Raw genomic sequence first — 72,089 nt, 5'->3', positions numbered from 1 at the left:
CTACACTGAATGCGAGGGGGTAGGAATATTCCATGGTAACAGGGCTATGAATTACTTGCATGAGGACAGAGAAGATGGGCCTTTTTGCTTGGTAACTGGAAGAATGTTTACTTAAACTACTAGGCAGGAATGCATCGGCTGAGGGGGAGGCAGATAATTCGAAGGTGAAATACAGTTCTTGGCAGAGAGTAAGCTGATGTCAGGCTTCGTGAGCCGCGCAGAGAATGAGACAAAGTTCATGGTCACAGATGCAGGCTCGGGCTGGAGCTTTCAGAGGCAGAAGGCAAGAGGAGTTTTGATGACAGAATCAGGGCCTACTTGCCTGGACTGAAAAGTGGCATAAGTGAACCATATAAAGCCGATGGCCTTTCATATTTAGGAATGGGATATCCGGCCTATACATGGCGGATCTGTCAAAGGACATGTTGACGGTGGACGCACATGTATTTGCGTCTTCATAACTGGAACTGGAGGGAACATACATGTACTTGTGACATGCACATGGAACCGTTGGGGTCCAAGATAGGGGACATAACTGACCAGAAAAATCCATATTTCCACATTCCCTCCTTGTCCCCTACTTGCCCTTCAAGAGATATCAATCTTCATCAATCCATTGATCTGTTCATATAGCATCATTTGTTCTTCTTTCTTCTTCCGGGATCTTGAATGAAAATCTTGATGTGGAATGCACGATGTGGCACACAGACCACAAATTGCTGGTCCACATTGTAGACATAGACAGCAACTGAATAGTATGAGAAGGCCAATACCTAGGAAGGATAAAACTCTCCATCTCCAGGCTGATACCGCATTCCAAAACCAACTGGACCAAGTCCAAGTGCCTGGGTTCTGGTGTATCTGGCTTACAATCTTATGAAGGCGAGTGATGGCTTTATATACAGATGGCGAATTTTCTGGTATGAATACGCAGCAGCTTGATCCGATGACCCTACAAGCTCCGCCCCTATCAGCCAGGATGACGTCAAGGACAAGACGATTTTGAAGCACAACAATCCGCATAGCAGACTGCTCTTCCGTTAAATTGCCTAAGGCGGAAATAGTCTCATTCACTACTGCTTCAAGGGTTCTAGTTAATCTACGTATCAGCTTACTATTAGTAACAGTACCTATATAGGGAAAGATGCCTTTATTAAAATCTACATACTTGTCCCATGCCGTCTCAGTGTAATCGACAATGGGGAGATCTCTCCGTTCTCTGTTGTGTACTAAATGAATATTTCTGTAATAATCAGGAGGAGCTAGGAAAACAGGTGGCAAAAGGAATGCAATGTAGCAGGTACCATCCCAATCTAGAGGTAGACGCATATATGCAGTCTGACCACATATAAAGTAGGAGTGGCGAGAAGCTCTAAATGAAGATTTTCCTTGATCACTGAATTCTACCATAGTAGTGCATTTACTATGGCCCATATGTATGGAACCAACCTTTCTTACACATAATTCACCCCTCGCTGGGAATACTGACATGGTGGGTAAGACTAGTTCAATTTCAGATACGACATTTAGAATCATGAGATTAGGTGTAAAATTACCTAATCCATATACTTCATTTTCTAGATCAGTTCCTGTTCTTTTGGGGCGACCCTCCTTGTCAGGGTAACAGACCTTGAGTAAAGCTAGGTTCAGATTTCCCCATACCCAATGATCTTGGTAAACTGCTGTGTCTGAGTCTATGGAATTAATTAAGCTAAACCATGCTCCACAGGAGCCATTATGTGTAAATGGATGTGGAAAGAAAGGCAGGACTCCTTCATAATTCTGATAGGGAGGGAGTCGGCCACACACCCAACAATTGGTGGCATTACTAGTCTGATGGGAATGATGTAACATACTAATGAAAGTGTTATTGCGCAGCGCAAGTCTATAAGACAATTCATGCGGAGGTAAGTCACTAAAAGAATGTTCAGCAGCAACATTATAAACATGTCTAGAAATAGGGTAATATATGTGCAACAACATACTTGTAATAATTATTAAAAGACTCAATAAAAACAAAATTAATAATGTCACTATGCAGTGGCTACGCAGTGATTTACAATACGCCTGTCGTTTCAACATTTTTCGGGTATTTTCTCTACTCAGGTCCAAGGGATACATGTCAGAGACAATTCAACCGCTTCACCTTGGAGAGGACTTAAACAATCAAATTGCTCGACTGGTTGGGCCTAAGCTTTAGTTTGTAATTTTCAGATTTGTTAGGTTCAACAAAAGGGAGTTTTGTATCAGTCTGTGAGGGAGTGCAGGGCACAATGTCTATATCCGAAGATAGTCCATGAAATTTCTTGATGTGGCTTGAATGAATCCAGCCCTTGCGGCCCTCGATCTTCACGGCTGTTCTTGTGGTCAACAGGACCAACTTGGGTGCTTTCCACCTGGGCTCCAGCTGAGTCTTTCGGTCGAAATTCCTCACAAAGACAAGATTACCCGGAACAACGTCATGGGGTTTCACCTCAGTGTTGTCGGGAAAGGCTGCAGCTACCTGTGAACGAGAAGATTGTAGTGCAGACATCAAGGAAGCCAAGTAATCTGTCAGCATATTACAGTCAATATCAGTTATTTTGCGTGGTATAGGCGTCCCCCACATATTCGGTGGTCTACCGAAGATCACCTCATACGGGGATAGCCCTGTTCGAGAGTGTGCTACCATTCTCATGTAAAAGAGTGCAACTGGTAACGCTACTACCCAGTCGACACCTTTCTCTCTGCATATTTTGGACATTCTAATTTTCAGTATCTGGTTATGTCTTTCTACGAGTCCTGCTGCCTCGGGATGTCGGACACAGTGGAATTTCCACTGATATCCTAACAGAAGTGAAACGTGTTTCATTAATTCGGATGAGAACGGCTGGCCGTTATCTGAGTAAACAGCACGTGGTAAACCGTATCGTGGGAAGAATTCTCGAACCAACTGTTTGGCAGTAGTCGGGGCAGTGTAATCTGAAACCGGGTATGCCTCCGTCCAACGGGACAGAGCGCAGACAACTACGAGAACATATTTGAATCCTCTGCATCGTTCCATCTGGATATAATCTATCTGGAGTACTTCAAAAGGATGATTAGGGGTATGAAATCCACCCTGTTCTACGGGAACGCTTTTTCCTGGGTTGAACTGACAACAGATCATACAGGTACGGACCTTTTGTTTTGCTGCTGCTCGTAAATGTTTATTGAACCAAAGGTGTTGAATGCTGTCTAGCATAGCTTTTTCTCCTAAATGTGCTGGACTATGTATAGTGTTAATTATGACTTGGACCATTGAATCAGGAAGGAACCATACAGACCTTTCCTTCATCATCCATCCTTGGTCCGTTTGGATCCCTCCTAATTCAGTCCATTTCTTTATTTCGTCTGGTGTAGCATGTGTCTGTATGTCAATTACGTCAAGAGTAGGATCTTTAACTGTCATACAATGTGTCGGTGTCGGGACTATTGTCTTTGTCATATCGGGGGTTTGAGTTTGAGCAATCAGTTTAGCTGTTCTGTCGGCTAGATCATTGCCTTGGGAAATGATATCAGTAACCTTCGTATGAGCCTTACATTTCATAATTGATATTTCAGTGGGTAGATGTATTGCATCTAATAATGCATGAATGAGGGGTCCGTGCTGAATGTGGGCACCGTGGGAAGTTAAATAACCTCTCTCTCGCCACAGCACGCCGAAGTCATGTACAACTCCGAATGCATAACGTGAGTCAGTGTATATGTTGACTTTTTTATTCATGGCTTGAATACAGGCTTGTGTCAGAGCGATAAGTTCTGCGGCTTGAGCTGACAAAGTAGTTATACGATTAGTTTCAATGACCTCAGTATCTGTTGTGACTGCGTAGGCGGCTACTAACTCTCCTGTACTTGTTCTCATGCATGAACCATCTACATACAAGGTCAGGTCTGGATCTGACAATGGGACATCGGTTAAGTCTTGTCTGGGTTTTGTTGTTATTGTAATAACTTCAATACAGTCATGGGCTAGTGGGTCTGTTCCGACTACTGGTAAAAGTGTGGCAGGATTCAATGTGTTACAGCGTCTGATTTCTATATGTGGCTGAAACAATGTAAGCTCGTATCCTGTAAGTCGCGCTACAGTCAAGTGTTGTGTTTGCGTTCTATTTACAAGAACCTCTACTGCATGTGGTACTTGAACTGTCAATGGATGTCCTAACACTATGGCATCGCTTTGTCTGATTGCTAAAGCTGTTGCTGCTACTGATTTTAGGCATGCAGGCAAAGCCTGAGCTACGGGATCTAATGTACTAGAAAAATAAGCACATGGTTTGTGTGCTCCTGCTTGTTCCTGTGTGAGTACTGACAAGGCCGTACCTTCGCGTTCTGTAACAAAGAGTGTAAACTGTTTTCTGTAACATGGCGTTGCTAAAACGGGTGCTTGACATAAAGCTTTCTTTAAGCTTTCAAAAGCTTGTGTGTGTTCCTGAGTCCAAGGGAGAACAGTCGGTGTGGCTGCCTCCTGTGTTGTCAACTGAATGAGTGGTTTTGCTAGAAATGCATACTGAGGGATCCACTGTCTACAATATGAAGTGAGGCCTATGAAAGCCCGCACCTCCTTCTGTGTCTTGGGTATTGACATGTTAGCAATTAACTGAATGCGGTCGGGTGTAAGCTGCCTTCCCTCCTTGGACAGCGAGTGACCAAGATAAATAACTCGCTGGACACAGAATTGCAGCTTAGAAGGGGACACCTTGTGCCCCTTTTCGGCTAGAAATTGTAAAACTGTCAGTGATGCTTTCTCACATTCGGGTTCGCTTCTAGCGGTAATCAGCAGATCATCGACATATTGAAGCAGGGCAGTGTTAACCGGCATGTGGATACTGTCAAGTTCTCGTTTCAGTGCTTGGCTATAGATGCTGGGGCTTTCTGTAAATCCTTGAGGTGCGCGGGTGAATTTAAAGCTACGCCCATTTAGACTAAATCCGAACAAATATTGGCTTTCCGGATCTATTGGGACGCTGAAAAAGGCATTTTTGAGATCAATTACAGTAAACAATGTTGCTTCGGAATCAATAGCTGTCAATAATGACGAGATATCTGGGACCACAGGAAATTGTGGCACAATACATTTGTTTAACTCGCGCAGATCAATAACCAATCGATATACTGGCGGAGCTGTAGGATCTGTTCGTTTAAGAATCGGAATTATCGGTGAATTACATACATTGGAGTCTGTTTCTACAACTACTCCTTGGGCAATAAGCTCGTCAATGATTTGTAGTAAAGCCGTTACAGCATCTGGTGGTAACTTGTATTGTCGCATTCGTGGTAGCACCACTCCTGCCTTTAGTGTGACTCGATATGGTGTAATATTCATGCAACCAACATCAGTAGGGCCTTGTGCCCATAGATGTGTAGGTAAAGTCTGCAGTCGGGGATCCATGTCTCTAGATACATAGTGACCTTTAAAATCACGTAAAAACAACCTTACTCCTTCCGGAGAACAACATATTATGGCTCCTAGGGCTTTCAACGTTTTTATTCCTAACAAGTTTTCTGGACATGATTTAGTAAGCAATAAATCTGTAGTTCGGGTCAGAGGTCCTATCGTAAGTGGAAGAGGCTGTGACACTTCATTAACAATAGGTTTTCCTGAAAAACCAAGGGAAATATTCTGTGAGCCTGAGAGGGGTGCCCCTGGGACTTCACTTCGTTTTATAGTTGTTCGACTTGCCCCTGTATCGAGTAAAAATTTTCTGTCTTGACCTAATAATTCACTATGTACATAAGGTCCTTCTTGATCTACAGGAATCTCGATAAGGGGTAAGTCAACTTCCCTCTCTAGGCTAGTTCATGCGTAACGTTGATACTCCGGATATTCATACTGTGCAGTCTGATACATTTGTCGTGTTGTTGTCTGTGTGGCAGCAACAGGCAACGGTGGTGCAGCTGGCACAAACTGTATTGGCTGTTGTGCGGCTGGCATGGCCTGGGCATGCTGCGTAGCTCCTTGTTCATTCTGATCTTGTCTTAGTGGCCGTGATCTTTCTTGTGTTTTACCTATGGCGATATTATGTTTTAGCACTGGACAATCGTGTACGTAATGACCTGGCTTTTTACAATAATTGCATGTCCCTTTTACAGGTCCTGCTGAATCGGAATGTGTCATACCCTTTTTATGTCCTTCAGCTGGAACTGTCTGGGAAACTAGCATTTTCATTTTCGTGTCTTTCATGCGTCTGTGTTCATGTTCTTGTTCCTCTTTAATTCTATTGTGGTGGTACTGTAACATTTGTAACATTTGTGTTGGAGTGTTACCTTGCCAGGTACTCTCGAATTTTAATACTCTATTCTTTACTGGGGGCAGGGCATTTTCCACTAATTTTGTTACAAACAGATGCGGGTATGATTCGCTACTTGCTTTTATGCCACTATTTATACCAAAACATTTCTCGAATCGGGCATAGTAATCGCTAGTGTCTTCATCTTGCTTCTGTTTACAGGCTGAAATTGTACCCCAATCTTCCTTTTTCGTAGTTAATAAACGTGGCAGTACCTGTACTAGTAGACCTGGTAGTGCTTTAGTTTTGTCCCCAAGCCCCGAACCTGGACCTCGGGCCCTTTCTTCTGCTTCTAATGCTGACCATTCTATCTTTTGATCACCTACCTCCCACTCTTTTTCCTTGAGTTTCTCATAAATGCCAGCAGGCATCAACACCTTTAATATTGTCATAATGTCGGGGTAGGTATACTCTCCCATGAGTAACATGTCTTTAATTTCTCGGTGAAAACCCGCTGGGTCCTTGTCATGACTGGGTACTACTTTCTTCATTTCTAACAATTCTATTTTCGATATAGGCGTATATACAAATACACGTTTAAACTGATTGTCCTCGCCTTTTATTGGGTGTACTTCTCGTAAGGGATTCTGTCTATCCAGGTGATACGTCGTTCTTTCCTTGACAGGCAATGAGACATGCTCTGAGCATACAAAAAGAATATACTGCTTTCTAGATACTAGAATTTCTTTAATTAATTTGGTACCTGGACCTCTCCATTTATTCATAAGCAATTCAGTCAATATGTCAGGTAAGGGACCAGGGTCCGAATGCTGACTCTGATATAGTATAATGAGTTGTTGAATCATATAAATCCCAGCTAACCTCTGCTCATCTGGGGTGAGATTCAAAAATGTGCGTACTACTGTCTCATCACTATATTTTCCGGGACTGTCCACCCAATGAACAGCTGCCCTCGCTAAATCTTGTTCATCCATAGAATCGAGAAAATGATAACCCCTTCGTTCTCGGAGTAGTTTGTCGGCGGTTTGGAACGAATGCTCGTTAGACCTTATGTTAATTATAGGTATTTGGAAATTCCTGTCATTATCTGGACATATTGGACGTATTGGGTCAGTATGACATCTAGTCTGATTCCTATTACAAGATCTTCCTCTACCTACATAGGCTATGGTGTCTGACTGTCCGGCGGGCAGTCCTGACCCTTCTTCCTCGCTTTGCTCGAACTCGTCTGTCTCTAATCTCTCTTCGTGTAGGCGTTCTATTTCTTTACGGATCTTTCGGCACATGGCTATTATACAATTTTGCTTATCGTGTCTCCCTTCTGATATATTCTGGCTCCATTTTGTAAGAATTTTCATTGCTTCCGGATCTACCCCCGGTCGGTCTTGATTTCTGATCACACAGTTTATGAGGAAACGCAACAGTTCCCCCTGTATCTCTACTTTCTGGTATTCCATAGCTCTGTTAATACATTCTGGATCTCGCCCTGTTTGAACAAAATGATATATTTTATCTAGATGCGCAGTCATTCCTGGTAGCTTCGCTAAATACCCTGCGGCTCGTCTGATACGTAATGATGCCAGGATCATTTCGTCCTCTTTACCGAGCACCGGGTCATATCTACAATCTATAAGAAGTTCCTTAAGCGTACGATCACTTACGAATTTGGGTGTACGTGAATGCGCTGACTCTTGGAAAATAAGTTTATTTATTCTAGGTGGCGTAGAAAAAATATTGGTAGCACCTCCCGTGGCCCCGTCTGGGGCGTCGGGTGTGAAAGGATTCGTCGAACGTGACACAGCAACTATAGGTGTGGACTCAGCTATAGAAGTACTTGTAGGAACAGATGTAGAAACAGATGTGCTTGCCGGAACTTGTGGCTCGATTTGTTGCTGCAGGGATACGGGTGCTGGATCTTGGCGTTGGACCTCCCTGGTATGCGGTCTACGTGGGGCGGAATTAGCATACTCGGGAGCTGCGTCATCTAAATATGAGGAAAGAAAAACATCTTCTGCGGTTCTAGGATGCCCCTTAGGATGTACCTTGATTGGGAATAATGGGGGTGGCAAGTCTTTCGGTATCTCTGGAGTAGCCTTAGGTAATCCTTCGGCCAGAAGGGGATACATACCATTCTTAAGGGCATTTCTTTGTCTGTCTACTTGTTCTGATTTCACTCGGATACCTTCCTCAATTAATAGATTCTCTCGAACTTTATTGGAATTCTCTTTACTCTTCTCTTCCTGTCTACGTGCTTTTTCTGTTCGTCTATGTGATTCTTTACGCCATAATTCAACGGCGTCTTTCTGTGACTGTCTGACTTTTCTTTTCCATAACTCTTCCTCGACTTTCATGATGCACTCTGCATCCCAGGTCCCCGCTGTGGGCCACCTCTGACTTTCTGGTAATCCCTTGGTATAGTCTACCCATAAATCAAGAAATAATATAACGTCTAAGCCATGTTTGTGATACATAAAGTGCCCTGGAGTGTCCCTAGGAGGAATAGGGACGGCTTCTTCGAGAACCCCTTTTCTGGTAGTGATCTGTCTTAATTTCGAAAAGAGCGGCATATTGAGAACTGACCTTATACTTGATTTTGACCCGATACTTGAATTTGAACAGACTTAATACAATAAACACGATAATGAACAGTCATTCATACCACGATATACAGAACATACTTAAACACTTTAAACATTTAACATTAAACCTTTAACTGAAACAACAATGATGATCGTCTGCATAACTAATCACCAAGCTTAATTCTCGACAATAACTAGACAATAACTAGATACTTCGGAATACTTCGGAATACTTGATATACTGCTAAACAGTACAGATACACTGCTAAAACAGTGCAGACCGGATTTGTGTACCCAAACCCGTCTTGACCGGCACAACCTATGTGCACGTCAGAAATGCCTCCCCAGCAATGGTACTCACCGGGTAGCTTCGGAAACGGAAGGCCTCAGTAACTTGAACTTGAACCGGACTGGACTCGACTCGACTCGACTCGTCGGACACTGGGCTTGACTTCGGACTGGTGGGTCTCTGTATACCTCGGATCTTGCTCTCTCAGCTAGGCTCTGGTCGGGATACTTCGCACTTCTCACCGCCTCGTCTGGGTGTTGATCACAGTCTCAGTCGCCCCCGCTTGACCGGAGGGAGATACAGGAAATCCTGCTGGTACGCGTTATTGTCCGTCCAGCTGTGGCAGGAGACCGGGCCTGCAACGCACCGCCGGCGCGTGAGATGAGAAAGTGTCCCTGTTCGGGCGCCATCATGTGGTAAATAAAAATTCCTTTACCGGGACTGAATTTGATACAGAAACATTATAAAATAGCTCAGTAAAATGAGAGGCAGAATCCGTGATATTAGAGTTTCGGAATGGGCTTTATTCCAATAATCGATTATAATCGGATGCTTCAAGTTCCATCACCACGGGGGTTCAGGAAGTGAAGTACATACTTTATTGACAAGAAGTAACTTTTATAGTACATACATTATAATGAAGTGAATACAGTAGGCGTAACAATTGATAAGGACATTGACGTTTGGTCTGCGTAACCGAAAATGGGTGTAATAATGAGTAAAAAGGAACATGATTGGTTATGATGTAATACAATGGTGGATCTATAAGATAATACTTGGCATTGATGCGCGCGCAGCAGTATGACGTGTAATTGACGTGTAACTAGGGGGTGACGGGGACTTGACATTTAGCTCTATATGTGGAGACGAGAAGTCTGGGGGGTCAAATCAACCTAATCCCAAATCATAGCTAACATCCTATGTTTAAAGAACTATGTTATCCATAAAAGAGGGACTCTCGGACAGAATCTATTCTATACTGACTGTGCGTGCGTGTACAAGCGTCTAAGTGTCTACACTGAATGCGAGGGGGTAGGAATATTCCATGGTAACAGGGCTATGAATTACTTGCATGAGGACAGAGAAGATGGGCCTTTTTGCTTGGTAACTGGAAGAATGTTTACTTAAACTACTAGGCAGGAATGCATCGGCTGAGGGGGAGGCAGATAATTCGAAGGTGAAATACAGTTCTTGGCAGAGAGTAAGCTGATGTCAGGCTTCGTGAGCCGCGCAGAGAATGAGACAAAGTTCATGGTCACAGATGCAGGCTCGGGCTGGAGCTTTCAGAGGCAGAAGGCAAGAGGAGTTTTGATGACAGAATCAGGGCCTACTTGCCTGGACTGAAAAGTGGCATAAGTGAACCATATAAAGCCGATGGCCTTTCATATTTAGGAATGGGATATCCGGCCTATACATGGCGGATCTGTCAAAGGACATGTTGACGGTGGACGCACATGTATTTGCGTCTTCATAACTGGAACTGGAGGGAACATACATGTACTTGTGACATGCACATGGAACCGTTGGGGTCCAAGATAGGGGACATAACTGACCAGAAAAATCCATATTTCCACAGCGTCCAACTTCTCAAAGGAATTCATTGTCCAAACAGACGCTTCAGAGCATGGTGTGGGGGCTGTTCTTTCACGGATTAATGAGGAGGGCCTAGACCAACCTGTAGCCCTCATCAGTAGGAGGTTGCTTCAACGGGAACAGAGGTGGAGTGCAATTGAGCGCGTGGCATTTGCTGTGGTCTGGGCACTGAAGAAGTTGAGACCCTACCTGTTTGGAACTAACTTCTGGTTTCAGACAGACCACAGGCCCCTCAGATGGTTGATGCAGATGAGGGGTGAGAACCCAAAGTTGTTGAGGTGGTCCATTTCCCTCCAGGGGATGGACTTTACAGTGGAACACCGCCCTGGTACAGAACACGCCAATGCTGATCGTCTGTCCAGATTTTCCGCCTTAATGAAGAGAACTCCCATGGGGAAGGGTAGTTCTCAAAAACCAAAGGAAATGATGGACGGAGTGTTGAACATTGCAAGCACTCACCCCCAGTCAACTGATCTGGGTTTAATCCATCACCGTTCTTTAGCCCACTCTGCCACCCCAGTTCAGACATGGCCATATGCAAATCAGTCTGACCCTGTGCCTCATGCGAACAGTCCAGCCCGAACTGCCAAGCCATGTCTTCCCTGGACCGGAAACAGCTTCCTAGGACCGGTTTCTGGCATTTCAGCCGTCTTCAGCCAGGCTTGCTTGAATCAAGTGGCAAAGTGAGCAAGGGACTCATGCCTGAGCATACCCTGCCAACATATGGCGAACAAAGCAAAAACCAAAGGAAATGATGGACGGAGTGTTGAACATTGCAAGCACTCACCCCCAGTAAACTGATCTGAGTTTAATCCATCACCGTTCTTTAGCCCACTCTGCCACCCCAGTTCAGACATGGCCATATGCAAATCAGTCTGACCCTGTGCCTCATGGGAACAGTCCAGCCCGAACTGCCAAGCCATGTCTTCCCTGGACCGGAAACAAGCTTCCTAGGACCGGTTTCTGGCATTTCAGCCGTCTTCAGGTATGCTCAGACGTGAGTCCCTTGCTCACTTTGCCACTGGATTCAAGCAAGCCTGGCTGAAGACGGCTGAAATGCCAGAAACCGGTCCTAGGAAGCTTGTTTCCGGTCCAGGGAAGACATGGCTTGGCAGTTCGGGCTGGACTGTTCCCATGAGGCACAGGGTCAGACTGATTTGAATATGGCCATGTCTGAACTGGGGTGGCAGAGTGGGCTAAAGAACGGTGATGGTTTAAACCCAGATCAGTTGACTGGGGGTGAGTGCTTGCAATGTTCAACACTCCGTCCATCATTTCCTTTGGTTTTTGCTTTGAAGGGTAGTTCTCCCCATATTTCAGCTGAAGGAGACACGTGTTAGACCTGGTACCATTGGTGTGAGTCTCCCATTTTTTTTTACTGATTGCCTCCTGTTTTTTAAATGTTTTGCTGGATTAGATGCTTTGGGCACTGTGCCACTGCTATTCAGTGCCACAGTGCAAGTGCTTCCTATGTTAAATTGATGTATTGATTAGTGACTCCATGATAGGCTTATTTGATTTACTTGTCAGACCTTAGTATAGTGCACCATGTGTGCCCAGGGCCTGTAAATCAAATGCAGCTGGTAGGCTTGCAGCACTAGTTGTGCCACCCACAGAAGCAGCCTGTAAAGTGTGTATCAGGCCTGCCATTGTAGAGCCTGTGTGCAGTCTAGTACTGCCATGTCGACTTGGTAAGTGCACCCACTTGCCAGTCCCTAAGCCTTCCCTTTTCTTCCCATCAGACAACCCTTAGGTAGGCCCAAGGGCAGGGTGCATTGTACGTATAAGGTAGGACATGCCATGGTGTGTGTGGCATGTCCTAACAGTGAATTACAGCCATTTTTGTTTTTCACTGTTGCAAGGCTACTTGTCCTCATAGGCCAGAATGGGCAGTTTGATTATAACACCTTATAATCCTAACTGACCCAGGGAACATGGTAGAAATTCGAGTTTAGTATGCCTGAACTCAGAATGATAAAATACATCTTTTAGTGAAGTTGGTTTTAACATTCTGTGTTTGAAAATAACACTTTTAGAAAGTAGGTATTTTCTTACCTTACCATCCAGCCTGCCTCTGCTAGCTTCTGTATTGTGTGTCTGGTTTTGTGAGTGATAGGGGCTGGGGGATTCCAGGAGACAGGGTGAGACAGCACAGGGCTGACTAGACCTATCTGCATGTAAAGTGGTGGAAGGGGTAGCACCTGAGTCTGAATAGGGCTGTGCCTGCCTTTCAGAATGCTGGCTCCACCCCCTGTGGTGTGTCTGAGGACCCTGGCCCACCCTGCCAAAGGAAAAAAGGAGTACTGTAAACAAAGTGCTCCAGGACTGAATAGAACTGGTTTGGATTAGGTGCAGGCACCTCTGCCTTCAGAGGACAAAGGATTTAGTACCATAAATATGGGGACCCAGACCCCAAGACTTTAGATCAATTTTGGAACAACAAAACGATCCTCTGCCAAGGAGAAGAACCAAGGAAGCTGTAGGAGCTGGACTGCCCCCCTGCCAGTGTGCTCTGTTGCTGGGTTGGCCTACAGTGGTGTCTACAGTGCCAAGGAGAGGAGAAGAATCTTTCAAAGAACTTTCATCATCTTGCAGAGAATTACGCCAAGGGCTTGAACTTGTGCTTGCCTCCTGCTGAAGTTTTAGGGAGAAAAGAGTTCACCACCAGCTCCCCTCTGAATTTACTTGCTGGGAATCCTGTCTGCAGAAGCCTGCGTGTCGCTGGGAGCTGGAAGCGCGACTCAACGAGATGAAGCTTGTCACAGTTGTTGCCGTCGCATCACAGGAGAAGCGTGTCGCTGCCGCAGAGGTTGCTGCCACATCACCAGAGAAGCGTGCCTTCGTCAAAGCTGTTACCTGACGCATCACCGGAGAAGCGTGTTGCAGGGCCATGTCGCGGCTCCAAAGTTACAGAGTTCATCGCTGGGCGTGCAAGCATCGTCTTCATGTCGTCGCATCAAGGGCGCCATCTTATCGCATCGCACTGGATTGTCGCATAGAGGCGCCATCTTGTGGCATCGTAACCTGAACTCAGTACAAGACTGAACGCATCACCTCCTCTTCGGTAAGGACCAAGACGCATCCCCTACTCTGCGCAAGAATTGAGGTGCGACACATCGTCTCCCCCAAAGCGAGGAACCGACGCAACTCCATCCCTGCGAACCTTTTGTTTGTTTTGCGTTACGCAACCAGGTACTTTTGTGAGAACTGTGTCGCATTTATCATCAACTTGAACTAAGTGACTTCTACCATCTTTAAGTCTATTTTGAGTTCAGTATTGTGAATTGTTGTCGTTTGTGGTCTTGTGTTAAGTCTATATAAAGAATACTCATTTTTTTAAAACCTGTGTGGTGTCCATCTGTAGTGTTTTCACTGTATTACTGTGTGTGTTCACAAATGCTTAACCCACTGCCTTTGAGATAAGCCTGTCCACTCGTGCCAAGCTACCAAGGGGGTGAGCAGGGGTTGTCCAGTAGTGTAATCCCCTTTCCCCGACTTAGAAGCAAGGGTCCCTATTTGGTTAAAAGTATCTACCTCTGCAAACTAGAGACCTCAGTTCTAACAAGAGCCCTGAAAGCAAACTAGAAATCCAAATAAGGACACAAACTAAATTGGTTTCAAGAATAACGGTACTCCTCAATGGAAATACGAGCCAGCAAGTCATACAGGAGTGCGGTTATAAATGCACTTCATAATGTACATTCTAAATAGAAGATCATTTTAATAAAGAAAGTGTCAAATGGACACAGTCTGGTATGCTGTGAAATAGCAACAATCACATAAACAAATGCAACCCCAAAAGGAATTTATAAGAGCAGTAGCAGGAGGCAGGAACTGATAAAGCTTCATTGTGCCCTGTGTTGGAATGGAATGGAAAGTACATTTATATAGCGCAGCTATCACTCCAGGGAGCATCTTGGCGCTAGATGTCAACATAGATGGAACATGTTGGCTACTGCTGTTGTTCGAGGGATCCTGTGCATATTATACACATCAAAATCAACATTAAGAGCTGGCAGAAAGCATCATGCTTTCACATCAGGCTCTAAATAAAAATGCAACACTAAAGTAATAATAATGTAACAACAAAAACACGTGTACTGAAATGCACAATTAATTGGTACTGAAGGGAACTATCTTGTGTATGGATGTGCTCCTTGTGAAACAGCAAAGGTTTGTCACTCAATGTGAATTTAGCCAGTGACTGAAGTAGGCTGACCCATTGCCCAATGCTGTAGTGTGTGGAGGCACAATATGAATAACACAACAACAGACCAATGGATGAAAAGATCTAGCTAACAGCCCTTTTAAGTATATCATATATATATACACACTTAGATAAAAAAACACAAATGGTCTTGGCTAACTCCAAACATAAAAATTATTATTTTACATAAACTCGTAAAACTTTTTATTACTATCCCCAACCTTTGTCCTTGGCCTTTTTTAGACATTTACGGTCACTTATGACTAGGTGGAACCGATCGGGTAGATTCTCTTATTACCTTCTCACATGGAGGGATTTTTGGTGCACCGTCTTCAGCTGTATTTCTATTCTGCACAAACACGCCTGACTCACTACTTGTATCATTCAACGCCCAAGCAATACTATGTAGAGGCTGAGAGAGAAGCTGTGTCCCGTATACATTTAATATAATCTTGCCCACTTCCAAAGGCCCCAGAAGTAGACAGATGTGATGGCTTGTATGCTGTAGGCATAGCACCTCCTTGCAGCGCAGAGTAATACTGAACGTTGTATGCATCTGAGCTGCTAGTGGACAACCTGCATATTCCGCTTACATCAGAGCCTGAGGTTCAGCTCCAGCTGGCTAGATTAGGGCCGACTCACAAGAAGGATACCCACTCGGGAAGCACCTTCCTGTTCACTAGTTGGAAAGCAGCGGGTCACACAAACCTCTTAACATCTTTGTATATTTTTGAATGTGAAGCACACTTCGGTGCTCCTTCACAACACACCCTGCAGAACCTCAGAGCTACACTGTTTTGCACAATTAATTGGTAATACTAGCCCACACCCCACACAAATTATACAAATGAGCTATATGTATTAGGCTTCTGAGAGTGCTTCCGGCTAGACAACCCTGGAACGCTGATCTGGTCTCCACTGAAAATGAGCAATGGCACTTCTGTTACACACAACCAAAGCTCTATCTTTAAATATCAGACATAAGATCTCCAGTATAAATTTCTACACAGACTTTAATATGGAGCAGTGGAGCTTGAATCATTTGGTTTTGAAATAACTAGATGTTAGCACTGTAATTACCCAGATGCAGACTTCCTACACCCAGCATGGTTGTACACTTGAATCGCGACATTCTAGTGCGATATCTTTGCTACACTCGCGGACAAGATTGAGGAAGCCTGAGAAGTTTCTCTGCTAAGGCATTCCTTGGACTGTGTCAAAGACCTATCAGCTTCATCATGCAGAATGTGGCAATGGGGTTATGGGGTTATTGCTGGTGAAACGCAAGGCGGTGATATGCTGCCGTCATTGTCAACGGCTTCACATTGCAGTGATGGTGCCGACACGTATGCACTGTTTCTTCTTCAGAATTCCCTAACTAAAGATATTTGAAATCCTCTATGCAACTATTTGTAAAAATGGGAAAGAGAACGCAGTGTATGAGTGAGTGAAGGCCTGAAAAGTATCTGTCACTAAAAGTTTGCATGAGCCTGAAATCTTGATTGAACTGACACTGTGAATACTTGCAATCGTAAAGAAATTGCCTATACACAATTCACAGTTTAATAAGAGTTAACCTAGGAGACCTAGTTACCACATGCCAATTGTAATGTGAAAATGTTATTATAACTCTATTGAGACTTAATGATGATTACTGGATCGTAGAATAAATGCTGTTTATGATGTACTTTTTCTTTGTGCTTTGAAACCAAAATTAAAGTTTATTTTTTTTTAAGATGAAGTTATTTCATACAAAATGCTTACTGCCAAGACCTTGCTGGTTAGTAATGTTGCAGATATAACAGATGCATTAAACTGCTAAGCTACCTAATTGACGCAATCCTATTTAAGTGTGTACATACACTAAGGGCCTTATTACGACTTTGGCGGTCCTACAGCAGACGGTACAACGCGCCGTCCGCTGTAGGACCGCCAAAGCAAGTTCAGGAGTTATATCCTGGTCTGGCAGGCGGTCTTTAAGCGGGGTGATGGCGGTGGTCTGCTAGGCTTATAGAAGAGCCTTTCATGCAGACCGTTGCAGTCAGAGCGCCGGTTGCACCTTCCTGCATTATGTGGAAATGGGGGGCGCAAATCCAGAGGGACACTACCTGTGAGCCGTCCCCCACCCTCCACACCCCCACATGATCCCACAGGTCCAAATCCAGGAGGAAGCCCTGTTAGGGCCACCTTTGTTGCCATTCCGCTAATCTTTTCATGGCGGGTTCACTGCCCTGAAAAGGTCGATGAAATGTCAACTCAGAATATGCTTGGCAGTACCAGCTGCGGCACCGCCAGCATATTCCTGTCAGTAAAAGACAGCAGGCCCAGCAGGACTCTTGCTCCCGGCGGTCTTGTGGCGGTCCGATTGCCGCAATATTAATACTGTGGGTGGTCCCGCAGGGTGGCTGTCGTCAGACCACCACTATCGATCAGTACAGTAATAAGGGCCCAAAGTCTGTAATTCCTCACCCCATCCTTTTATTTTGGTGAAACAAAAGAAAGGACATTCAAATAATAACAAACTGTGATAAGAATGCACAGGAAATGCCACAGTGAAAACAGATTTCTGCAGCGTTTGTAAATCTTTTGCAACCATTTTTATTTTTCAATAGAACCAAAAAGTGCCAAACTGAAATACAACTTTCAACACACCCCTACTGAAATAAATGGTTGCCCTTGCCTGCTAACAAATTCTTTGTTTCCATCATCAATCACCCAAGAAAACACAAAATAGGTATAAGCTGAATTTGGGATTAAACTATCCCACAATGTTTATTCAAAAATGTGCTAAATTAATTTGTGGGTCTATTAACATCTAGTATTTTAACAGAATGATGTGTTTGAATTGCTATAGTCGTACAATCAGGACAGTACATCAAAGTACAAAAAACACGGTTGCAAAATGAACATATGTTGGACACTTTAGATCAATGATTTTAACATTTTTGATGTCATGTACTTTGCTAGTAACTATCTTGCTGTTACAGGCCCCTCCCTGGAACCTCAATCTTGATTTTAAACTCGACCCACTACCACCTCCAGATGTGCTCTCTTCTTAAACTGGCAGAAAACAGGAGGTGCAATCGGCCACTGTCAGCGCCATCTTGAGATACCGCTCAGTGCACCATGGGTAATTGAGATCCTAGACGGATCTTTGTAGCCTGCAGGAAACTTTACCATAAAGTGGTCTAGGGAGGGTATTTGCCAAGTTCCCCACAGGTTACCCACAATGCACCAGCGAGGTGCTCAAAAAGGCAAAAACACAGGAGCTCACATCGGCGCTCCTTTTGAGAATCAGAAGGCACAAGAATGAATTATTGGAAAAAAAACCTTGTTTAACAACAAGCGGACTGGTCACCTTCCAACTGAGAGCTCATTTAAAGCACGAGCCCAAACGCTGACCTGAGCTAAAGTTATCAACATCATTCATTCCTGGTTGTTGTTCCCCGTGAACCTCCTTTTAGTCCCAAACCACCCTGCTTTTTAAACAGAGTGTGAGGTGACAGGGTGCAGGCCATAAAAGCAAAGCAAGTTATATCCTTGTGCCATGGATCCCCGTAGCCGAACTCCTTTTTCTGAGGCGCAGGTGGCAAGAAGTTTGGCACGGTCCTAGATAAAGCCTCTTTGCCCTTTGACGAGGCAACAACGCAAACCTAACATGGCAACAGGAGAGCGATGCACTCGAATACAAAACAAAAACACCAAACTATACTATGTACATTTACAGCATTCCTTGATTTTTTGTGGTAGCATGACCCACAGATGGTGTAGGAAGCCTGTGCAGTCACTGTGGGAGTCATGACATTTATATCTGGGTGGCAGCAGAAAAACACAGCTTTGCCTACCGGCTAGAATTACAACTCAACTTGGAGCATTTATGTAGCTTCTCAGCTAGAGGCGCCACCGAGCAAGATCAGGGGCGCCTAAATCTTCCACTTGTCTGGAGTTATTTCATTTCCAAACACATATTGCATCAATCTTTAAAGCAAACTAAATGACTTCCGGTGTGTAGAGTTTTGTAGCAGTGGGATTGGTTAGTTTGTAAATGCTTCCGGTTTGAACAGCTAGAGGAACCCAGGCATGTGGATTAGGAGCACGTGTTTGTCAAGTGGGGGATCCGGGTTAAAGGCGGATCTCCAGGTTTTCAGAGTCAACTAAGTGTTGAGATCAGATCTCTGCCCATAGCTCCACTATAAGATCAGCCTGTCAGCTGTTTGGGGTGGGAGGCTTTTCTGATAAGTTTAAAGCTAGAACATCTTTTATGACTGTCAGGAAAAGTGCTGCGGGGAGTGCAACAGAAGGGGGAATTCCATAGGTTTCATTTCCACAACCTCACTTGGAAGCTTCATCGGCGGCGCTGTATACTCGGCAGAGTGTGCCAGAGATAGCTGGGGAGGCGCCTGAACTCGACTCCACAGGAGCATTGGAAGCGTGAAACATTTGGGTGTACCCATCCGTGGCTGAGGAGCTGCTGGTGACCCGTCAGGGACCGCCCGCAGGTGGCACAGATGAAGACGGTGGTCTCCAGATGCTGCAGCTGGTGCCGCAAGAAGTGCAGCCGCCCCCGGAACACCTTCCTGCAATCACAGCGGTGAATCCGGTATTGCCTCTTTTTCCTTCTGCGGTGCCTCTTCAGCTGAGAGGCTAAGCCAAAGAGAGCACCACAGTCTCGGCATTCATAGCGCCTCTTAGTCTTCAGGCGCCAAGTTATATCAGTGGCTGACTTTTGGATCAATCTGTACCAAGGGTTTGTGTGGTAAGACAGCACCCTAACACTCCCAGGATACTCCATCTTTATGTTGATGTTCAAACTGTCTGTGTCCTCCGGAAAGGACCAGTCACTGCTCGGGGTTGCCTCTGGATTTTGGAACTTTGCGAAGTCCTTGATGTCCATCATCACGGTTTTGCTTCCCTGTCCATCTTCCCGGGGTACCTTGACAACCATGAAACCTTCATCCTTCTCTTGAGCCTGATCGTGGCGGTAAGGGTTATCTTCAAAAAAGTCACAATCCTCTTCTGTCTTCACCACTACCTCAAAATCGGACTGCGAATTGGCAGCTGTCTCATCCTCCTCGTCCTGTCCATCCTCTTGCACGGGATCCATCTCCTCTTGGAAGCACGTTTGCTGGTATGTTCCAATGTCAGCACTTCCAAAGTCGGAATCTGGGCTGAAGAGGCCAGCCATTTCAGTACCCGAAAGAGAGGACATGCCAAGAGAGAGGTCAGAGCTTTCACCTTCATCATCTTCTTTAGTAATCGAGAAGTTGGTCTCCATATGCATGTGGAGATGGCGGGCAAGGTTACACTTGTGCACAAACTCACGTCCGCATTCATCACATGAGAAAGGTTTATGCTCTGTGGTACCTCCGGATTGCCCCAGCCAGGGGTATGTTGATGTTGACATACTAGAGCTGACCCTCCTTACTTTCATTGGACTAGCTTGTGGAGTTTGCCAGTCCATTGATGGCTTGGGACTTGGTGGGCGTTCCCCGATCGTCTCCTGCAGTTTGCGGATTTGGTTTGTTAGCTGCAGAAACTCTGCTTCCTTTGCATGCCACCTTAAGTGTGTGGCAAAGTCACAGTTGCGTAGAAACGTACGGAAGCACTGCTGACACTTAAATTTACTCTTCACAGTACTCCGGACCTCTGCGGTAGCAAGACTTTGATTCTCACCAGTTTTGGATTTGTCCAGAGGTGCTGTGATTTTGGTCTGTGGGATTTTCTGTACAAGGTGTCCTTGGTCACTTGGGCCAGCAGTTTCTCCCTCTATAGAGGCATCAGGCTGGATGGTTGCTGGACTAGCCATCTGCCCTACTGACTGGTCAGGGTACGTTTCTGGAGCAAGCCGCCGCAGGACACCTTTGAGGCCTGAGAATTTGGGATCCATATCCCAGCACACATGCTTGTCCAGGTTGCACTTACGCATGAACTGGCGCCCACAGTGATCACACATGAAAGTTGCTGGCGTGGTACTCCATGGTCTGACATAGCCATTCAGGTGGCTGACAACACTATACACATTTTTGCCTTTGAAGTTTGATCGGTTAGTTGAGGACACCCGAACAGCACCCGAGGGAGATGTACCAACCTCTGCGTCTTCTGGTGCTAATACTTCAACCACTAAGACTTTTTTCTTGCCTTGTGACGGTTGTTGAGATGGTTTGCCTTGTGATGTTTGTGGAGGATTTTGGACTCGCCGGCCCACCTGGACGGGCATGGTGAAATTTAAACCTGCTGCCACAGGGGGTGGATCCAGACCTTTGCCCTGCAAGTTTTTCTGCAGCTGCTTCAGCTCAGTCTGGGCTCGAATACACATTTTCTCCAGGGTAATCATATCGACTGTGTCCGGCACTGTATTGCCTATGCTCTCACCCAACGGGATGTTAGGGGAGGATGGGCAGCTGTTTTCACGCTCAGGGGCTCGAGTTGGTTTTGACCCTACTTCAGTGAAGGCACCTCGCGTCCTCGCTATCCCAGAGCCTCGCTTTTCACCAGTTTCTGATGCAGATGTGTGTTTATCACCACTAGTAGTAGTGACGGCTGGGCCCATGTTAAAAGCCTTCCGTGGTCTCCCACGTCTACCTCTGACAGAGGTATTCTTCCAAGCCACCCTCAAACAGACATGCTTGTCTAGGTTGCACATACGGCGAAAACTCTGCCCACATTTCTGGCACAAATGCCTAGAGGGGTCATCAGAGATCAATGGCTGTGTGCTGGAGACCTCTTCCATTTCTTTTCGTTGATCTATCGGGTCTTGTGAACATGGGTAGCCAGGATTTGAAGAGAGCCATTCATTGTATGAATTTTCCTGCTCCCTAGAACTGTTCTCACTGCCTTGTAAGACTGAATCTTCAAGACATTCCATTCCAACCCCTCTAGTGGTTTGGATATCTCTTGGACCACTGTCCTGCTGACGGGGCCTTCTACCTCGGGGACCTCGAGGCCCTGTTGCTGAGCGAGACCCTGCACGGCCTCGGCCACGTCCTCTATTCCCTTTGCCCTTCTTCTGCAAGGCCATTAGTGCAGCTTTGTAGGCATTGTTCCACAGGTCAGGCTTGCCACCAAGGACTACTCCATAGGTGCAGAGACGCTTGCGCAGCCCTTTGGAGATGGAAAACTTTGCGACCTGCTGCCCCACATCAAGCTTCTTCCGCTGAGGTAGAGCCCCAAGATGGGGATTCATCACCTCTTCCCTCTTCAGAATCTCAGCGTCATTCAGCCGGACCACAGGCTCCACAACGTGGGTCTCCACAGATTCATCACAGCTGGAGTCAGAGGTATGCAGAAGGTCCCAAGAAGGGCAGCCCTCCTTGTTTTCCTACAGAAAGAAAAAGAAAAAAAGGTTAATGAGGTACTTTTTGCCAGCTGCAGTACTCCCAAGAAGACGTGTCCTCTTGCAAAGAGGAAGCAGCCCACTGTTTCACTAGGGAATAGAGTCTGTATAATTAAGTGACTAACGACTGTGTGACTATGTGTGCAAGAGACCAAACGAGTAGGCGTTCTTAAACACATACTCAAGAGTATGTGTTTAGAAAAGCCATTAAGGGTGTGATGGAATTTGTAATGTGCAAGCCTTAGTCCAAAATGCCCTCAAGGTAAAGAGGTAAGAATGCACTAGGAGAAATATAAGGGGCAATAGGGTCATGTACATAGGCAGAAGAGCGAGGAAGTAGAAGTAACTCCCTGTAGCTAGTCTTGCACCTCTGGTGCTTAGCGCCCATTCTCCAGACTCATGGGATGAATTTGCTAAGGACCAGGACATGTTTCCCCCAGGGCTAATCTGACTGCTTTGAATTCTCAGTGAAAGAATAACTACTGTACATACCCATTCTCCATCTTCTCTAAGTGTTTAGAGCTACAGGTTTGTGGATGGGTTGACTATAAACGGAGTGTCACTAATACTGTACTAGAAAAGACACAAACGTAACTGAGCACACGCTCTGTTCCAATAATCCTCCCTCCAGTGTCATGAGAAGATTACATCACTCCAAGACTGCTAGGAATAAGGTAGAAGAAGAAGAATTGAGTAGTCCAGCTAAAAGTTGTGGGCATCCAACCTTGAGTTAACTTCCTCCATGCAGTGGTTTAAAAAAAAAAAAAAGCAAAACATGCATAGTACCCCGATTGACTACTTCATAGGTTTTCATGTTTTTTTTCAGAGCCATTGATCACTTCAAGATTAAGATCCAGAGCAAAAATTCTCTGACTGATTATTCTTTTGAATATTCTTTCCCTGGGTTGAGACTATTGTTTTCTAAGTGGGGACTATTGTTCTCCAAGTGGGGACTATTGTTCTCCAAGTGGGGACTATTGTTCTCCAAGTGGGGACTATTGTTCTCCAAGTGGGGACTATTGTTCTCCAAGTGGGGACTATTGTTCTCCAAGTGGGGACTATTGTTCTCCAAGTGGGGACTATTGTTCTCCAAGTGGGGACTATTGTTCTCCAAGTGGGGACTATTGTTTTCCAAACGGCGACTATTATTCTCCAAACGGGGACCATTATTCTCCAAACGGGGACCATTATTCTCCAAACTGGGACCATTATTCTCCAAACTGGGACCATTATTCTCCAAACTGGGACCATTATTCTCCAAGTGGGGCTTATTATTCTCAGAATAGGGACTATCTTTCTCAGAATGGGAACTATTATTCTCCGATTGGGGTCAATTTTTCTCCAGAAGATCAACATACAAGTGATCGTTCTCCCAGTGGCGATCATAGTTGTTAGAGAGGAGATCATTGCCAACACAGTGGATATCATTATTCTTAAAGTGGGGAAAATTAGTCTGCGAGAGGAAACAATTATTCTCCGGATGATTATTCTCCATGTGATCATTCTCTCAAAGGGGATTATTATTGGCTGTGCAGTGATTATGATTCTCCAAGTGAATATTCCTCTAACAGAGATTACTATTTTCCTAGTTGGAGCATTATTCTATGCCGGGGCACTATTATTCTCCAAGTGATTCATCTCGGAGTGAATATTCTACATTTATTGTTCTGGGTATTATTAGTTACGAGTCAGAGATTATTAGAGAGTGAAGGGATGCTAATCTCAGAGTGGAGGATAATTCTTCTCCCAGTGGAGGATTACTATTCTACATGTGGGGAGTATTATAGTCCCAGTGGGGGGGGCAATCATCTCTGTGCTTTTATTTCCAGAGTGAATGATGCTAGACAGCTATTTTTCAGCTATTTCTTAAAGAACCACAGAGTATTTTCGAATTCATATATTAATATCAGAATTTTCTTTTTCTTCTAATTAATTTATGAGAGACCCATGGTGCCCCGTGCCGTCATTTAACTTTATCCCATTAATCTTAACTACTAATATTTACATTAACCCTCCAAACTTTTTTAATTTACTTCTGTGCCCCCATTTCGTTAACAATTCTTTAAACCCAATCCTTACTTTTCAACACAATTTTACTGTTAGTGTTACCTTTGGCCCTATGAATATTGAATATGCTACTTACCAGTATGCATCTGTTCTTGGCATGTAGGGCTGCTGACATTCATATCTGTGCATAGATCGCCGCCTAGTGTTGGGTCCGGATGTTTGCAAGTTGTTGTCCTGGAAGAGTCTTTGAAGTATCCTGGGATAGGTGACTCCTCCCCTGGACTACAGTGCGCATGGGCATCCTCTCCATCCTCAGATTGTTTTTCACCATTGTGGCAGTGATGGAGTAGATACAGAAAGTGATGACCATGCTTACAGTAATTCTGAGAGCTGCAGCTGCTACAGGCGCCGGGGAGGAGGGAGGGCGATATGAATGTCAGCAGCCCTACATGCCAAGAACAGATGCATACTGGTAAGTAGCATATTCAGTTCGAGGCATGTGGGCTGCTGAATTCATATCTGTGCATAGAATACATAGCAGTACCTCCTATTAGCGGCGGCTACCAGTGCCAGCTGCAGCGGTCTGAAAAAGAGTTTTGAGAACAGCCTGTCCTACAGCTGCCTGCTGTTTTGATTGCACATCTACACAATAGTGTTTGGTAAATGTGTGTGTAGTGGACCAGGTGGCTGCTCTACATATATCATGCAAAGGAATGTTTCCCAGGAAAGCCATGGAGGCCCCTAACTTACGTGTTGAGTGGGCTCGTGGGGGAATCGTTATTGTGCGTTTAGCCTTTTGATAGCAAATTTGAATACATTTAACGATCCATCTGGCTATACCTGCTTTGGAGATAGCGTTACCTTTGTGGTGTGGGGCAAAGGCAACGAAAAGTTGTTTAGTCTTCCTAAAGACCTTAGTCCTGTCGATATAGTACATGAGGGCTCTCTTTACATCTAGTGTATGGAGTGCTCTTTCTGCGACAGTTTGTGGGTTTTGAAAGAAAACAGGCAGTTCAATAGTTTGATTCATGTGGAACTGCGATATCACCTTGGGCATGAATTTGGGGTTGGTACGTAGTACGACCCTGTTGGCGTGAACCTGTATAAATGGCTCTTGAACGGTTAGTGCCTGGAGTTCACTAACTCTCCTCAAAGAAGTGATTGCTACTAGGAAAGCTACTTTCCAGGTGAGGAATTGAATCTCGCATGAGTGTAGAGGTTCGCAGGGTGGACCCATCAGGCGTGTGAGGACCAAGTTGAGGTTCCACATTGGAGCTGGTGGGTGGCTTGGAGGAATTACTCGTTTGAGTCCTTCCAAGAATGCTTTGATGGCTGGCACTCTGAATAAAGAGAGGTACTGCCTGTTCTGGAGATAGGCTGATATTGTGGTCAAATGGACACGTATTGAGGTGTATGCCAGATTGCATCGGTATAGGTGTAAGAGGTAACAAATTATGTTTTGGATGGATGCGTCTAGCGGGTTAATGTCATTATTATTGCAATAAATGACGAATCTTTTCCATTTGGCTGCATAGCAAGCTCTGGTAGTGGGTCTCCTGGCCTCCTTAATGATGTCCATACAGTCAGGTGGCAGGTTTAGGTAGCCAAACTCTAGGACTTCAGGAGCCAGATTGCCAGGTTCAGCTGTTGCAGATCTGGGTGCTGAATCTCTCCATGGTTCTGCGTCAAATGCGCGGGTTTGATCCGCAGCCTTTGATGCGGCACCACGGAAAGTTCGAGAAAGGTGGTGTACCATGGTTGGCGTGCCCACGTTGGAGCAACCAGGACGAGTGTCAGTGAGTGTTGTCTGAGTTTGCGTGCCACCAGCGGTATCAGTGGTGCTGGGGGAAAAGCGTACGCAAATCTGCCGGACCAGTTCATCCATATCGCATTGCCCTGCGACTGCGGATGTGGGAACCTGGCGGCAAAGCTTTGGCATTTTGCGTTTTCGCTTGTGGCGAATAGGTCTATGTCTGGATGACCCCACTGCTGGAAGTACGGCTGGAGTACTGATGGGTGTAACTCCCACTCGTGCATCTGGTGGCTGTGTCTGCTGAGCAGATCCGCCATTTGGTTGTCCTTGCCGGGGAGGTGTTCCGCCATGAGGAACATGTTCCTCTGAATGGCCCACTTCCACATGCTCTGAGCCAGATGAGACAACTGTGGAGAGTGTGTTCCTCCCTGCTTCTGTATGTAGTACATGGCGGTCATGTTGTCCGTCCGGATCAACACGACTTTGTTGCACAAGTGTACTTTGAATGCTTTCATAGCCAGGAAGATTGCCATCAGTTCTAGAAGGTTGATGTGCATATTCTTTTGTTGTGTTGTCCATAGTCCCTGCACTGTGTAATTGAGTACATGAGCTCCCCATCCCTGGAGAGACGCGTCCGCTGTCAGTATTATTTGTGGAACAGGCTCTTGGAACGGTCGGCCCTTGCAAAGGTTTTGTGGATTCCACCAATGCAGAGAGTTGTATGCCCGACCGCTCACCAACACTAGGTCTTTTAGGTGCCCTTGAGCCCGATTCCATTGACGTGCTAAGCACTCCTGAAGCGGGCGCATATGTAGTCTCGCGTGTGGGACTATGAAAATGCAGGAGGCCATCATGCCTATCAACTGCATGAACACTCGCGCGGGAAGGGAGTGTTGGGGTTTGAACTTGGAAATCAGCATTTGCATGCTGTTGATTCTCACTAAATTCGGCTGAGCTGTGGCCGCCAGAGTGTCTATGGTCGCACCTAGGTACTGTTGTACGTGTGCGGGTTGGAGATGGGATTTTGGGTAATTTAGTGAGAACCCCAGACTGTGAAGAAGGTGAATGGTGCGGGACATGTGGCTGGCACACTGCTGGGCTGACTTTGCCTGAACAAGCCAGTCGTCCAGGTAGGGGTAGACATGAATGTGTTGCCTCCGTAGATGTGCGGCCACAGTAGCCAGGCACTTTGTGAAAACTCTGGGCACTGTTGTCACGCCGAAGGGAAGAACCTTGAATTGGTAGTGCTGCCCTTGAATAGTGAACCTGAGATATTTCCTGTGTGATGGGTGAATGGGTATGTGGAAATACGTATCTTTGAGGTCTAGCGTGGCTAGGAAGTCTCCCTGTTTGAGCAGTGGTAGGACTTGTTGCAGGGTGAGCATGTGGAAATGCTCCGAGAGAATGTAGCGGTTGAGGGGTCTCAGGTCTAGTATAGGTCTGAGTGACCCGTCCTTTTTCGGTATTAAAAAGTACAGGGAGTACACCCCCGTACCTTGCTCGTGGACGGGTACGACCTCTATTGCGCCTTTTTGTAGCATACTTAGCACTTCCTGCTGTAATAGCGTTAAGTGCTCTGAGGACATAGGACGGTGTTTTGGCGGTATTGTGGGTGGAGTTGAGGTTAATTCTAGGCAGTAACCGTGTTTGATAATATCTTTGACCCACCTGTCCATGGTGATGGAGTTCCACGTGGACAGGAACCTTTGTAGCCTTCCCCCGACAGGTGTTATGTGGTCGGGAGGAAGGGAGAGGGCGTCACTGTTTGTTCTTGGGGAAGGACCTGGTGTTGCCGTATCCGCGTCCTCTGCCCTTTGTGCTTGAGCCACGATATCCACCCCGGGTGTTTTTATCGTAGGAACTTTGTATGTTTCCCTTGTTGTAGGTTTGCTGTGACCCCTGTCCTCTACCTGCTCCTCTATTTCCGGGGCGACGAAAGGAGCCGCTCCGAAAGGTCTGCGTTTGGAGAGCCCCCATGGACTTTGCAGTGTCTGTGTCCTTTTTTATTTTTTCTAGGGTGGTGTCAACCTCTGGCCCGAATAAGTAGTCGGGGTTGACCGGCTGGTTGAGGATGTTATTTTGTACCTCAGGTTTGAATCCGGAGATTCGTAACCAGGCGTGTCGTCGTAACATGACGCTAGTGTTTATGGCTCTGGCAGCTGTATCTGCGGCATCCAGTGCACACTTAATGGATGCGTTCGTGAGGAGTTGTCCCTCCCTGATGAGGATCTCTGCTCCCTCTTTGTATTGGTCTGGGAGATGTTGGAGTAATGTTTCTAATGTGTCATAATGTGCGCGATCGTAGCGAGCTAGGAGCGCCTGAGTATTGGCAATACGCCATATGTTAGCTGCTTGGGCTGCAACCCGTTTGCCGGAGGTCTCTAGCACCTTGGACTCTTTGTCCGGGGGAGGAGCATCCCCTGTCGTCTGCGAGTGCGCCCGTTTGCGAGCATTCGCGACTACTATGGAATCCAGAGGCAACTGGCCTCTAATGTAGGTAGGGTCCCCAGGCGCCGACCTATATTTCTTGTCGATCCTGGGGTTTATTACTCTTGCCCTGGTGGGTTCTTTGAAAATGTCCTTTGCTGGTTTGAGGACACCTTTCAACATGGGTAGAGTTTTGATATTCCTTTCTGAGGATGCGAAAGTATCCATGAGAAAATCGTCCTCGATGGTGTTAGAGTGGAGTTGCACACCATGATTGGCCGCAGCACGTTCAATGAGGGCGTTGAATGCGGCAGTGTCCTCTGTGGGAGACGTTTTTGTGCCATATAGCTGCGTGTCCTGTGTATCCATAGGTGCACCTGGGTCTACAGGGTCATCCCAAGCCTGGTCAGGGTCCTGTTGGCCTTCAGGGTCCATCTCTCCGGGGTAGGGGACGTGGTCACCCATGTAGTCCTCCAAAACGTCGGTTTCGGAGTGTGTCGGAGAGGACTGTGGATCTTGGTAAGAGGTATGGAGAGGTTCGTAAAGAACTGGTTCCGAATCCACTGGCAGCTTTTTCTTTAGCGGGATCCGGTAGGAGTCCAAAGCTGGCTCGGAAGTTATTCTCCTCTTGTGGAGCATCATTCTGCCGGTGTCGGCATCGATGATGTGTGATGGTGACGTCGCCGCAGGAGAGCGTTCGGCAGGTGTGATCCTGGTGTGGGTGACACGTGTTCTGATTTCGAACAGTTTTGGGGCAGTGGATGGTGGCAGGCCAAAAGTGATGTTGGCCGGTGCTGGAGAAGCTTTTTGAGCTTTTTTCGGCTCGGAGCCTGACGTGTCCTGGAGGGCTGCCTTGTCTTTGATGCGTTGCAAGGACGCTGCAACTTGCCGCACCTGGAGCGCCGACGGTTCTTTGGCGCCGACCGGTTCTGTAGAGGCGGGCGTGGACTTCTTCGGCGCCACTGGGTCATCGAGTCGAGGAGAGGCAGTAGCTGTCGACGGCGTCGACGATTGTGCCTTTGGTGCTGCTTTCGAAGCGGTGTGAGACGCAGCAGCCATTTTGACCTTTGTGGCCGGAGCCGATTGTTTCGGTGCCGGGAGCCGAGGCGGTTTGGCGGTACCGATGGTCTTTTTCCGTGTGTCGGCTGCTGCAAGCTCGGCACCGAAGTCCCGTTTGGTGCGGTCGGTGCCGACGGGTTTGGCTGGCGTCGAAGGTGTGGTGGGCTTCGATCCGACCAGTGTCACTTTCAGTTTCGGTTTCTGATGAACCAATACGGCTTTCGGTTTCGGTGAAGGGAAACCAGTCGTTTTGGGTAGTAATGGCTGCCGCTGAATGTCCGAGGCCGGGCCAGAGGGCGGGGCCGAAGAACTGCGGGATAGGTCTTGGGTAAGGCCCGAAGGCGATCCCTCGACCGGAGCCATAGACTGACGCACTGGGATATCCTCAGTCTGTACGGGTAGGCCTTGCTCGTCACCGGAGCTACTCTCTTCGGCCCCTAAGGCCTCATCGTAGTCTCCTACCTCGGTGTCGGCTTCGTCTCTGTGAAAGAGTCGTTCTTCGATGTCTTCCGATCCGGAGTCGTGTTCGGAAGCGGGGCTGGAGGGTAGGTTCTCCACGTCTTCGACATCTTCGTCCTCGGCGCTGAAGATGTTGGTCGGGGCCGGTGCCGCTTGCTGCGCTTCAAGTCTCGCTGCTCGTCGATTCCGGAGAGTCTTCTTGGATCGGAATCGGGCACAGGCCATACATGTGGACTCGTCGTGATCCGGTGAAAGACATTTGTTGCACACCGGGTGGACGTCGACATGGGGATATTCGCATTGCATACAGGACACTGCTTGAATGGTGTCCTCGATTCCATCGTCGATGTCGGGTCGATGGTCGGGTATGATGCGAAAAAGTTGTTCTTGAAGTTAGTAAACTAACAAATAACTATCGATACCGATCGGGAACAGTACCGACGCGAACTAAAGGCCTTTTGGCCTGTAAAAAGTTTTTCCTAACTTGAGTCAAGATAAGCACATCCGAACCCAATGGCGGAAAAAAACAATCGGAGGATGGAGAGGATGCCCATGCGCACTGTAGTCCAGGGGAGGAGTCACCTATCCCAGGATACTTCAAAGACTCTTCCAGGACAACAACGTGCAAACATCCGGACCCAACACTAGGCGGCGATCTATGCACAGATATGAATTCAGCAGCCCACATGCCTCGAACATATTTGTACTCTTCCCAAACATTCGTATCTTTGTTTGTTTCTTAAGCTTATTGTGCTGAGATTTTTATATCCTGACGTAACTAACCCACTTAAGCCACTTTGGCCTTCACTGGAAAGTCACGAATAGAAAGTGAAGCAAATCACCCAAACATATGTATCAAAATAGGTGCACAAAAATATTTAGTGGCAAATAATTGAAAAGCAGCGCCCAGTGTTTGTATAAAAATTATAAATAATTAAATGGAAGCTTTGAAAGAATATTGACTGCAGGACGAGCCTCCTGAAGTGACTTTATGTCCAGCCATACAATCCAAATAAAACCCTGCTCCATTAAGACCTTTAGATTTTTTAGGATTCTCATTGTATCCTGTTAGAAATGGGGGTCTCCAGTTGGCAATGGCGGGCGCCAATGTCCAAATAGGGACCCTTCTTCCTAAGTCAGGGCCAGTGGGCTATCCCCTTTGACAACCCCTGCTCAACCCTGTGGTAACATAGCACGAGCAGTTAGGCCTATCTCAGAGGCACTGTGTGAAGCATTTATGACCACGTACAACACAGCAGTAACGACACCACAAAAGAACACAACTCAGGTAGGTATAGGAACATATTATCTTTATCTAACAGTTGAACTCGAAATTCTCAAAGCGTTTCAACAACTACAATTCACGTCAACCAATAGGGACTTCAAGAAGCAATACGTATTCACCAGAACATGGCACGGACTGAGTTCAAGGACGGGCCTATGCGACCTGTTGTGCACCAGATACCCGTCGGTGAAAGAGGACTCTCGTCATGCAGCTCCTTGGTGGGCTCACAGCGGCAGCAGCTCGCTCTTAGCTGAGGCGGCCCACAGGACGAATCACGAATATGCAAAAGTTGACAAGGGTGCGGGCACCCAGCTGCAGCAGCTCTCTCTTAGCTGCGGAGGCCCACAGGACAAATCACGATGGTGCAAAATGGCAAAGGGTGCGACCACTCAGTGGCAGCTGCTCTCTCTTAGCTGCGGCGGCCCACAGGACAAACCACAAAGATGCCACGTGGCAAAGGGTGCGGGCATTCAGCGGCAGCAGCTCTCTCTTAGCTGCAGCAGCCCAGAGGACGAATCACGATGATGCAAAGTGGCAAAGGGTGCGAGCACTCAGTGGCAGCTGCTCTCTCTTAGCTGCGGCGGCCCACAGGACGAGCCACGATGATACAAACGTTGGCAAGGGTGCGGGCATTCAGCGGCGGCAGCTCTCTCTTAGCTGCAGCGGCCCACATGGATCCAGCGAAAGGTTCAAGGGTTCAGATTCAGGCGGGCTCTCAGCGGCGGCAGCTCTCTCCGCTTGGAGATTGGAGTTTCAAAGGTGCCCAGTCCGCGGTCCTCACAGAAGAACTAGAGGCTCCGGATTACTTGACGGAGGCCTCACCTGCAAGCAGAATTCCTCGCACAGGAATTCCGACGGCTGACGGGGTGAAGTCTAATGTCCCTGAGACTTCTGCAGGAGGCGCTCTCGATTCAGGCCCTCGGGTAGTTTCTTCGGCAAGCTTGGTGAAAGTTTCAAAGTCCTTTCCTCTGTTCACTCGGACAGAGTTTCGTCTTGACATCCAGAAGGAACACACTTGGACAAAGTTTCAGCGCAGCATTTTATACCTAAAATGTCTTTGTTCTCCAAGGTCGCAAATCACTGACTCCAGTCAGAACCAGTTTGGTGGGGTCGGGGAGCACTTGGTTTACAAGGTGACATCCTGCCCTTTCAGAATGAGGGGGTCTGCTATCAGACGCCCAGTGGGAGGTGGAGCCATCATTCACCTTGCCAGGCACGGCCCTGCTCGGATCAAAGAGTCACCCCTCCCCAGGCTCTGAATACTGATCTCTCTCTCCAGCCAGGTTTGACCCAGCTGGCCCTGCTGCACCAAAACCAGACACCATTACAAATAGTCGCAAAGCCTACAGTAAAGCTTAGGCAAGAAACGACCGCGTTTTCAGAAGAGGCATTTCCAAACATGGGATATATAAACGGTCCTTACTAAAAGGTGTCTCTCAATGTCCTGAGCAGAAACATATCAAACTCGAAGTTCCTATCAGGTTCCTGGGGCCACATAGGATGATAGCAAGTAATCCTCCACCGGCCCAGTCTGGCCTATGAGAAAGGATCGTGTCACAGTAGCGACAGTGAAATGGAGGGTAACTCACTATTGGACATGCTACACAGATCTAGGCATTATGGTTATCCTAAGTCATACAGTTATTTATATACAAGGAGCAAGACCTGGCTCTTCGAACAGTAGCAGCATTCCCCATCCCCTTAGCGCCTTGAAACCCTCACGGGTAAATAGTGCGCTTTACAAATGATTGACTGATTGATTTGAATCAGTATGAAAAAAGTTTGAAATGCCTCCCAGGAGCAAACAATAGGCTGATCTGTACAGGCAGAAATTACTCCTCTGAACCATACAGAATATACAGAGTAGGGTCTATTGCATACCCTTTGACACCACAGTGTCAAATCCTGCTTGACAGGTCTGCTGGGTTTACATATAACATTGTGGCTGCACTTGAAAGGTAGAAGACAGACTTGTGTATCCATGGTCAGGTTGCTAGAAAATCCTGCTTTTGCCCTACCAAACTTCTGTGTATGGGTATGTTGTGGATATAGTACCTGCTTCAAACAGAATTTTTGTGTTAGATGTGGGGGCCACTAGGATTACCATAGTACACTCTACAAACACACACCGAGCCCTCGGAGATCAAATTTAGTGTGGCCGAATACTATAGCCATCTTGAAAATGCACAAAGTGGGTAGGGTACCTATACCCCAGTGGTTAGGGTGTGTCCAGGAGTCAATCCCACCCACTATCTAATGCCAGGCATGTATATTGCCCCTCCAAGAACCCACTTGAGAACACTACTGGACAAGCGGAAAATCAGGTGAGTATTGGACCTGCTGTCTGTGACCTGAAGGGCACTTTGAAGGACTGGACCAGCTCCCACTTGAACACAGGATAAAGAAGTGAACTCCAAGGGTCATAAATTTGACCTACTGTTCAAGCTGCAGGGATAGAACAAGCTACACGATGCTTTTTTAGTAACTGCACAGCTGTACAGTAGCAAATGGACCTGAACTGGACATTGCTGAAGGCTTTTCCCTGACACCCTGTGAGTTTCTAAGGGTCTCCCCTGAGATACAAGGGGGTTTGGAAGTATACTCTTTTGGTGGATTGGAATTAAAAGGACTAACGTCTGTAGGTAAAATCTTGTACCAAGACGAACCTGGTTGGTGTATCCCACCCGTGCATGATCATAGTCAGCGTGGAATTGCGCCTAGGTTCCTGGTATAAATTGACCATTAACCATGAACAGCACTCTTTGCTTTTTGGTGCTATTCCTACATAAAAAAATTAAAATTCATATCTTCAGTTCCCCTTATTGTTTTTCTGTCCTTTTGGTGTCCTTTTCTATATTAACTTTTACTCTATTTTTCTAATTCGATTTGATATTTTTACGGTTTTGCATTTCGACTTAATTACGGATTTGATACTGCATGAATACTTTACACATTGCTTCTATGTTAAGCATGTCTGCTCAGGGCCACTGCTACCCTGGGGGTTAAGCTCAGCCTTATTTTGTGACTTCAGTGTTTCCCCTGGACAAAAGGTTGTGATTATTCCTTAAGGTGGACATTCACCCACCCCATTTAATAATCCAATGTCTTACACTGGTAACCTCCACATTCAGTTCTCCAATCTCTCACTTATGCTTTACACTGATGATCTACAGTTGATCAAAGCTGAACAGCTGCCCCTGCCCAAGGGAACTACTGACAATGTTTTTTAGTTTCCGCCTTTAGCAAAGCAAGATCACAGTTTAAGACAGAGCATTTTTATCAGTTGTATATGTTACTGACTGCAAAGTTTCTACTTTATAAATATACTCAAAAGGATGCATATTTTCCCCATAAGAAGATGCATTTGTCTATCAAGACAGAAGATATGGATAGGGCATGTAGGGAAAGCAGCAAATATTTTTGAGCACAAACGACAGTCCTTTTACAAATGCAATCACACAATCCACATTCGATCCACAAATGAGGAGGCTTCTGTGGCATGGTGACTTTGGTGGGTCAACTGCATATAAATTAGAAAATAAAGAATGTCTCCTCAAACGCCAAGAGATGTGCTGGTCTCCGAGTGTAAGCAAAATCACGAGTCTTTGAGGAAGACGGCTATATGATCTTCCTTTGAGGGCTATCTTATTGTATGACTTTTCAACATTGTAGTACAAGAATATCTAGAATGGGGGGGGGGGGAGTATTAGACAGCTACTGACAAAGAGGAGTTTGATGTTCTGTGAAATGCTGCCTGCAGTACTTGTCTTTTTGGTCTCAACTGATAATTACCTCATTTTCCATGAAGATTATAGGGGTATCCTTGCAAAAGATTTCTAGTCTTTGCTGTATTTAGTAGATTTTCTTGAATTTTGATGGGAAGGATTGGGGAGTCTAGTTGTTCTCGGAGGCACCACTGTGACCACACACTTAGAGGTTGTATCCACATGATAGGCAAAGATTCTTTACTTCTGAGCCATTTGCTGCTGCAAAGAATGACCCTTTTGTTTAGGCGTGGGCCATGTTGGAACAACAGTTGTTCTTGGCATTTCGATCTTCAGAATTGTCAATGATCTGGTATTTTAGGCTATGATATCTGGCAAAGATTGATCCTAGTGCCTAGAAGTAGGTAATACCGAAACAACTTATCACCTTGCTCAACTAAGGAAAGATTAGAGTCGGTTTTATAACTATTGTTTTGCGCAATTTTTTTTATGAATGAAATAATATTCAAAAACACAGCCTGGTTTCAAAATCAGTCCACCCAATAGTAATACAAAATGACATCAATGATCATCACCCCCACCCCCGTCCTACTGCCATAACATAAGCACTGCAGTGCAATTATCTATATATAGTGGCTTTGCATCCATATCATATCAAGATAAATTGGAGCACCACACCAGTAATCACATTGTAAATTACTCTCTTGTGCACGGCCATCCCAGGGTTCCTCGTCCCTACCACTACATGGGGCCTAGCAACCCGGGGCTCTAATAAGTCATTGAGCACTGCCTCCCAGGCTCTCATATCATCCCCCATCATTACGCGTTTGGTTCTCTTCCACTTTGGCCCACTCAGCCATATTCCTCAGCCAATCAGAGATCAAAAGCGGAACCGGAGAAATCCACTGAATTGTAATTCTACGCTTTGTCCGAACCAGCCCCAGTAGCAAAAAATGCCGACTGAGCCGCCTCCCTCTACGTTTAGGAACCAGGCCCAGCAGGCACACCCTTACACTCCCATCAAGTGGCCAACTTGATACAAGCTCCAGCGCCAGTCCCACCGCTTGCCAGGACTCCTGAATTCAGGGAGACCCCCCACACCATGAGCAAGAAGATCGCTTCACCCTCACTACACCATGGAAACGTAGACATTCGGCCCGCATAGATAATACCCAATAATTTAGGTGTCAAATAAACTTGGTGTATAAAATGATATTGGATCAGCTTGAAGCAGGCATTCGTTGAGGTCTTAGACACCCCCTCATGGACCTTATGCCATTCTCTGTCAGTGAATTGTTCCCCCAGAACATCATGCCATTTGCTCTGAATAGTCAGAGTCAGAGAGGGTGCATCCTTGCGCAACACTCTGTAGAGCTGAGAGACCAAACACTTTCAACCACCAGGCTCAGTAACTCCACGAGCACTCGAAACGTCTTCGGGACGTCAGGAAACACGTGCCAAATCCCCCACACCGTGACTGCCAATCTTGTATACTGTAGGAATTGACTGGCCCCCAAGTCATTAGTTTCTATCACCTCAGCCAAAGTAATAAATCTATTATTGAGATACAGCTCCTGTAGTACCAGGCAACCCCACGCCCTCCACCTATCCACTCTCATTTGGAGGGATACCTGCAGAAAAGTATGCAAAATCATTAAGTTCAATTTGGGTGCATACGGGCCCTAACCAAACACGCTCCGGATCACACATACTTGCTAGACGACAAAAGGCACAGAGCTGGGGACCCCATCTCCAGACATTAACAGTTCGGTTGGGGAGGTGGACCCATGCGTTCATTCCAACAATCATTTTTCCAAGTTGCCACCCTCGTTCAACCAGTGGGACCGCACGTTGCAGTTTGGAAGCCAGGTAGTAAAGATCAATACATGGAACTTCCATCCCCTCCCCCACTGCCACGTCAGTTTGAGAGTGGCCAGCCCACCATCTTTCTTCCTGATGCCAATAAAAGTTCCACTATAAGCCTATCTAGCTCTTTGAAGGTCTTTTAAGGTACTCAAAAGATGGCGCCTTGTAAAACATATAAGCAGCGTAGCAACATAATCATCTTACCCAGGGCGATCTTGCCAATTAAGGAAAGACTGAGTGTATTCCAACAGGTCACCGAGGCTCATCAGCACCCTAGCCATGTTAGAGCAATGGAACGATTCAAAATCTGTTATCACCTGGATACCTAGGTATCGAACCTTGGTGCTCCCCCACTTAAGATCTAATCGTGGAAGGTCATCCAATGCCACATCCTACCTCATGGACTCCAGCAATATCCCCAGAGTGTAAGACTCATTACATACCACCAAATGATGGTCTGCAAAGTCCCCCACCCAGGACTCATATAACTCTGCAGGCAACCCGTCTCCTCCAGGTATCCAAGCCGTATTCTAGGCCTTAATAGCAGCCACAACCTCCGCTCTATCGATGGGGCATCAAGCACTGTACTATTTTCCTCCGACAGCCGGATAAGAGGAAGCGCCACCAGATACTCTGCTATAATACTGCTCATTTGCACCATGCCGCAACTCTGGTTGTACCGCAGCTCCGATCACAGGGGACTCAGCACTGTCAGAGGAGCGCCCCAATCAGGCATAACCAGGATGTAGGAGGACAAACAGCAATGCCGGCAGAGCCGCTTTGAATCACGTCTAGGTGGCCATGCTTCCTGGCCAGGATCCATGTTTTGCAATTTATAGGCTCTGCTGCTTTGAACAATGAATGTGTCCTCATCTTGACTTCAGAGACAGAAATCTTTTGGACTAAATTACATTTGCTAGGAGGGAAGAAAAGATACAGTGCACAGCTAAAGGTTTTTGATGAAACCATACAAACTTTAGAACTTTCTACAATTATCCAAAGTCCCACACACTCAGAAAGAAACACTATGAAAGATCTCGTTCACTTGTTAACTGTTCACACAGCTGCTGCATATCAAGACACATGTTGTCCTTTCTCCAAATAAGGGCTTACTTTTTTTAATACATGTACTGAATCTACAACCAGGTTAGCACTTGCAAAATAAAAAGCTAAAAATGTTAGATTGCTCAAAAAAAGGCAGCACACAGATCTCAACATTACCAAAGGAGGAGTGGCAATCAGAGCACAGGAAAACATTCTGATTACTTCTAATCTTCTGTTCCTTAAAGCAATTAGTGACAACCAGATCCTACATGTCAACGACTTGTGCTACTGCAGACACTGGGAAACATCAGTGTGTTACGGGAAACACTCACTTACAAATGCACTAAACACCCTTTTCACATAGGGTAGGTTGATTTTAGCCCTGGGGAATGAGTAGGACTCTAAGGACCAACTGACCCTGCGACACATTGACTGCCTCTGTGCCTACCTAAGGCAAATAGTCAAATAGGCAAAAGTCAACTGTAGCCTGATGAATATTAACGTGTTATATTTTGTGATTACAATAAGCACAGGAAAAAAGAAGCAATGCATTATTTGAATGATTTGTGCTGCACCCATAACACTATGCCCCAAGAGTCAGATTCAGATGCGTACTAGGTTGTAGAAGGGCCATCAGCATAAAGATGTGGAGGTTCTTACTTCTTAGCAATGAGGAGCTAAATAGTCCTTTTCCGATCAATGCACTATTGGGCACGCACTAATGGCACACGAGGGATCAAAGACTCGGTGGCGAAACCTATGACGACCCCCCCAATATGTGAGAGAACACCCTCATCATTTTTCTACTTCTACCCGCATTAAATAAAAGTGAAGTATTATGCCTAAGAACAGTGGGAATATTTCACATAATAGTACCATGCACTGCGAAAACTAGAGTTGATAAATATTGATAGTCCTAGCAATAATGACCCGAGTTACTCCATAGTATGTATGCATGTATGTAAGTTTAAGGTAATCGTAGAGCTCGAACCTAGAAAAGAAGCAGTAAAGTACTGTACACTGTCGAGGACAAGCATAACATGTTTGAGTTATGGTAGAGATAGCCGGTTTGTGGACTGTTAATATATTAGGACGTTGTGTTCTTTAAAGAGGAGAATCTTCCACTCTTTTCTAAATTGGAGCAGCATTGGAGTGGTCCTGATGGGGATGTTGTTCCAGATCCTGGGTGCATAGATCGAAATGGCCTGTCGCCTTGTTTTTTTCTTTTTTACACTTCTGTCTGATCGTGTCCTAGCTGCTGGTGTGCCAAGAACCACCAAAGATGGTGAACTTGTCTGCAAACTAAGAAGGGATGCTGGTCCCAATGGCTTTTTAAATGATGCAGCTGGTTTTGGAGAATGTGTGGGCCGGCAAAGGGAGCCAATGGAATTCTATCAGGAAGGGGGGGGGGGTGGGGGGGAGAGGTGACCATATTTCTTTAGACCCTGGATAAGACATGCAGAGGTACGTAGGATGTTCTTAAGGGGTGGCAGTGTATGTGTCTGGAAGGCCATGCAGAGGGTGTTTACACCATCCAGATGCAAGAATACGAGAACTTGAAAAGCAGTTCTGAAGTTGGTTTCTGGAAGAAACTGATTCACTATCTTTAGAAGAGAGAGCGGATACACATCTGCCTTTGCTTTTTCTGGCAATGTGTTCCTTGAGGGTGAGGTTGGTGTTCAGGGTGAATCCAAATGACTTGGCATTCAATGAAAGTTGGGGTTTGAAGCTGTGAAGGTACAAGTCATTTAGCCAGGTTTGTATGGTTTCACACACTGATACCTACCAGCACAACGCAAGCTTCCTCAGGACAACCATCAGTCTCTTGCAGCTCGATTTCAGCTCCAACCTCCTGGAATACTACCTCGCTGCCGGATTCCATTTCACTGCCCAGTTCCACCTCCTCAACTAAATCCACCTCGCCAGTGTACTCCACCTTGCAGTCAAACTCCATGACGACCTGGAGAATAACACAAAACAATAATTCAAGTAAACTCACAGAAGCAGCTCCAAAACTAATGTCTTACTCTTGTATCAAAACTGAACTGAACTTAACTTAATGGGCACCCATGTTTATTTTTAAAATTCTTTGATCAATTCAGAGCAGGTGAATTCAGAGGACTTGGACACTGCCTTTTTCCGGCTGCAGCACTATTTACATTTTGTGAAAATGAGAAAAGAAAAAAGTCCATGCTCAAGGCTTTAGAAGTCAATTCACATTTCTACAAATGCGATTTCTACGCTGCCTAAAATTTTGATATTGAGCCAAATTAAAGTTACTTTTATGGCATTTCTATTATTCTTAGTCAATAGACCTTCTCCACCCTAATATACTTGTGTATATGTGTCCTAGTTGGCGGCATGGCAGTGAACTGCTTCTATAGATGTTAGTAAAGAACACTGCACACCAGTACTGCACACTCATGCATCTTATGTGGCTTGCCCGTACCCCTGAGAGAGCTCATAACCTCACCAGTTCTCTTCATTATAAAAAAAAGAGAGACATTAGGTGTGAAGTAATTGATAGCTAATGGATCAGCAGGAAGGTATTGATAATAGAAAGAGCCTGTAGGGGGCCTGAGCTTTGCCAAGTGGGGAAATGGGAACCGTCTGCTCCAGCTCCCAGTTTAGTGGCGCAATATGGACTAATTTGCAATTATCAGGAGTCCCTGTAATGCGCAGACGAGTGCATATGGCCACACAAAGGAAGGGGCATGTGTTTGTGCCATTACTGTAGCCACTGACCGGTCAGAACTGTTGCAAGGCTGCTCATTTGCAAGCCCTCCGCTACATGGAGCTGACTATCGTATAGCTATCTGATAAAGTCCAGAGGCCACTCCTATCTTGGGTGTTTCAGTCTCCTAGTGACACAGTCGGGATAACCTAGGTCACCCAGTCAGCCGTGTGACATGACTTTCATCGGCATTTAGCATGGCAGATGCATGGACCCGGGCCCAGGGCCCATACACACCCTTCTTGCTTGGATCCCCTAGAGTGACCAGTCTGCCTCATCTGAGTGCTTTCATGAGAAGGGGTGTTTGGGTCACTGGTGATGGGCTCCACAAATGGGCTAGGCTGTGGACGACCACTTGATTTGACTAAGACTTCCAGGCAACAGATTTTGCAATTATGCTTGCTGCTCAGCAAATCGTGGATCAAGGATGCACCAAGCAGTCCTTGCCCCCTGACCAGCCGGCCCCTAGACTTTCTGCATGGTTCCTTTGTGACAGGACCGTGGTCATGAAGTGGTGCCCCAAGCTGCCCATACTGTACTCTGATGCCCTATTGAACCAGTCTGTATGTTTCTGCCACCTACTTTTGCTATCACTGATGGGTGTCATAAGAACAGAGTCATAGCATAGCTGGTTTCACAGGGTAGCAGGTACAAGGCCACACAAGTTCTGGACACTGTGGGGGCTGATCATAGGGGCCAAACTGGCAAGTTTGTGCTGTTTAGAACTCTACCTTGGTCTTAGCAGGAGTGCACATCTGCCCCGAAGCCAGCAAGACAACTATGTTTCTTAAAGGCACCTCAGGCCAAAGGTACTTCTCATCTACAGCCAAGTCAGAGTCTCTAGACATCACACTTGACACACTGATGAAAGAGCGTATGATTATTAGATTAGTTATATGGAAAATGGAGTCAAAAGTCACAGATATATTGGAGGATGTGAAATCTATAAGCTCTTATCTTGACTTATTTCACACCTGCCTGGATGCTGCATAACAAAGACTGTGCGAAGCAGAGACGAGGGGACTGCCCCAAAGTAGGGACAACAAATACGGTGATTGAAGAAGTAATAGGAACAAGAAATACTGACACTGAAGACATAATAGACTTGTAAGACTGGTTCAGGCTGAAAAAAATTCAAAATCTATGGTATTTGGGAGGAGGTGGAGAAGGATGATATACTTGCCTTCACGGTGACCTTAATACCACAACCCCTGGTTGGCACATTTTCAGAACTATTGGAAATCCAAAGAGCTCATCAAACCGGCTGGAGAGGTAGAACCAAAACTATGCGCAGTGCTAGCAAGTCTACTTTCACCACCATCATGCCTGAACCATACTACAGGACACTGCAAAATAAGGGAAATTTCCTTCTTGATGACGCAGTGATACACATATAGGTAGTCTTCTATCAAGACACCAGTGCAAAGAGGTGGCATTATAGTTTGGTCCTGAGCCGACGTCCAAAGTTCTTAGTCTTCAAATCCAGCCACTGTCATCATCAGCATAAACAGCAGAACAACTGGAAATGATGAACATAAAGAATTTGAAAAGCTCCTAGACACTTTTGAGGATAGTTACATGGAGGTCGCCTGAGCGATCATACACAGGACTGCTGCCACAACTGCCCATAGAGCCAGGACAGTTGGACAACCATGCAGGCGTGTCTTCCATTCAAGGGTGCTGCACTTCAGACAGTGAGATGATTCTGCACAAGATCGCGGAATTCCGGACTAAAGACAGAGGCGAGTCAAGATCTCCGCTGAAGATCAAGACGACCTAAAGCAAGTGGTTTGTCCCAGACAAGACGTTTGTTCACCAAACATATACTCTCTGCATGTATGAAGACTGCATACTAAATAACCCCCATACTAAATAACCCTTACTCCAGTATGCCATCACTTACACTACAGACAGGTGTAGGGTCTACCTTGGGGCTTGTGTGTGAGAATATGCATAGACTGTAAAGACACCATAACAATGGTGTTGGTGGTTCTCTGCCTGCCCACACCCGGCTCTTTTATTAACCTCTCTAAAATAATGCTGGACCACACCATCCAATAAAGCAAACACCGGATGACCTGGATACCAAACCACACAACCTGGAGTCACAACAGTTTTCCCCTTCGACATTACATTCAGCCTCAACTATAAATAAAGCAAAAGCAAATATTTTAGAAAATGCTAACACATCGGTATACATGTAAGCTAAGTTTGTGGTTAAATGTCTGGGGCATACGTGCCTCTTTGGCCACAAAGTACCAGTGCTGTAGGGATGGTTTACTGTCCAACCAGAGATGTACCTGGACGTATCTGCTTGTTAACTCTGGGACTCCAAGAGGGTTGCCTCATCATCTTCCTGACTCTGGACAACCACCTCAAGTCCTCAAGTCATTTCTTGCCGTTCTGACAAACCTTGGTCCCCTGAAGGTCGTGCCCTCACGGGGGGGGGGGGCAGGGGGGGAGAGGCTTGACTCTTCTCCATAATCCTCTCCCTGGTTCTCCTCGAACCCTTGACTGCTTGCTGCTGTTCTTTCATGATGCTGGTTGCACTGTAGGCCCCAGAACTTTGTGGAAGAATGAAGCGTTCCTTGTGACAACCTCTGGTCTTTTACGAGCAGACATCATGGTGCCCCAAGCCATGGTAACTATCCACGGGCCGGGTTTGAATGGTGGCCGGAATTTGCTCCCTACGTGGTTGTCCTTTACCAGGATTCGATTGCCCACTCGCAGATGACAGAAACTGGCACGTATTCACAGGCTGATTCACGCATTTTGGTCAGTTCGATGTTGAAATTACTTGTTTTTAGCAGGATAAGATTTTGCCCACTCCACTCAGGATGAAGCAGGGTGGTGTCTACTAATTTCTGGCCTAGACACAACACATAGGAGGCTACCCCAGAGGTCGTGTGAGGAGTCAGTCGATATTAACTCATGAATGGCTCCTTCCACATTCTGTTGAAAAGCCAGAGCAATGTGTATCACTTCTGTGAGGGTCCTCGTGAAACCTTCAGCTTTTCCATCAGCTTGGGCGACCTCTGGGAGTGATCTTCTGTTGCTTGGAACAGCCGGAGCGGACATACTCTGTAAATTCTTGCTCATTAAATTGAGCCTCGTTGTTAGTGCGCAGCTCCTGAACAACATCATGGGTTGCCGTGATTTTGTCTGGTTTTGGAATGACATACCAAGCCACATCCGACAGCACAATCTCTACCTCAGGATATTTACAATGGTCATCAATGCCAACCAGCATCTGGCAACTGTCAGGTAGATTGCTAAAATCAGTGCCAGGGGATCTCTGGCAGTTCTTTGTGCTGACAGGAGTGGGGTAACTCTGGGCTTCCTGTTAACCGACATAGTTCACAGCTTCTGACTGACTGTTCTACTAGTTCGTCAAGCCGGGGGAACCACAGTTTACTCCAAAGTCAATTCTTGGCTTTTACTATGCTTTGGTAGGAGCTGTGGGCTAACGGCGCTACTAGCTGGGTCAGGCATCCTGGTGTTACCAGATGGGATCCATGCAGCAGGCAACTTTCTTTGGTGGCAGCCAGCTCATGGCACACATGATATAGGGGATGCCAACACTTGTCTGGCCACTTCTGTTCTGAAAGCTTCATTGAGAGTGAGGGGTTTTCAAGTTTCCAGACTGTACTGCAGCCATTGCTAGCTGCAGGCAGTTATCAACGTAGGTAGCTTTAGTGATTCCCTCCGCAGATATCTAGGTGGGCTGGGACCATTCCATGATCATGCCAAAATATACCTCCATGTCAAACATGGCATCCTCCTCCTCTTTCGTGGCTGGTCTGGCATTCCTGGACAGATAATCTGCAGGATTTTGGCTTGTACTTCACAGTAAACTGATACTCTTCTAACTGCAATAACCACTTTTCTATGTTTGGGGGAGTTTTGAGGCTGACCCCAGGATTAGGGTAATTAGGGGCGTGTGCTCTGTATGCACAGTGCACAGTGAATGGTTGTCCATACAGGTATAGATGTAAATTTCTGCGCCCATAGTGAACGGCTTTTGCTCTTTTTCTATAGGAGAATATTGCTGTTCAGAGGGTGTGAGTGCACAGCTTGCATATGCCACTGAGCCCACTCACCACATTCTTCTTTTTGGGACAAACACCACCCATCAGTCCTGTGGGTGCTGGTGTCCACAGACAACTCCTAATCCTTCCGGGGATCAAAGTAGGCCCACGTCGTGTCCTCGGGCTGAGTTTGTTTGGTGTCTTGAAAGACCTGTTCTTGTTTTTGAACCCAGGTCTGCAGTGTGGAGGTTTTAGTGAGCTCATGTAGAGGTGCTGTCAAGGTGAATAGATTTTGAGTGAAATGTTGACAGTAAGTAAACATGCCTAGGAAACTCTTAAAACCCGTTACTGAGGTTGGAGCTACTGCAGACTAAATGTCAAAGACTTTGGCCGAGTCAGGTGCTACTCCTGCAGCTGAGAATTTGTACCCAAAAAATGATTTCTTGTTTGAGGAACTCACATTTCTCTTGTTGGAGCATCAGTCCACTGCCTAGGTGTCTGCTGAATACAGGTTGCTTTTGAGTGAGGCGTTTACCCATGGTCGGGGAAGTGTACCAGAATGTCGTCGCTGATGTTCAGTATCCCTGGAAGGCCAGCCAACACTGTTTATGATGTGACTAACAGAATCCCGGCACTCTAAAGTTTTTATAAATAGTAGGTGTATAACCTTGATCAGTTATTTACATCGATATAACAAAGTTCTATTCATTTACAGGTCAGAGCCCAAACATAGATTCTCAAACAGTATTTAGGTAGGATTCTGAGAATTTAATGTCTATCCAATATGATTTTTACATCTGAGCTAAAAACATCATAATAATTTGTCAAGACTGAATACATTCAGGGTTAATCTCAAAATGGATATAGATGACAGAGTATTTCTTTAGGGATTACATGCATCAGTCCCAGTGAGCAGAAACAGCCGACACGTGTTTCGTCACATCCAGTGACTTCCTCAAGGCTTTTTTTAAACGAACTTGGTGGTCCTGGAATAACCTGGTATGTTGAAAAGCTTATCATGCAGATAAATCTTTCAGTTCATTTACATAAGAAATAGGAAAAGCCCATAGTCAAGAACATAAGGGCTGATAATAGCTGCAGACTAGTTATGTACAGTTTGTGAGTAATGATCAATATTCCAGGATATGGTGTTTTGACATTAGTATGCTGCGGCGAACAAAACCGATGCCTGAGACGTAGGACGACGTATAGAACCGAGAAAGTATTTTCAAGGGCTTATCATGGCCTTCATGAACTACTACTAATGTCAAAACACCATATCCTGGAATATTGACGATTACTTACAAACTGTATTCTGACTACTTTTAAAAGAGAAACGCTAGTCTGCAGCTATTATCAGCCCTTTTGCAACCCCCCTGGCCTCAAAGTTGGCAAAATCATTTCCAAGAACATAGGAGCTCCACTGTCCTTTTTGCCCATTTTTATTATGCTAATAGTGAATAATAGTGTATTTTTGTATTATTAGCATAATCATTTTTTGAAAGATTTCATTTTTCATTATTTTCAATAAATAGTACACAAGTACAAACTGTGGGCATTTTATTTTACATAACACAAAGGGTACCTGATGGAGTATATAATTTCACATTCCCTCTCTCCCTTTCAAATTCCCCCCCCCCCCCCTTAGGTCATAGGTCAGCATTCTGTAGAAAGGGAATTGGCGTCCCGCAGTGGACTTCCCAGTTCATACTCTCAGAGACACAGTTAAGGCACACTGTGGGCTCCTATATCAAATTGTGGGTGTGTCTGTACTATTTTTTGAGTTTTCTCCATCAGAAATTGCAAGCAGTTCCTGCAGCATACTTGCCCGTTCGATAAAAATCCTCTTTGACTCTTGAGGTCAGAAGGCTGATCTTTCTTCTGCAAGAGCCCATTCCACCATATCTTTAACCCACTGTAGATGTGTGGGACCCGTAGGAGATTACCACCATATGGCCACCAGCCTCTTTGCCAATACTAGGCCCAGAAACGCGAACGTATAGTGTATCTTGCCCTCACTAGGGCAGAGGTGGGTGTATACTAGGCAGTGCCTGACAGTGTTTATTCTTTTTATATTGGTCACCTCGCTTAGACGCTGGGTAATGTGTTTCCAATAGAGTGTCATACAGGTGCAGCTCCAGAGCATGTGTAAAAAATCAGCAGCCCCTCTTTCCCAACCTCACATCCTGGCAATTGTGTAGTATGGTCGGATGTATTTTGCGTAGTCTCATTGGTGAAGGGTATGTGCGGATAATAAAATATTGAGGCAGCAGGAGCGGAAACAGAACCCGCTCTGGCAGCAGTGGTAAATAAAATGAAATGCTTTTAAATAATCCCTCAGCAGGGAAACATTCAGTAAGTCAATATCAATCAACATTTGTTTATCAACAAAACAGCAAACATTTCAGAAGTCACATGATGCTGAGGCATTGTCCTTGAGCCTAGGCCAGTCAATACAGAAACCCTGATCTCATCAATTTAAAAATATATAATTCTCCTTATTCTTCATTTTTTCTTCTTTAAAAACAAACAATGACAGCCCAGCCAGCACGCTTTCCCCCATAAGGGACTTCATCAGGGCTGTAAAAAGACATATAAAGCACATTTTACAAAACAACTCCCTATTTCTATTGTTACCCACCTCCTCTCAGCATCATCTAAACAGTCATTTCATTATATCACTCCAAATCATACCTATTTTCATTAATAGAAAATGTAATACCTTCTATATACATTGATGGAGGGACCTTTTTCAACACAATTATTCTTTCATGTTATTCAGTACATAATATTGACTAAATTAAGAAGATCAATTTACGTTAATATAAAATATGAATAGTGTAGTATCACTATGTCCTATATCCATGATTTCATCCTTTAAAAGAGACAATGAATCAATATCAATAGCCTATTATAATCATCATTATATCCCATCATCCCCATATATACATCAATAATCATTTCAGAATTTAACAAAACACATTGAATTTTACCAAAACTGTGAGTGTATGAACCACCTCATAATATTGCTGTACATTCAACCTCCTACGTGTGATAGTAGCAGGACTCACCTAATCTCAACTGAGTTCCTTCACGTATAGTGTCCTGGACCAGTTCTCAGTCACTTTTAGATTTCATTACACAGGAGCTCCTAAAAGTGCATAATAAATATCGGGTACAGACTTTAGTATCCCTAAATCAAAACGCACAATCTACACCTCCCACATTAACATCAATCGTAAATAATTTCACTTGTATATCAAAACAATAGAATATAGTGAGCCTATGCGTATTTATCCTAATGCAATCTCCATATCCCATATTTTGTCTCATTCCTCCCACATGTCATTGAAGTAGTTCCAATGCTTCATGTCATTCCTAAGCGGGGTGCTGCTACTTTCAAATTTCCCCGAGTCAACATCATTTACAATGAACATGCGTGTGCGTATCATACCCTCTCAATCACAACTGATAACAAAGTAGACTGTAGAAATCACATTTAGGCCCCGAGCCACTATAATCACAAAGGAGAACAAAGTGGCCAGTATACATCACCTATCGGCCCGAGCCACTACAATAGTCATTGGCAACACATTTACGGGTTCGCCATATTACAATATGTATATAACTGTGATATTCTCTTCAAGTATCTCGTCATGTAAAGGGAATTAGCAATTACACTTAGCCCTGGTATTCCCATCATTTCCCTGGGAAAAGCTTTGAGTTCTCATATTTCCTGTTGGTCTCCCCAATAGTCAAAAGCAGACATTTTGTATCCTGCAAACTTATATCTCCACATATAGTCCCCCAAATGATGACAAACGCTAGAATCATAACGTGTCAAGTGGTAAAATTCCCTGCCATCTTGGAATTACAAAAATAACTGTTAGAACTGCCGTGTTTTTTGCATCTGACCTCCTGTTTCTGTGTGTTGCATTTAACTTTTGAACTCTGGGCACTTTACTACTGCTGATCAGTGATAAAGTGCAAGTGCTCCCTGTGTAACTTGTCATGGTCATAGGTTATCCATGACTGGTATATTTGATTTACTGCTAAGAACCTAGTAAAGTGCACTGGGTGTGCCCAGGGCTTGTAATTCAAATGCTACACTGATTGTGCCACCCACGAGTAGCCTTGCAACCATATCTCAGACCTGTCACTGCAGTGTCTGCGTGTGCAGTTACAAACTGCCATGTCAACCTGGCAAGAGCACCCACTTGCCAGCCCCAAAGCTTCCCTTTTATTAGATTTAAGCAGCTGTCGCTCCTCCGCTATGGCAGAGGAGTGTCGCCCTCCCCTGCCAGCATCAAAATTTGAAAAATAAAACTGTATCACTTTCTTTTTCAAGTTCTATGGCTGGCCGAGTCTTGGGGCGGGGCCATTGCGGGGACAGTCACGAGGGGGAGTGGTGGGCACTGCCATCAGTGCGCATGCCGGTTTGGCCGGCCATCTCAGGACAGCCAAACAGACATGCGCACTGAGCTGTCTCTAACCCAAGCTGCGTTGCCAGGTTGGAGACAGCAAGCAGCGGCTCCCAGTCTACCTGGGAGCGCAAATTCAGGGTGCTCAGGCCAATCCTGATGCTGCTTTCATGCAGCTAGCAGCATCAGGATTGGCCGCAGGGGAGTCTGGGATAATGTGCTGCAGCAAGGACTCAAAGCAGAAGAGCGGCTGGCAGCAAGTGAGTTTTCTTTTTTTCCTTTATTTTTCGTGTTGTCTTCCATCAAACGTTGTCTTCCATCAAACTCTCTCTCCCATAGGTTATCATCGGAGCTGCCTTGTACCCTCTTACAAGTGTAACTTCCAATTGTGAAGAGATAGAGGTTTCGGGTCCCTGAACTCACAATTTAAAAATATATCTTCTAGTGAAGTTGGTTTTTAAATTGAGTGTTTGAAAATGCCCCTTTTAGAAAGTTAGTATTTTCTTGCTGTACCATACTGTGTCTCTGCCTGCTAATGGAATCCAGGTCTGGTTTAGACTGATATTTGGGCTGTGGTGCATTCACTCTAGACAGTCACACAAAGGGAGCTGAGATGCGCCCTGCATATCCTGGTGGCCCATCAGGCTGATAGGTCTTCCTAAGCTAGAGTGGCGGGAGGAGTTGTCACTGAAAGATCGCAGCAGCCAGAGTCCTGAGCACTGGGTCTCCGACGCCCGATGTATCCACTTTGACTCTGAAACAGACTCTGCTGTGCAGAGAGCAACAAAAAACAGGAAAACGCACGTAGCCACTGAAAACAAAGTTGAAAAAAAGTCCCTAAGCAGAAAGTGAAAAGCAGCAAGTCCTGCAGCAATACTCCAGAGCCCACAAAGTACATACAACAGATCATCCTGCAGCGCAAGCGCTGTAGGCTCGACCTGAAAAGGTGCAAGGCTACTCATGTCAATAACGCTCATGCTTGATTATTTGGTATCTTCCACTCAGTTGACAGCATTACTGTGCTTGTTGCCATATGGATTATTGGGCCTTCTCTGATTACCACTTTTTTATTGATGTATATGCACACCGCAGTGCTTATGGCTGGTGATGTGTAGCTGTTTATGTGTCTTAATCCAATCTATATTTACAATTCGTGCTCGTCTCTCGCACCTCCACCTCACTAACCTCCCTCTGATCACTCACACACACAACACTGCCAGCCTCAATGATGTAGCAGGCTAACTATCCGAAAACGCACTTTGACGCCCTACATTGGGCCCGATTATGAGTGGGCAGTTAAATTCTGACATGCATAAACTCCTGTTTACGCATCGGCCGGAATTACGAGTTGTAAGGTATTTAATGCATCCAATAATTATAGGATGCGTTAAATACCACAACCTTCGTCAAATCTGCCGAAACTTAGACCTTGGTTACAAGTTGGTCGGTTAATTTTATTGAACTCATCCGATAATTATGAGATGCGTCCATTAACCCAATATTCGTTACATTTGGCAAGTCAAACCTGCCGAAATTTAACAGGGGAAATGTGTACGGTATTTACCACACCATGCAGATTTCTATTCATTAAACATGAAAATGAAACTCTGCATGTTATTCCCCAATATCTCGTAATAGGAGCTATTTATCGCACCTGATAAATAAAGAACCATGTATTGTAATTTATCAGAGGCGATAAATAACGCCTCAACTTGTAATCAGGCCCCTAATAGACAAATCTTTCTCCTATTATACCGGCTAAATAGCAAGTCTAAAAGATATCTGTAAGAATGCACAATATAAGTTCTTTGCCAACTTCAAAGAACTATCTGAAATGTTAAAATATATATTTTTTTGAAATTACAAAATGTCCATTGCTAAATTTTCACATAAATATATATATTGATTAAAATGAATAATGTTTTCCATGTCCAAAGTTTCAAATATGTAATGTATAATAAGATTTCAGATGTAACTTATGATGATTTCACTGGAACAAATGTAGATAGCAATTACACACCTTATGCAAAGAGTGTGAATTTTATGTATGATAACATTATGAACAAATGTTATGTATCGTATGACCAGTTATCCACATATCCTATTGCGCACCTTGCATGCGCGTAATGACTGAAATTTGAACATGTGCAAAAAGTAGAAACAAGGAAGTAGGACAACCCATGAACTAAACTCTCACAAGGGTCTTTTCCCTCTTTTACAATCGTTGAGATGTCCACAAATCTTGTATTGATAGAAACATGCCACTGCCTCCCTTTGGGATGTTTAAACATATTAGACATTCATCTGCACTATTGTTTGCAGAGAATAAGTGGAAACAGTGGTACACGCCAGGTACTCTATACTTGGTGATCCATTTCCGATGGCTTTTTTCACACGGTCAGACAGTCAGTCAAGAATACTTTATTGGGCAACTCAATGCCATAAAAGTGAACATATCAAACAAAGATACATTTCATTGACAAATTTGAAAAACCAGAGTTAAAAAAAAAAGCATTCTTAATATCAGTCAGAGGACCGAGATCTGAAATACATACAGTACAAAAACATTTATAAAGTGCAAGGGGCGAAAAAACAGATGCAGTCAAATACAGTAGTCCCCATTGATGACAAGTAGTGGGCCTAAAGATAAAAACATATAAAAGCTAATGACAGTAAAAATAAAAAATTCCTGCACCTAATGGCTCCGGTTAAAAAACTTGCATCCCCAAAACAGGCCATGGGGGAAGATAACATTTGAAGGTACAGTAGAGCGGGCCTGACTTGAAAAAAATGGCAATCTCTGGGTAATGGTAAGATGAATCTCTTGCGTAAAGAAACATAATAATCGCAAAATAAAATAAAATGAAGAGTGTCCTGCTCAGAGAAGTTGTCACAAGGTTCTAAAGTGCTAGGTTTTGTTAAACCTTGGGGAACAGCCAAAAGCCAGGGAACCATTTGCAGACGAAATCTCGTTAATACGAAACGATGGAAGGGGTTGCCAATGATGAACTTGGTTATGCAAAGATAATGTAACATAACCTCTCACAGTTGGTTTTGCCAACACCTTTACTTCCCTTAGTCCCTGGCGCTTGATCATGAACTGCTGTTTAATATTTCTATTTTGAAGTTTATCCAAGGTTTAGGACTAAAAAAATTAGTCTGGGAGGCCTAACCATATTGTCAAATCCCTTAAATACTTTAGCCAAGGGATATGTTCAGCTCTGTCTAACTCTAGGCAGTCAGTAATTATTATTTGTTTTAGGTTAATAATAGGGCTTGCCCAAACTCTCAGCCAATGCATTAGGGGGACTACCGCTATCTGGTCCGATATATATCCCACCCCTAGTTCTTCATGTAGTATGTATGCAGGGGTAGAGTGCGGAACTGCCAGGATCTTACGTAAGAACTTGTCTTCATCATGCTGAATATCCTTTCCTTCCTTATATCCCCAAATATCATAGCCATAAGTTGCCATGGGGATACATTTTTCTTTATATCTTCATCAGGGCCGGCATGGGTTTAGACCCTAATCTCTTGGCAAAATTTAGTGTTGCCCCCGTCGCTCTAATGAGAGTATTCTTTTTTTGCATAATATGTGGGCACCATGACCCACGTTCATTAAAATGTACCTCCAAATAGAAAGTTGGAACCTTTGTTAACTCAACCCCTGTACAGTAAAATGTAATCTTTTTTGGGGACTTTCCAGGACCGATGTAGATAGTATGTGATTTCTTAAAATTTGTTGAAAGGTCTAAAAAGTCTATAAAAACTATAAAACCATCTAAAAGTGATTGAAGGCCCACTGCTGTTCTGGCTAATATGACCATGTCATCCGCGTATAAAAGTGCGGGGATCATCTTATCGCCAAACCTAGGAATGTCTTTACAGCTAGCTATTAGAAAATCCCTCAACTTATTTAGATATAGTGTGAATCCCCCAACTTATTTATATATAGTGTGAAGAGGGGGGCCAGGATACAACCCTGGCGTACCACTCTCTTCACATCCCAAGGGGTTGTCAAATCTCCATTACTGTTATATCTAACAGCAGCTGTATTATTCTCATGGATAGTATGTAAGGAAGCCACAAGCTCTGGTTCAAGGCCCATATCACTTAGAATTAGCCAAAGCTTTGATCTGTTAACACAGTTGAATGCTTGCGTCAGGTTCATGAACGCCAAATGTATTATACCCTTTTTAGCAATAGTGTTCTTTCCTATCACTAAATGTAAATTTAGACATTGGTCCAAGGTCCCTTTACCTGACCTAAAACCATATTGCAGATTAGCAATAATATTTTGGTGATCCAACAATGCCGTTAGGCGGTTAAGTACATCTTTGCCCATTATTTTGGTAATCTAGGAGCGAGATCGGCCTATAGCATGTAGGCTCATCCCTCGCGCCCTTTTTAAAAATGGGGAACAATAACTGCCTTTCCCCAGGATACTGGGTATCCATGTAAACACGGAGCGTTAAAAACATTTGTCAAAATACAAGCCCAAACATTAGGATCAGCTTCATATAGATCTGCCGGGACGGGGAGTCCTAGTGTGGGTAAGACCGGGTACTCCATTTAAAGTGGTGTACACGTTGGTGGACGGGGAGGGCAGATATGTAATAATTAAAGGGGCACTTGATGGGAAACCGGTAGTATTGGCATCACTCTATGCACCCAACACTGAGCAGGCAGCCTTTTTAGATCTTTTATCGCAAAAATTGTCCACATGGCATGATACCCCTATGATCCTAGGAGGAGACTATAACTGTGTACTGGATGTCTCCCTGGCAGGTCCTTCCCTTTCTTGCCTGGCACTGCCACACACACAGCCGCAAAAGCGTTGGGGTACTGGATACTACAGTGGCGCCTCTCCTAAGTATGGCGACACAGGAACCCACTAGACAGGGTATATTCCTACTACTCCGGGGCCCACAGACTGCATGTATGCTTGGACCGCTTCATGGTGTCAAACGACCTCCTACCATGCATTCCAGACTCCACCTACATGGGGCGTACACATTAGGATCATAATCCGCATATCATGGAGCTACAGTGAGAGCATGAGTTGCCACCAATCCCAATCTGGCACCTTCAGCCAGATGTCCTCCTGGACGTGCCCTTTCGGGACTTGCTAGCTACCACTGTGGCACAATATTTTTAAGAAAATGCAGGTACAGCCACGTCACCATTGGTGGAATGGGACGCCCTTAAGGTGGTTGTTAGGGGACTTTGTCTGTGGACGCAGGCAGGTATGCGCACGCAACTGGAAAAGAAACTCACTACTATAGAGCGTAGACTAGCCGCTACGGAGCAGGCAGACATAGATGACACTCAGGGACAGCTTGGCTGCCTCAAGGAGGAGCATGCGCGGCTGCTAGAGTGACTGAGATGCCTCAATTATGTTGCACGTTCGGCAAGGACTCACCATATGGGCGGTCAAGCTGGCAAACTGCTCTCATGGCTCATCCGCCAGAATAAGTCGTAGATACCCATAGCATCGGTGAGGAAGACGACTGGGGAAATTACGTATACACAGTGGGACATTCATGGTGCGTTTGTGACACATTATCGGGATCTGTATAAATCAGGCGTGCAAGTCACACTCCTAGAGATACAGACATACCTGGATGGCCTAGATCTGCTGCGGCCAACGCGCACACAAAGCAAAGAACTAAACGCCCCTCTCCACTCAGAGGAACTTCAAGACATTATTTTTTCCCTGTCTAATAGGGAAGTCGCCAGGGCCAGACGGCCTACCGACTGAATTTTATAAGGCATACATACACATTTTAGTACCACAACTGCTAAAGTATACGAAACAGCGCTCGATGACTCTACCCTTACTGCCACGCAGAATGAGGCTCTGTTGGTCTCCCTCCTTAAACCTGATAAGAATCCCGACCTCTTAGGCTCCAATCGTCAGCTAGCGCTCCTTAACACAGATTATACCATTTTTGCATCACTATTAGCCAGGCGTCTCGTGCAAAAACGTTGGTACATCCTGTTCAGAATGGCTTTATTCCTGCTCGCTGCACTTCTCTTAATATACGTAGATTTTTTAGAGTGCAACAGTATGCCACGCATGCCTGGCCTCGTTCGGGCTGCCTGGTACTGGATTTGGAGAAGGCCTTTGACTCATTGGAATGGCCTTATCTGGCGTCTGTGCTGGGTAAATACGAGCTAGGCGAACACTACTTAAATATGGTTGGTTTATTGTACCAACGGCCCACTGTCCGGGTTCGTACCGGCAGGCTAATCTCAGATTGCATTAGCGTGAGACGGAGGACACGTCAGGGATGCCCACTATCTCCGTTATTGTTCTCCCTAGCTACGGAGCCTTTAGCGATGTTGTTCCGGAGGGATGGCGAGGAGTGGGGGGATACGGTTAGGAGATGGGCTACATGCCGTTTCCGGTATGCGTACGATTTGTTGTTGTATTTTCGAGATATCACTGCAATACCGACGTCCATTGCAGATATACTTAAAACCTTTGAGGAGAAGTCAGGGCTCTGGGTTAATTGGGACAAATCATGGATCTATTCCTTCAGCACTAGCACACTAGAGGTAGACGTGTCTCTAAATGGCACCCCCCTCACATGGTATCCCACTACATTCAGATATCTTGGCGTTTTTACATATCAATCACCTGAAGACTTACTGGAAGGTAATTTGACGAGAGCGATATCAGCCAAACGTGCACAAACGCAATTCTGGAAGACGCTTCCGCTGAATGTAATGAGCCGAATCACCTAGCTGAAAATGATTGTACTTCCCAAACTGCTATACTATTTTTCAAATCTCCCACTTTATGTCCCACCTAAGATATTCCGAGACCTGGAGCGACTATTCCGGGACTTGATATGGAATAGAGGGAGACCGCGTGTCGCTTTGTGGAAGTTGTATGCTCCCACTAGCCAGGGCGGGCTGTCGGTCCCTAATATGGAACTGTACTATTTAGCTGCCCAGCTCCAATGGGCGACGAAGTAGTTGAATGGCAAGTGCCTGGAAGACACAGCAACCATGCACCAGCCTTGGACCCACTCCCAAATTTGTCACTTGTTCCATCCCAGCGCCAAACTTCCGCGGCCACCACAGTTACATTTGGGATTAGCCCATAAATGCTATAAAAGAAGTTTATATTTTACCCGTAAGACACTGCCATACGCCCCAATTTTACCACTGACGGGGACACCAAGGGGTAGACTGGGTACCTCGGAGGCAGCTCTAGCGACTTGGCATGCAGCAGAGCTTGACACTTTGGGCTACTTATATAGAGATGGCGCATTATTAACATTCGAGACGCTAGTCGAAGACAATGAACTGCCAGCGGGCCAATTTCTTTTACACACCTCCCGCCTGAAGGCTTTATCAGCTGCCTGGGGAGATCTGGCAGTTGAGCCACCGACACATCTGTTGATACAATATTTACATGCAATGGGAGCGGGGTCACATGTGGTACATTGGCTGGTGGAGGCACTCCTCATACACACGCTGAGGCCGATGCAACGGCTTAGAGTAAGATGGGAGGCGGAGAGAGGCCGGCCTTGGACTGACAAGGAATGGGATGCCATATTAGCGAGCGCTAGGAACATACCAGGGAACTCTAGGTTCAAGCTTATTTAAACATATATTATACAAAGGGCATATCTCTCGCCGGACATGATGAATAGATACTTCCACATCGCCACCTCTACATGTCCACGCTGTCAATATCCTGATGCAGACTTGCTTCATATGCTGTGGGCTTGCACATCCCTTCAACATTATTGACAAGAAATAGTCACAATTCTAACTTCATGCACAAACACGGCGCTGCCGTTGTCAAGGGAAGTCTGCCTTCTAGGGCTATACACTAGATCCCAAAAAAACTAAAGTCACCTCGAAGTTCCAAGATCTGGGTCTCATTACTGCAAAGTGTCTCATAACCAAAAAAATTGAAAAATGCAGTCCCTCCGGAGGTACTTAGCTGGAAGTGCTCTCTCATAATATGGGCACAGGCGGAAAGTACAGCACTAAATAAAGAGGAGACAGCGGGGCTTCATAAATTTCCTATTGCACAAAGCTGGGAAACATTGCTTACTGCCTTAAAAACCGGCAACCCAATAGCAGTTGATACCGCCCCAACAGTTAATCAGTGATAAACCAACTAGCCCACCCATCTCTCAGCCAAGTGGAGTTGACACGCCTCAGGGTATACAGGATAGATAAATGTCACTCCCCCTGGGCCGCCATGGATAGCCACTTACACCTCATCCGCCCTCAGGCACAAAGGTCCTCTTCATTGGCAAATTATCATGCGCGGTCATGTACACTATTTCGACTAACCATCAGATACATGGTGATGTGGAAATGTACCGATAATACACCTTTGTGCTCAATAATGCACAATTGATATTGTTTGTATTTAATAGATGGCAGACTTTATTCTTATGTTCTAAGTTTCAGTTTATTTTGTATATTTTAGAAAATTAGACTGATTGGTACTCACTGGTGACTATTATCTGCACTCTATCATCATTTAAATCCTTTCTCATATTACGCAGTAAAATGATGATCAGGCCCGAATGGCAAAGAATTGTATGTATATGGTATACACACGCAAGACCCTGTCATAACTGCTCAGATTGGATGTGTTAAGAGTAAGATGCGGATAGCAATGACACCAATCTACAAATAATTATGTGGCTAAACTGTGGGCGATGGCACGCAAAGGCGCTAAAACATTTGCTCATGTAAGATATAAATATCTGTAATGGTGACTGGCACATCAGCGTTGATAATATACTGCTGTGATAGGTAATGCTATTCTGTACATGGGATTTGTATTTCTGTTATGAACATCCAAATATTTTTTTACGAAATCGTGATGATTGTCATGTAAAAAGAAATATACCAATAAAGATATTTAAACAAGAAATAGATCTGCCGGGACCCCGTCGGGGCCCCGTGCCTTTCCACCAGAAGTAGATACGATTGCTTTTTTGACCTCCTCTACACTAAAGTGGAGTGGCATACTAGTTTGCCCATTCTTCTCTATACTCCTTACATTCTCCTAAGTTTGCATTGCTAAAAATATTGCCAAAATGCGATACCCATTTGTCGGCTGGGATTAGGGTCAGTGTTAGAGTTCGAAGTTTTGGCAAGAAGAGGGTGTACAAATTACTCAAAACGTTATCTGGGACTACCGTTTCCCACTTTAGCCTGCGAGCCTGATCTTTGGTGCAAATATCTTTATTTGTTAGACAAATGTTAGGTTCTTCAGTTTCAATAACCGGAAGTGATATAGCAACAGTAAGGGGGTTATGGGCACTAAAACCTGACCAGGTAACAATGAAATCCAAAGTAAACAAAACTAATGGAGCAGACAGTAAAATATAATCAATGGTGCTTGACCTGCCATTCCCCACATAGGTGGGTATTGGCGTCAAACTGTCTGTTTGCTGAAGGCAACATAAATTTTGATTAATCAATCAATCAATCATAGCATTTGTAAAGCGCACTACATACCCGTGAAGGTCTCAAGGCGCTAAAGGGGGGGGGGGTGCTGCTACTGTTCGAAGAGCCAGGTCTTGAGGAGTCTTCTGAAGGTCAGTAGGTCTTGGGTCTGCCGTAGGCGGATGGGGAGGGTGTTCCATGTCTTGGATTAGTGAGAATGCCTCCAAGCAAACTACCTGAAGGTGTATGCTCAAAATGAGTGAGTGAGGAAAAGAACTCCCCATGGTCCTGGTTTGTGAAACAGTTTAAATAACATTGGTGGATGTTAAAATCTTCTAAGATTATTACATCATAGTAAGATTGTTTGATCTCCTCATAACATTCCTTTAAGTCTTGCAAATGTTCCAACTCGTGTCCTCTGGAAAAAGAATTATAAAAATTCACCACTAACACGATGGCACGGTTCTTAAAAGACAGTTCTACTGCCAAAACATTTTGTGATTTACATTCAACCAGACGTGTCCTGCAAGAGAGCTTCAGTGAAAACATTAGGAGCAAACCCCCTCTAGCTCTGCCCACGTTCGATGGAATAGCATATTTATGAAACCATCTAATTAATAACAATCATTTGCTTCCCAAGTTTCTTGGAGGGCAATAATGTGATACATAGAGAGAAAATGTTCCCAATGTAGACCTTATTCTCGCTATGCTCCATGAAAGGACCTTTTCATGGACAGCCATGGTGGGAATTAAGATAGGAGGAGTTCCAGGGGACTTATCAATTATATCAACATGGTCCAGGACTGATGATATATGGGTCCTTTGGGGCATATTCGCTGGGGATGTACCCGGACATGTTTTGACTTCTAGCTCTAGTCAGTCATTTTCATCCACATTCTGGAGACTGGCTAGGGGTTGAAAACGGTGACTCATTTGTAAGTTATTATCTATGTTGGTTTTGTTGACAAACCTACCTGGTTTTAGGGGTTTCTGCCATTGCCGTTGCGTAGGGCATATGCGCTGGCTAGGAGGATAAAAATGTTGTAGCGAGACTACTCTTATTAAAGAATTTGAGCTACTCTTGTATGCGCAGCCTGTTAGTATTCTCAGGATTCTGAAAGTTGACAGCTATGCAGTCTCCTACACCGATCTTTTTTGTTTGGTGGCCTCTCCACCCCACTCTTCTGGCCATAATGATGTTAGATGATATACTCGGGCCATTTATAACATTTTTAGTACACCAATGAGTAACTTTATGTATTAAGTCCTGTGTAGTTTCCTTGGCTTCTTGGGAAAGAGAAGGGACCTCCAATAAGACTGCTACTTAGGGGGCAGATGCAGGGGGCAGATTAAGTATACTTTGGTTCATGACCTTACGTATAACATGATTGCGTTGGGTACGTGTAGACAGGAGGACCCTCTCAGAGTTTAGAGGTCTGTTCGTCTGGGCTACTTTGGAGTTCTGGGCTACAGATCCCATTTCCTCGTTCACATTCGAATGACTGGTTCTACTGGGCGTTTCTTCAGTCCCTAGGACATTTGAACACGGGCCAGATGGAATTTGGTTCATATTCCAAGATGGAGTCGCCATCTCTTCACCTGTCAGTTTTGGCACAAGTGTCATATCACATTTATTACAATTGGTGATCGAGTCATGAAATAGTTTCTCAACTTTTTCCACCTTTAGAATTATTGGGGCTAAGAGAGCCTTTGTCATTGACTCCACTTTGTAAATAAAGTATCCAATAACTGTTCTAAATTCAAACCAGATTGTAATCATGTTTGTGTCCGTGGGGAATTCCTAGAAGACTTATTACCGGCAGTTTGTTTTCTCTTAGACGGGGGTAAGTCTGAGGTCACATTGTTCTCCTCTGTTATTTTAGCAACCAAAGTATTAAGTGACATGTGGGGTTCATCAGGGGTGGGCATTTGACATGAAGACGCGGAAGCAGTGGCATTTGATGAACCATCTAAAGGGCCCACAATAGCTGCTGGTTTTACTTGTGCATGATTCTGAGAACACTTTCCTGCCTCCAATGATAGCCTTCTCTCTGTCAGGGCTATCTCCTGCGAAATTGCGTATGCAGCTTTAGTTAAAAAGGAATCAATTGTACCAGCCATACAAACCCCCGAGGTCCCCCCATGTGAAGCAGGTGTTTTCCTTTTGCCCATTTGCAGACGCTAAGCCCAAAACCCTAGTATACCCCTGTATAAGATCGCAATATAATACTGGGATAATCGGGCTAATGTAAAAGTACCTTGCTTTGTTGCCTGGTTTTTCCATCCAATTTTCCAGTATGGACGGATCCTGATTAAAACAGCCAAGGGGTTTGGCCCAGCCTGGCCTCCTCCGGTCACAGACGGGCCCGCCCTTGGCCAGGGCGCGCCCCACGCTGTTGGAGCCCGCTGGTGCCTTTAACACGCCTACGGGCGCAGGACGCTGCGTGACTGGCGGCGTCAGTTCTCGGGCTGCTGTAGTTCCTGTTGGCCGTTCCCCTCACGGCTGTGATGAAGATTCCAGGCCTCCCACGCTGCAGGAGCCAGCTGGTGCCTTTAACGCGCCTCCGGGCGCAGGATACTGCATGACTGGTGGCGTCAGCTCTTGGGCTGCTGGGCGCTGTAGTTCCTGATGGCCGTGATGAAGATTTTGGGACTCCCGCGCTGCAGGAGCCCGCTGGTGCCTTTAGCGGGCCTCCAGGTGCGGGACACTGTGTGACTGGCGGCGTAGGCTCTCGGGCTACTGGGCGCTGTAGTTCCTGTTGACCGTTCCACTCACGGCTGTGATGAAGATTCTGATGGGGCACTGTAACACGCGGTGATACTTTTCAGTATCACCCTTTCTTTTGCAGGCGTGACAAGCACGTAGGAATTTGCATTCCTAGCGTGCCTGTCACTCACGAGGACGCCAGCTGCACGCTGCCGGTTTTCTTCAAAGCTTTTCAGGTGAGAGCGTTCATTCACTATGTGAAGACACTTCACCACTACGCTCTGAGCGACCACAGCCGGAGGTAAGCTTGGAGGATAATACGTATGCCCTTCCATACCTATTGTGATATAATTAGATCGAGTATCGTTTTTATGATGCATATATCTTCTACAGGGTCCAAGGAAACAAAATTGTTCCTGGACCCGAACTGATCGGCGTGCACGGAGGTTGTATGCCCCTGCAGTTTCAGAAAATTGAGTGACAACTCTGAGCGCAGGACGCCGGAAGTTAGTGAGATTCTTCACCTTTTTCTACTATAACCGCCCATATCTGAAAAGAGCATATGTAATTGGTGACGGTATATTGTTGTAGATGGTCCAAGAGCACCCTGTGCCCGCCCTTAGATTTTTCAGATCACGGACCAATTTGGACGTACGGAGGCTGTGTGCCCCTACATTTTCTATATTCATTGATGTCTCTGAGCGCATGACGCTAGAGGTTAGTGGGATTATTTACCTTTCCTTCAACTTCTTGTCCACAATTAAAATACGGGATTGATATGCCTATTAAACAATGGGTGATTATGTATTGTTATAGATGTTCTGAGAGCACGCTGTGCCCGCCCCTGATTTATCTTCAACCTGTCGATGAGCATTTAATGAGGATAGCTCCAGGAGGAAGCCATATACAAGGTTGCCTTCCACTTGCTGGTATTCATTTGGATCCAACTCACAAGGTGAGCAGACTAGAAGAGCCTTCACCCTGAGTTTTACATAAATAGTCTAAACACACGAGTCCAAATTACAACTATTTTTCCTTTCATGCAGGCTATACACAGACATTCCCTTTTTTGTCCTGATGAAGACCCGGTTTTGATGTTCCTAAATTGCACAAAATTCAAAGGGTCGAAACATCGACGTACAACTATAAGCATTACAGTCCAACCTGACCATCATACATAAAAGGATTAAAATTCTAGGTCAAGCTGAGATTACCGTCACTATGTTTTTTTACGCTGTGCCTAAATTTAGTTGTTTATATGTAGTAATTTCTATGTACTAATTGTGTTGTGATATATGTATAAAACACCTCACTTCCTTCTGTGTTTCACTTTTGCAATTGCACCAGATTTTCATGTTTATATGTCATGTTCCGCATTGAAACAGTACAATAAGTTTGTTCTTTTTTTAAATACGTGTTTAGACAGATCATTGTTTGGAACATTTAATGAAACCCCACGGTAGGAGGGGATAGAGGAGAAGTTTATTGTAGTTTGTGCGTTGTGGCAGAACCACTGCTTGTTTAACCTAATAGGGGAAAAGCATACGCAGTGATGCAACATCAGCCCTGCAGTGCAGGGGTGCACCCGAGCTCTGTGGGGGATCGGTGGGGGGCACTCAGTAAAAATGGTGGGCTGGGGAGCCCCCTCCATGCATTTTACAGGGGATCCCCTTAAGTTTTGTTACACCACTGAGCATACTATAGTTACCCTATAATGCGTATTCGTGTGCTTTAAACCCTAACATCCGCATGTCAATGCCCACAAAATCCTAGTATCTATTATAAAAATTAGAGAGCGATTATGTGCGTGAGAGAGAGAGACTATCGGAGCTCATAAAAATCGAGATGTGGAGGTGTCAGAGTTGTGTTCACAGGAGTGTCAGAGCTCGAGTGTCAATCAAAGCTCCAAACTGCATTTCAGAAGTGTGTTTGTGTGTGAGAACTCAAAGTGGGAGTGCGAATTGCGGACGGAGATCAAGTGAGTGTGTGTGTACGCCTGCATGTGTGACAGCGCTTAGAGGCGAACGGGTGTGAGAGAAAGAACATTCACCGCCTGCTTTCCCATTTTAGTTTGTGTGAGAAGAGTGCAGCGTGAGAAGAGGTGTGCGTGCAGTTTGCAAGTACAACAGATCACATGACCCGTCCGGAGCCCAAGGTGTGTGAGGGAGCCGGCGTGCAGGCGAGTGTCTGAGAAAGTCCATGTCATGAGAACGGGGACGAGCAATCCGCGAGTTCCCCGGGCTCTCTCACACGGGTGTGCTGACCTCCCAGGTCCAGCTCCCCCCCCCCACCCCACCTCCGGCCGCAGCACCAGAAGATTCCTCTCCCGCGACCCCCTTCTATCCTCTCAAGACAGTGGGAGAGCCGAAACCCGGCAACACCTCTGACCCGAGTTCCGGTGCGCCCCCAATTACCTGCTGGGGGCCTCCCGAGATAGCGACACGACCCCTCCTTCGGCAGCGGCGCCAGCCATCTTACGTCAGTGCATTCTGGGAGTTGTAGTTTTGCACCGCAGACTTTAAGGCAAGGATTTCCTGCCGGAGACGGTGGCCAATGGGAACGTTGCCTGCATCCGGGTCACCTGCCATAGGCTCGCTCCTGCCCGCCGCAGAGCGTTCTGGGAGGTGTAGTCCTTGGGGCCCCTAGCGGGAGCAGAGGACTTCAAACCTCGCATTGCAGCCATGCCGAAATACCCATGCTAACAATTGGGTTTTAAACGCGACGTCCTGCCGCCCCTAAGTTTCTTCATTGCGCTGTATTATCGACCTCGGAAAGTTGAACGGCGGCGTTAGAAGCTAACATCCATAACTCGGAAGCAGGTTTATTCGCCTTCTGAAGTGTCTTAATGTAAATGGAACATGTTGCGAGTCACGTGTATCATTTCCAATGACCCATAAATCTTTGAAAATGAGGGAGGCGTAAGCAGTTCGGACCTGGTGAATTAAAACATGTGCCTGCTTCTACAGTCTGTCAGTACGATACGGCACACAGCAGACAAGCCACAGCACTTAGCAGCCACACAAACGGCACATAGGCGCTATACTTCTCCGATTACCATACCAATCTCGAACAAGGCGCGAAACATGTTATTGAATTCTTTAAAGTCTTTGAGAGTTTTTTGTATGGCGAAGATGTGCCAAGTAAGCCTGTTATTAGAATATAAAACTATTTCGTTTTCACTTCATACTTTATGTACATTCTGGGTAACCAATCCAATGAAACATAGCCCACCGCATCTTTAAAAAAAATACCAAAATTACCAACAACAAAACCATTTAGTGACAATAAGTTCATTAAAAGAATAGAAACCTGCATTTCCAAGAGCAAAAATATATGATTTTCAGAACAAGCTTTCATTCAACACTCGAGAAGTCTGCCCCACTAGAGATATACCGCCCGCCGCTCACTTAGAGACAGCACTGGTATGTATCAGGGATTAATGGGCCCCTCAGGATTCAGGGCCCCGGCGTCACTGTACCTGCTGCACCGCTGGTAGCTACCCCTGGTCCAAATGGCAGAATGTAGCCAATAATGAGTGCGTCGGATCGTACATCTTTTTATCTTAAAATATCTGTCGCTAGTTCGAATTAAATTTGAACAAGGTCCCTCAGTTGCTGGTTTTGAAAGGCAGTCTTGTCACATAAGAACCTCACAGGCCGCAGTGTCCGTCAAGTGACGTCTCATTTGATTACGTCATTGTGATGTCAGGAAGTTCCACGAGGCCATGGATAAGAAGCGCTTTAAACGGGCAGGTTCTGCCGGGTCCTGAGTGCTTGCTGCTCTTACACTTGGAAGGCAGAGTTCCAGAACGCGTCAGCAGCGGTGCAGTACTTGTAACGAGAGAGTACCAGTACTTCTCAGTCGCAAACGGGTATTCGGGAGCAGTGAGTACCCGCTCTGCCATAATTCCATGATTTCAGGTACTATTGATAAGTATTATTGTTTATTAAGGAGGCACTGAACAGCTGCTGCTCATCACGACAGGAGGCCTCTCTCGAGCCGGATAGCGCCTAGAAGGGTAAACTAACCTTAAGCATGTAGGAGTTATCACTCCACAGCAGAGTTTCTGAGTATCCTGGTTCTAGGATTTGTGGGGCCCGGAATTAGGAACATGCGAGGACCCTATAATTGGCATAAATTGTAACCTGAGAGCAATATCAACCATTAATTATCTGGCATCTTTGATGTCACTTTGCTCCTATTTTGGATGTCAGTAAAAAGGATAAACATATAATCAATGACCCAGATAAACTAGGTACACATATTTAAATCTCTATGAAGTGAAAATCCAGTAAATTAATTAAACTAGGTGGGATGCTTGGCCTGTGTCTCTTCAAAACTGATATAATTACTCCGATGTTCACTAATTCTTTCCTGATTAGTGCATGGGACAGTACAACTAGTAGAAGAAAGACCCCTACTCAAGAAGCCCTCAGCAGATCCCAAGGACCTCAAGAACTACCAACCCATCTCTCTCCTCCCCTTCGCGACCAAAGTCACAGAAATGATCGTTAACGTCCAGCTAACAAAATTATTAGAAGAAAACTCCATCCTCGATCCCTCCCAATCTGGATTCCGCAGCAACAACAGCACCGAGACCAAGGACACACCGCAGCCCTGATCCTACTCGACCTCTCTGCAGCGTTCGACACTGTCTCCCACCACACACTCATTGTCAGACTCCATGACGCCGGCATACAGGGAATCGCCCTCGCCTGGTTCTGCTCCTTCCTCACCGGCAGAACCCAAAGACTCCGGCTGCCACCCTTCCTCTCCAAACCCACCGAAACCAACTGCGGAGTACCCCATGGATTGGCGCTCAGCCCAACGCTCTTCAACATCCACATGACCCCCTCGCCGCCAACGTCAGACAGCACGCACTCAGCATGGTATCCTAGGACACCTAGGTCATCCTCTCCCTCACCAAGGACCCCATCACCACCAGACTCAATTTCCAGGAAGGAATGAAGGACGTCGAATCCTGGATGAGCAGCTGCTGCCTGAAGCTCAACTCGGAGAAGACAGAGGTCCTCGGACCCTCACCCTCCACATTGGACAACACCTGGTGGCCCACCCCCCTCGCTCCTCCACAGACCATGCCCGAAACCTCGGCATCGTACTTGACTCCTCCCTCTCCCTGACCCGACAGGTCAACGCCGTCACCTCCACCTGCTTCAACACCCTCCGCATCCCTCGAAACACCTTCAAATGGATCCCCCCTGAATCAAGGAAGACCATCACCAAGAGAGGTAGGGGGGGCGATATGTGGGATGTCCAGTGCTAAATTGTAATCTGTTTATGATCTGATGTGATGCACAAGGTTGTATTGTAATATGTCATGCTAATAAGTTTTAAAAAAAAGAGTAAAAAAAAAAAAAAAGGAAGACTGTCACCCACACACTCATAACAAGCAGATTGGACTACGGAAACGCCCTCTATGCCGGGATCAACAAGTCTATGCTCCGCAAACTCCAGACTATACAGAACACCGCAGCCAGACTTATTCTCGGCATCCCCCGGCACGAACACATCACCCAACCCCTGCGTAACCTCTACTGGCTCCCCGTTGAGAAGAGAGTAACTTTCAAGATACTCACCCACGCCTACAAATGCCTCCACAACACTGGACCCCATTATCTCAATGACAGAATCTCCTTCCATGTACCCAAAAGGAACCTCCGATCTGCCGTTCTCGCCGAACGCCAGCACATCTGCAGAGCAAGTACAGGTGGAAGAACCTTCTCCTACATAGCAGTCAAGACCTGGAACGAGCCTCTAATCGATATTAGACATGCCCCCACCCTGCACATCTTCAGGAAGACCCTCAAGACCTGGCTCTTCGACTGACATGAGCTGCTCCCCTACTCCCAGCGCTTTGAGACCTTCACAGGTGAGTAGCGCACTTTAAAGTCCCTGATTGATTGATTGATTGATAGTGTGGCATGTAAGGTTCTAGTTTCTTGGACAGTTAGTGACAAATAATGCACTGTTAAACATCCCGGGGCTCATGTATTGCCTCAACCTACAAGCCTTCAAAATGCATTTGCAAGATATTTGGCTTTCCACACCCTCCCCCCTTTCCACAGTACTTTATGTAAAATTGCAGCAAATGGTGCAGTTTGCACACATATCTTTAGGTACTGCTCTGATAAAGGAAAATTATACTCTAACAGGGAATCCAGGCACTAAGGGGTTGCCCAAGGAGAGGTGCAGACTTTACTTGTGTGGAGAAAGGCCTGTTTTAAATGTTTTTCCAGAAGACTGTGCTTACACCATAACTCAAGAGGGAGAGACTTCCAGTCCTGCCAACGAGAAAGGAGAAGGATCTTCCTTCAGCATGTGCCTTCTAAATTCAAGGAGGGCACCGGAGTTTGGTTGTCCCAGAGTACAGGATTGTTGAAGAAGGAGAGGACCATTTCATGCACTGCACAATGACAAATGGGCAATGCTTTGAAGACTGAGGGTTTGGTAAGCAGAAAGCTGAGAAGCAATGGAGTAGCGATGCAGCAGTCTCCGATGAGGAGCCTTGCAATGTTCTGAATGATTTGAAGGGTACTGAATACAAAAGGTGGGAAGGCCAATATAGTGAGCATTTGCTTAATCTAGTTGCAAGAAGATAATTGACAGCCTTACGGTAGTGAGAGGGAAGGAAAGGGATGATTTTGTGTTGCTTGTGGATGTAGTAAAAGCAGGTGGATGAAATATGGTTAATCTGTTCTGAAAAGGAGAGAGGATGTTGGGAAATGAATCCAAGAGGTTTTTGCTGACTCTTCCACTGTGGGTGGTTAACCCAGCTCCACCGGACACCAAAGAGAACATCATATGGAATGAGATCCCTTTAAGATAAGAACTCCTGTTTTGTAGCTATAAGGTTTTAATGAGTTTGCCTTCATCCAGAAATCAGCTGCTAGCATGCAAATCCAAACAACGTCTTGGGCAGAGACCAGATTGTCACTGAGGGAAAAGATGATTTGGGTATCTATACGAGTAACGAACCAATGGACTGTATGAGTAAGGCTAACTTGGAAAGATCAAGATTGAACAGCAGAGACTCAATAAATTCCACAAGACAGAGGTTTAGTGCATCACGGAGACAGGTAGTAAGTAGGTGGACTGTTTCACATTTCCCAAATAGGCTAGAGGTAAGCCACACCAGGGAAATGCCTTACATTTCAGGTTGGACCAGTTGATTTAGAAGCACCGGCTACAAACCAATGTCAATTGTGGCACTACAGTTTGGTAATATTAAGGCTGCTCGACCTCTTTGATCAAGAATCGGGCACAGGGAAAATGGAACGCATTTAGAGGAAATATATGCGAACCCCCATTGGCAGACTCTGAGTCCGAGCTGAGCGAATAAATAGGGGCATCATCACGACATAAGAAATGGCACAACCAGAGAGTGGGAGTATTAAAGGGGGGCGACGGGTGGTGGATACATAGGCTTGGATGTAGTTGTACTACAGTTTCAATAAGAGTGTTGGACACTACTCAATATAATAACAAAATGTGCCATACAAATGAAACCTGTACTGGCGAAAGGTGTACCTTTTTTCTGGTGCTGTTAATAAAAATTGTTATAAAAAAAAAAAAAAAGGAATCGGGCACAGATCATCTGACGCAGCAAGCTATGGTCCATGGAATGGTTAGAAGCCAACCGGCACATGGTCAGTGAGTAAATTACTTTTGATGAAGGCAGTTGACTTCTTCTTCAAGGATTTTCGAGAAATGGGTAACACAGAGATATGTTTGAAAATGTGGAGATGTTTTGAGCCTGCTGAATCTTTTTTTTGAGCATATGAAGGACCACAGCTTTTTCAGTGTTTTGCATTGGTAGTAAGTGACGAGTAAGGGTGAACTAACCAATGGAGGCTAGGACAGGACCTATGATGTCTAGATGTGTGATCAGGCTATGGGTAGGAGCTAGATTTAATAGATAGGTCAAGATGAGTAAAAGAGTACACAGATATCAGGTAATAATTCCACAGAGACATTGAGGATGGCTGAAAATCACAACACTATACAAAGAAAGGCACACGTATGTCAAAACTAGGCCACATTTTTTCCATTTGTTTACATGGAAAATAAGGAGCTAGAGAATTGCAACCTTTGGCAGAAGGTTCAATAGGCTTAGCAGCACATACTGGTTTACAATTTTTTTTTACCTCACCTCCAGACTCTTATGCTTTTGCTGATTCTGCCCACTTCTATTCACCTCTCACCTCCGTGCTCTATGTTTCACCTCATCTCTTGCCTATCCTCTTACCTACTCTTGTTGGCTTAGCCCCTCTTGTATTCATGTCACCCCTGCATGCTCTTCTCTTCACCTCTCAACTCTCCCCAAGCCTCTTACCTTCTCCATCTGGTTCTGCCTCTCTTAATTCCATCTTTCCCATCCTTGCTCTGCTCTTTAGATCTCTTCTTTCCACCCAGCCTCTCACCTTGTCTTGCTAAAAAAAACATAGACATTTTCAACAAATTTTATCCATATTATTAGTGCACTGCTTTTTATCTTTCTATACGATTTTTAAACATTAATCGTTATGTACATGATCTACATCTTTGTAAAGGTTTTAATTAACCTAACAATAAACATATTTGTCTTGCTAGTGCTGCCACTCTTGCATCCACATTTCCCGTCCCTGTCATATTATTCACTTTTAAACTCTCTAAGTCTTTTATCATTTTTGCTGGTTCTGCATTCCTAAAATCACCTATGCCTTTTCCCCTTTACTTTTATCTTCTCTTGCTGGTTCTGACCCGGTTGCATAAATCGTTAATTCTCTGATATACTATTAATCTCTCAACAATCCTTTAACTTTCTCTTGCTGGTTCTGCCCATCTAATATCCACCTCTCCCTCAAGTCTACCCCACCTCTTACCATGTTTTGGGGGGTCTGCTGTCTTCCATCCATCTCTCACCATTGTTTCTCTCTTAACTCTGCTTATGTTCTCGTGCAGGTCCTGTCTCTTGTATCCATGTCTCTTAACCATACGCTCCCCATTACCTCTCATCTCTCCCCAGCCTCATAAACTCTTTCTTGGTTCTACTCCATTTACATCCCACTCAGCACTTCTCAATGGCTAGGTACTGTCAGAGTTTTGTGCGTACACTGAGGACTGTAGGTTTTTGTTGTAGTTAGACCCACTGTCCCAGCCTGCTGTGGGCGCAGTTAATTAAGAATGGGCCAAAGCGCAAAGAGAGACCGTGCCTCTAATGTGTAATTCAGGTCTAGGATTTTTTAAATTAAGGGATGATGCCGGTCTGTCACACCCCTCACCCCTGGATCCCAAACAGTCTTAAGACCCGTGTGGTCTAGTGTACAAATAGCCATGCCCATGGTAGGCTAGAGGAAATTAGGATTCCTTTAGATGTCATTTTGACACATGGGCGCCCCTTCTGCCTACCCCAGTTGGCAAAAAGTCTGTCCAGTACTCGGGGTAGGTACCAATGTCAAGGCCCCATACCCAGCGGCGGCTCCTCCGCAATGGCAACGGAGCGTGGCCCCACTGCCTGGCTTAGAGTTCTTGAATCATTTTATTTTGCATTTGCCGGCTCTTAGCCAGTGCTGGTGGGAGGGTCGAGGCTGAGGTATGGGAGGGGGAGAGGGTGTGCTACGTGTACTCCACTCACTAAGTGCTTGTGTGTTTGGCTGGCCATCTCAGGCAGACCAAAACACACATGCGCACTTCGGTTTTCTCCAGCCCGGCTGCATTGAGCAGCCGGGCTGGAGAAACCCCACAGACTCCCTGGCCTGAGCGGAGTGTCTGTCTACCCAACTCAGGCCAATCCTAGAGCTGCTCTGCAGCACAAGGATTGGATGGGAGTCTGTCCCAGGGGCTGCTGGGACTTAGAGAGAGGAGAGGCGGCGCGACACGACGCTGGAGGCTAAAGGTACGTATTTTTATCTATTATATTTATTCCCCACTCCCCCGAGAACTCACCCGCCACACCAACCTTTATTTGTGGTGGCCGCTACTGCCCAAATCATTCTTTTTTTAGGACACAAATCACTGGTGTCTATTGGGCTTTCATCTCCCTGGGGCAGGAAGATAGGTGGCAATCACTCTTCCAAGGGGACAGAATGGCTGCATGATTCCCGGGGTCAGGGCTACAATGTCCTGCTAGGCTCGGAAAACCCGGCACCCATTCGGTTTTTTACACTTTCCCTGATGATCTGTTGGGCTTTCTGATTTCACCGGGGTGGGCAGATAGGGGACAAACACCCCAATCTGCATCAACCACAGGGGCTTAAAGTCCACTAGACTGCCATGTAATAAGTAAGAAAATGATTCAGAGGGGTCGAGGACCATCTTGGCGTTGAGCCCCACCCCCAGGTATCAGACCATATCATTGACCCCTGGGGGAGGTAGGGTGGGTGGGGTTCGCCGCTCTCTGAAAACCTATATATCAGAACTATGCTTAAAGAAATCTCAATTTCCTCTCACTTGCCATGCGTAATAGCTGCAGTATTCAGGCTATGGGTCTACTAGCCCTAGGGAGCCCTACTAACCTGGGCATTTCTGAAACCTAGCAACCCAAGTCCCAATCCAGGGTGATGTAGTACATTTTCCTATCCACAATGCCTCCAAATGTCAAAAATGTATCTAAAGCACCCAGTTTCCTCCACAGGGAATGACTGCAACATTTAAGCCCAGGGTTGTCACCACCCAGAAAATCCAACCAGGCTTCGGCATTTATGAAACTTACAGAGCCAGGGGAATCCAGGGTGATGTGGCTTGCTTGGATCCCAGAACCTATTTTAACCAGAATGCCTTGCAAACATGTAAATAGGGTCAAAAAACCCTATTATTCTATATTATTGTGACAGATCTCCAGCACTTATAGCGTGAATGAATTTTCAGATTATG

The 72,089-nt window shown here is 45.5% G+C and overlaps 1 protein-coding gene across 1 annotated transcript; it reads right to left on the bottom strand.

The window, feature by feature from the left end:
• Positions 1-17,393: 17,393 nt before the first annotated feature.
• On the bottom strand, positions 17,394-63,769 carry LOC146808934 (uncharacterized). The gene is made up of 4 exons (XM_085615740.1): positions 63,632-63,769; positions 47,729-47,808; positions 39,682-39,855; positions 17,394-22,255 (listed from the first exon to the last, which is right to left on the bottom strand). The coding sequence occupies exons 3-4, from the start codon at positions 39,847-39,849 to the stop codon at positions 19,283-19,285; spliced, it is 3,141 nt and encodes a 1,046-aa protein (XP_085471866.1). The 5' UTR covers positions 39,850-39,855; positions 47,729-47,808; positions 63,632-63,769; the 3' UTR covers positions 17,394-19,282.
• Positions 63,770-72,089: the final 8,320 nt, after the last annotated feature.

The sequence above is a fragment of the Triturus cristatus genome, chromosome 7 (assembly GCF_964204655.1).
Source record: "Triturus cristatus chromosome 7, aTriCri1.1, whole genome shotgun sequence".
Classification (NCBI taxonomy): domain Eukaryota; kingdom Metazoa; phylum Chordata; class Amphibia; order Caudata; family Salamandridae; genus Triturus; species Triturus cristatus.
This window is presented reverse-complemented; position numbering and strand designations above follow the sequence as displayed.

Coding starts and splice junctions, on each gene's coding strand:
- LOC146808934 (XM_085615740.1), bottom strand. CDS start 39,849: ATGGAGTTTGACTGCAAGGTGGAGTACACTGGCGAGGTGGATTTAGTT. Junction 22,256..39,681: donor AGGAAGCTTGCGTTGTGCTG/GTAGGTATCAGT, acceptor TTCTTTCTGTAG/GAAAACAAGGAGGGCTGCCC.